This window comes from Pyrus communis, chromosome 15 (genome assembly GCF_041283825.1).
Source record: "Pyrus communis isolate YQ-2024b chromosome 15, ASM4128382v1, whole genome shotgun sequence".
Classification (NCBI taxonomy): Eukaryota; Viridiplantae; Streptophyta; class Magnoliopsida; order Rosales; family Rosaceae; genus Pyrus; species Pyrus communis.
The window spans coordinates 15168842-15240930 of NC_142579.1; the positions used below are offsets into that span (position 1 = coordinate 15168842).

A 72089-nucleotide genomic window follows, 5' to 3' on the forward strand; every position below is an offset into this window, starting at 1 on the left:
TAAAAAATAAAAAAAAACTAACCCAGAACCCCCTCGCAACCTACTTCTCCATCTTCTCCCTCTTCACCTCTCATCCCTTCTCTCTCTCTCTCTCCCTCCCCCCCCCCCCAAAAACCCACTCCTTCCTCTTCACCCCCGACCCACCTTCAGCTTCGAGGCCCCAGCCAAGACTTTCCGAAGACGACGGCATCGGAGATCATGAAAGGTCGGGTTGACCGAATTTCGGTGCCGTTGCGGCGAGCTCTTCTACTTCTAGCACCAGTCCTCCGACCACCATGTGTGCAGCTACAACTATTTGGGGTTTTGGGTAGGGGGTTGCGGGGGAGGTGGGGTGGGGTTGGGGGTGAAGAGGAAGGAGTGGGTTGGGGAGAGAGAAGGGATGGGAGGTGAAAAGGGAGGAGATGAAGAAATGGGTCGTCAAGCGGGGTGGGGGGGGCGAAGGGTTCTGGGTTAGTTTTGTTTTGTTGTTTTTTGTTTTTAATAGGGTAAATAATAATATATTTTAAATGCATAATAAATTAAATTTTTTTTTGCCACATGGCACTAATGTGGTAGCCACGTCAGGATAGATGTGGATCCCATATTTGCCACGTCATCACTTAACAATTTACTTAACAAATTTTCTAACGGATGTATAAAATTGAAATAAAATGATAAGTAAATGTATGAAATTGAAATGTTTTAAAGATGTTATAAGAAATTGAAATTGACCCCAAACATGAGGGGGTAAAATGTAATTTACCCTAAAGATAAAGAAAAAAGAATAAACTCGTACCTGTATAGCAGAATTTCTCAGTGTTTTGTATTAAATTAAATAGACAGATATTCGAAGATGATGTGTCCAAGAGAGGCAGATTGTCTGCCTTCCTGTTTGGGTGCCCTTCCCATCCCCTCCTATTTTTGTGCGATCACGGTTAAGCCACATTAACATTTTATATTGATTTTTTTAATAGAGATAATAAGACAAAAAGCAATAGGAATATAAAATATTTATGTGGCTTAACTGTGACCGCATAAATAGGAAGGGATGGGAAGGGCACCTAAACAGGAGGGTAGACAATCTGTCTCCGTGTCCAGGACCACCAAAGCTCAATTGTGGCTGTGGGGGAGCTTCAATTATTCTGGAATTTTCAACTATATACATAGTAAAAGCCCACAAAATACATGAAGCTTTCAATGAGCTCTTTCAAATTTAATTGTTGATTATTATTATCTCATGTATCTTCTATATATAAAGCCAATGAAAAGGTGAATAGTGATTTTTGTGTCACCAAGTTTCAACAAAAATATTTGAACAAAAATGCCCTCAAGATAAAAAACTTCAAAGGTATTCCAAAATAATGCACCAAATAAGGCAAAAGCATTTTCATCATTTTAACAATATTTTTTTTTTTGTGTTTTTTTTTAATTATTACCTCACAATAGGCTATCAATAATAAAAAACTAAATCACAAGCTTCTGATAAAAACCGAGCAGTTCTAGTAAGATTTATAATATGAATGCCTTTACACTTTGCAGAGATATAAGGTGCCATTCTAGGATTCCAGATTCAATTTCCCTATTTTTAAATACGTTCAAAACATCTTAAGAGGCATGTAATGCCAGTTATAAAAAAAAGGTCATTTACACGTGAATAATTATGTGATTAAATTAGTTGTCAAATGATTGTTTGTTTTTTTTTTTTCAACAAACGATATTATCTATACTAAGGGGGAGGGGGTGGGCTTAGCCTCACAATGGGCTAACAATAATGTAATTCAATAAGTTGTTTATTAAGTATTATTTTCTCTATTTTAAACACATTCAAAACATCTTAAGAGGCGTGTAATGCCGGTTATAAAAAAATTCTTTAGCACGCAGATAATAATGTGATTAAATTAGTTGTCAAATGTTTTTTTTTTTTTTAACAAACAATATTATCTACACTAAGGATGAAGGGGTGTGCTTAGCTTCACAATGGGCTAGCAATAATATGATTCAATTAGTTGTTTATTAAATATTATTTTCTCTATTTTTAAACACGTTCAAAACATCTTAAGAGGCATGTAATGCCAAGTATAAAAAAAATCTTTCACACGCGGATAATAATGTCACATCCCGGGCCTCGACCCCCACCACATCCCGGGCTCAACTCCACCGTAGCACGATATTGCCCACTTTAGGCCCCGACCACGCCCTCACGGTTTTGTTTCTGGGAACTCACACGAGAACTTCCCAGTGGGTCACCCATCCAAAGAATGCTCTTCCCCGAACTCGCTTAACTTCGGAGTTCCTACAGAACCCGAAGCTAGTGAGCTCCCAAAAGGCCTCATGCTAGGTAGAGATGAGAATATACATATAAGGCTTATGGGATCCACTCCCCTGGGTGATGTGGGATGTTACAAATAATGTGATTAAATGACATTAAATTAGTTGTCAAATGACTATTTTTTTTTTTTTAACAAACGATATTATATACACTAAGGAGGAGGGGGTGGGCTTAGCCTCACAATGGGCTAGCAAGAATGTGATTCATTCAGTTGTTTATTAAATATTATTTTCTCTATTTTTAAACACGTTCAAAACATCTTAAGAGTCGTGTAATGCTGGTTATAAAAAAAGGTTTTTCGCACACGGATAATAATGTGATTAAATTAGTTGTCAAATGATTTTTTTTTTAACAAACGATATTATCTACACTAAGAGCAAAAAAGGTGGACTTAACCTCACAATGGGATAGCAATAATGTGATTCAATCATTTCTTTATTAAATATTATTTTCTCTATTCTTAATGTAAATTTCGTAGCGACCGATTTTATTATGCCGATTCAGCTGTTTTAATTGGTTTATGAGGGGTTTGTTCTAGCATGATCTAAGATTATTCATTTATTTCAAATATTTAACTTTCCTTTTGTCAATTTACACATATAAATACATTTAAAATGACACACCCCGATCGAGATCAGGGCATGCTGGCCGTCACGTGGAAGTGACGTAACCATGTGCACAGTGCGGAAGCTAATAAAATAATAATAAAAGTAGTACGAATAATTAAAATTAAGCTTTACACAAAGTGATAACATACATGTGCAAGCGTAAGTGTGAAAACAAAGTTCAGAGCACGAAGACCTAATGCAGTCCGGGAGAAAACGATACTACAAAAGCACACCCGAAGGTGGTCCTACACTGGTAATAATCTGTCAGATATGCCGGGGAAATCCTCAGGGGAGCCACCAAAAGTGCTAGCCAATTAGAACTTGGAGGGGCGCAAAACAAAAGCGTAAGTGGGCAAAAACAAAGCTTTTCAAAAACCATTTCATAAACAAAGTTCTAACTCCTCGCCGTAAAACCTGTATACTTCCCAGAAAATATAATATACACATATATAAATCATGCTCGGAAAATATGCCATGCCAAATGCCTCGAATAAATGCAAGTGCTCAGGTAATGTCAAAACCAATGCCATGTAATCTGTCAGCCGGAGTCACCTAACGTGACCTATACGGCTGAATCTAGAGCTCAGATCTCCAACTCACTAACTATACCTGCACACGAGTCGAAACCACCTAAAGTGGTCTGTATGGCAGGACTGGGTGTAATATAAGTACGCTCAAGTGCTACGATCACGTGAAGGCTGGGCGAACAATCGCGGGTCACCTACGAGTCGGAACCACCTAAAGTGGTTTGTACGACAGGACTGTGCACTTAACTTGGATCCAAGATGAGCGTGTGGTGCAGGAGGTGAACATCACGTGAAGGACTGTGCCCAACTCTGGGCGGGAGCACTGACACCAGGGGTGCAGGTTATGAGCTCTCTATGCATCTCAAATCACTACTGAATGTAAACATAAATCATAACTCACCTGGCACTTACCTGTGCGTCCGCAGCACCAAACATAAATAGACATATGCAACTCATAATGCATAAATAAATGGCAAACAATAAGCATGGCATATAAACGTATAATGTTTCAAATCAATTTCTGGGAAAAACATAAGTATATAGGTATATACGAAAAACCAAAAGCCCACTCACTGGTATGTAGAAGGGTCGTAACCCCCTTGCCTCGAGTGACCGGGCTCGTCCTCGGGATAGGTCTCACCTATATGCGAAACAACTATAAAAACGTTAATTTTAAAACACATAACCAACCTTATGAAATAACTTCTCATACAATGCTCAAATGGGGTGTATGAATACACCAACGTGATCTACTCAACCTCAGGAACATCCCCATATTTTTAGAAAAATTTTCCACCGTCGCACGCGCCCCCACGCGCCGGCCAAGGCACGTGCCTGGCACACTGACGGTGTCAGTTAACGGCGTCAGGAATATTTCGTTAATTTTAACGGATTCCGTTAACGCCGTTAGGAATATTTCGTTCAAACTGACGGAATATTCCGTTCAAACTGATGAAATATTCCGTCATCTTCTCCGGCGAGGCTCAAACGCCGTCGGTGGCGCCGGAAAATAGTGAAAATTTCAAAACTTCATATCTTCTTCGTTTTTCAACCAAATTTCACAAAATTGGTACCAAAATGAAGCTTACAACGAGAGGACCAAATCCATACCACTTTTAAGTGCTAAAACACACGGAATCTCGCCGGGAAAACACCACCAACTCCGGCCAAGCTTGTAACTCATGATCCCGACGTCCAAAACCTTCAAATGAACCACCCCGAGCCTCTAAGGACCTCACCAAGCTCCCTACAAGCTTGAAATTCCCAAAAACACAATAATTAACGTGTGCATGAACAGTGACAAAATCGGGGTATCCCGAGTTCGACGTGAAAACGAAGGTATCCTTACCTGAAATGGGTATGGTTGAACTTCTACGGACCTCACGAGGATGAATATGTATTTTGTTTCCTCGATCTGTGAAGATTTGGAGGGTTTTGGGGTGTGTCCGTACAAATAGGAATAGAAATGGGAAAGAGAAAGGGCTCGGGACAGGGTGCAGGGCAAGGAAAGGGTGAGAGAGGTGTGGGGGAGTGTGTGTGGTCCAGAACCTGCCAACAAAAATCCCAAAAACAACCACACAACGAAACAACCATGCTAAGGGCAAAATCGTCATTTTAACCCTACGGTTCGAAAATCTGGAACGGGTTGTCACATAAAATGTGTAAATCGTGCGTAGCACGCAGTGATTCAAAAAATGCCTTCATCATTTTAATTAGTTCTTTTGTGCTGTTTTTTTTTTCTTTTAATTAGTACCTCACAATAGGCTAGCAATAATGTGATTAAATTATTTGTCAAATAACAAATTTTTTTGTGATATGTTTGTTTGTTTTCTTTTTTTAATTAGTTGTAACGACCCGTCCCCAAAAACTACAGTTTTTATAACTTTAAAATGTGAAATTTTGAAAATGCCCTTCGAGGCAAATGCATTGACTTTTGTTAACCTCCTTGTCGAGTCATGTAAGATCCATTTTCTTGGTGTATCCTCGTAGTACTCGTCGCTACGAACGCATGGACGCAAACGGAACGTAATTTGAAGTTATTAACGAATGAAGTAGGGAAAAATTGTAAATTTATTATTTTCTAGAATGCTCCGGATTTTTGGAGCAAAATCTGGAAAGCTACATGTGTGGCCTAGATTAAAGGGAAGAAAAGATGGGCGGTGGAGATGAAATATAAAGGAGCGAAATGAGGGGCGGGACGCCCAATTAGAAAGAATGGAAAGAAGAGAGTGACCAATGGGGGAGAGAAGAAAGGAGGGGAAAGGAGATAGTGGAGGAGCATCGGATCACCCTTGACCCGGTTCCTCCCCGTCAACCCGACCCGTTCCACATTATTCCGACTTGATTTTCGTTGGTTTTTCCGTTAAATCGCCGCCATCAAGCACCTGGAAAACATTCCATGATCTCCAAAAGCTAAGTGTGGGGGAAAGGAAAGGAGGTTGTGTTTTGTTTTCTTTGTTTTGCTTGGGGACTAGCAAAAGCTAAGTGTGGGGGAATTTGATACGAGCATATTTATACGACTTTGTTAGCCTATTTTCTTGCATTTACTCAGTTGATGGACATTTTTGAAGATCAAAAGAGGCTAGGAATGTGCTAAAGAGTTGAAGAAATTAATTCAAGACATAGAAGATAAGGAATCAGCTAAAGAGACGAAACATTATCCAAAACCTTATCTTATCTTATCCTAACCTTATCCTAATCCTATTGTACCTAAATTCCAGCTGCAAGGGGGAGTTATTTTCATATTAGGACATCTAAAAACTTGATTTCTAGAAGGCCTTACCTTTTCCTAAAAGGGTGCCACATACCTTATCCCTTGTCCTTGTTGGTTTATATTGTGCAATCCTTTTCCAACGCAACCTTTGGAGTGCCAAATCCTTCTCCAAAACTACCTTGTGTCGTGTACCCTCAGCCTATAAATGCACCACAATGCCGCACCATTCAGATCACCACACACAAGAGCTTGAAAATCAGAAAAACACATTTGTGCCTAGCTTAGCAAGGAAGGAGAAGAAGAAGCTTGGAGCCATGCCTGCCATTCAAGACCTTTGGATTGCTAGTTTTAGTTAAATGTTTATTTTAATTTGGTTTTCAATTATGATGAACATGTGGAACTAATTTCGTTTTAGCTAGAGGTGAATTCAAAGCCATGAACATATATGTGATATGAATTGATTGTATTTAGTTATTGTTTCATAAATCGTGAATGCAATTTACTTAACTATTTGATTGATAACTTATTCTTGTGTGTTGATTAAGGGGCCCACTTAGTTTGCATGCATGAATTTGATGCTAAAATATAAGGGAGTTTCACCTAATAGTTATGAACTTATATTTACAAGTAGCGGAGGTTGCTAGTCACGATCGCGTTAAGTAAATTCCTGGCAGGAGTATCATGCAGTTTATAGTTACGAATGTCATGTCAATGCTTATGATTTTCACATAACTTAATGACCTTTGATATGTATCTCTATTATGCCGTTCATATAGGGAACTTGATAAGAATAATTTGATTGCGTCGCTAAGTCCAATTCAATGAATTTAAGAAAATCTTAGAGTTAATTTATGCAGGTCATGGTTAACTTGGGGCATTGTCATTCATGGTTTCTAGGAAGAATAACTGGAAATCGATTTGTATGCATATGTGTCATGTGTGGAGAAGGACCCTCTAGCTAGCCTTTCACCCCCTTCATTCACCTTAATTTAGTATCAATTAGTTTGTTTTCTGCAAGTTACTTAGTTTTAGTTTTAAATTTCGTCCAAACCAAGCCCCCATCATTGTGTCATTTTAGTTTAGTTTTAAAATTCGTTCAAACCTGTCCCCATTAGTATTTTCAGTCAAGTTAAGTCTAGAATTCGTCCAAATCACCCTTTAGTTCCTGTTTTGAGTCAATTTGTTTGTTTTGTGCTATTTTGAGTTAGTTTGTGTTGATTAGCATCCCTTCTAATCCCCGGCCTAGAACAATCTTTACTTACGTATACTACAATTGTCTAAAAAGGGTTTAATTTGTGTGTTAGTTTCTATCACATCAAATTTTGGCGCCGTTGCCGGGGATTAGCAAAATTGCTAATCTTCCCCTTTGTTTATGTTTTCGTGTTTCTTTTATGTTTCTGATTTTGTTTTGTTTTCTTTGTTTTAGGTACTAGTTTATGACTCAAAGTTCTCAACTTGTTCGTGAGCATATATTGGAGTTTGACGACGATTTTGAACAAACTTTGAGAAGGAAAATGAAGCAGCCAGAATTCAATCCACCTAGTTCTAATTCCGAATTTGAAATTGAAGCTGAAATTGAGACAGATTCGAAAGGGGAACAAGACATGGCTGTGGACAATTGAACAATCAAGGAACTGTCAGCCTCGGGATTGGATAATGTAGTCCCTCTTTGCATTCAACACCCTAGGACAGCTCAAGGTAAGACCGATAAATTTGAATTGAAGTCTAGTTTGCTGCATCACATTCTCAAATACCATGGGCTGTCTATGGAAGATCCGAACAAGCATCTTAAGGAATTTGAAGTGGTGTGTTCGAGTATGACACCAATCAACGTGGATGGGAATATTTTGAAGATGAAAGCCTTTCCATTTTCTCTTATGGACAAGGTTAAAGATTGGCTCTATGAACTAGCACCTGGAACCGTTACTTCTTGGGAAAGCATGAAGAAAGCATTCTTAGAGAAATTCTTCACAACTTCAAGAGTCATTCTTTTGAGGAAGAAAATTAGTGGAATTCAACAAGGCCCGAGAGAATCCTTTCCAGTGTACTATGAGTGTCTTAAGACATTAGTTGCATCCTGCCCACAACATCAAATGAAGAAAGAGCTTTTAATTCAATATTTCTATGAAGGACTACTTCCACTTGAGAGACAAATGCTTGATGTTTCAGCAGAAGGTGCCTTGGTTGACAAAACACCAATTGCAGCGAAGATCTTAATAGCGAACTGAGCCTTGAATGCACAACAATACGAAGAAGTTGGATAGAGAGACCCCCCCCCCCCCCACGAGAACACCAAGTTAATGAGGTAAGTTCAATGGTCGAAATTCAATCTCAATTGGCTAATCTCACTATTCTTGTGTCACAGGTTGTTGAAGGATCCAAAATGCAAGGAACAAGTACTTGTAGCGTATGCTCTATGCAAGGATACCCCACTGATTAATGTCCTCAATTAATAGAGAATGGAGGATGGGAAAGTGCCAATGCCATGGGTTATCAAGGCCAAAATCAACCAAGGTATGACCCGTTTTCTAACACATACAACCCGGCTCGAGAGAGTATCCAAATATGAAGTGGAGTGAACCTCAACAAACTTATCAACAAAGCAGATATAGACAGCCACCTCCGGGACTCTATCAAAGGCCATTCGCACCACCACAACTCCCACCACAATCTGCCCAACCAAATTCAGGTTCGTCATTAGATAATGATAAAATTCTTCAAGCACTAACTTTTTTGACTCAGGGTTTACAAAAGCAAGCCAAAGAGATGGACGAAGTGAAGAAGAAAATTGGGCAGATGGCGGAATTCATAGGACAGTTTAGAGAACAAGGCAAACTACCTAGTTCAACCATTGTCGATCTAAATGAAGGTTTTGAAACCGCCAACACTATCACGTTAAGAAGTGGCAAGGAGATTGGAACAAGTTCAAAAACGTCAAAATCAACCCAAGATGAGGATGAAAAGTTGCTGCAACAAGAAGAAATAGCCATAACAAGGAAAGAACACCCCTTGCCGCAACACCCTAAGCACCCTATGCCATCCAACTCAACTAAGGTAGGTCCAAATTCAATTCCTTCTGACCTTATTCCACCAAATGTGCCTTTCTCTGGCAGGTTTATGCAATCTAGGAACAAAGCTAATGAAAAAGACATTTTAGAGACCTTCAGGAAGATGCAAGTCAATATCCTGCTCCTTGATGCGATAAAGCAAATTTCGAAGTATGCTAAGTTTTTTAAGAAGCTTTGTACAACAAAGAAACAAATTCTGGAGAAACAGGTGGTACATGTAAGTGAAAATGTCTCTGCAATGTTGCAAAGAAAGCTGCCACCTAAATGCAAAGATCCAGGTAGTTTCACTATCCCTTGTGTAATTGGTAATACAAGGTTTGAACATGCTATGCTAGATTTAGGTGCTTCCATTAATGTCATGCCATTTTGTTTATGCATCTATGAATCTAGGAGAGCTTAAAAATGATGGATTTATTATCCAACTAGCTGATCGTTCTAATGCATATCCGAAAGGAGTTTTGGAAGATGTTTTGGTGCAGGTTAACCATTTGATCTTTCCAGCTGATTTTTATGTGCTTGAGATGGAAGATTCAACCCATTCTCCACATTACCAATCTTACTTGGATGACCTTTCATGAAAACAGCCCAAACCAAGATTGATGTGGCCAATGGAGCGTTAACGATGGAGTTTGGTGGCGATATGATTAAATTCAATGTTTCTGAATCTGTTAAGAATCCTAATGATGTTCGTTCTTGTTTTGCCATAGATGTGATTAAAAATTTAGGGCAGGAACGTTCAACAGCACCAATCAAGAAGGATGTATCTAGAACCACCATCGAATAGGGAATTGGAGAGGAGCACAAGGAACACGCCACTGCCCTCAAAATACCCAATCTGGCCGAGAGCATCCCTAGTGAATTTGTTGACAGTGCTGCTACTTTTGAGCCTTCGTCGCAGTATATTGGTGAGCCACCTATTCCAATTCCAATTCCCATTTCAATTAATAGGTTGTTACCTTCTTTGGTGCAGGTACCCAATCGAATCCAAGGTGGTGGGATAGTTTCGTTGACTTTTGGAAACATAACACCAAAATTAGGAAGGATCACTATCCTTTGCCGTTCATAGATCCAATGCATGAGTATTTTGAGGAGCATGTCGTGGAGGAAATACCCCTCTATGCCATGGACCCTAATGGAGCTTCAAAGGAGATATCATCCGGCTGTAAGACGTTAAAGCAAGCACTTCTTGGGAGGCAACCCATGTGTTCAAATAAAGAAGATCTAGGAATCTCCGACTCCAAAACCAGATTTGCGTTCCTTAACCCTACTCTTTATTGCTTTTACCTTGCCATAATTGTCATGTTTGTTAGTTATGTTGTTTGATTGTTTGCGTGTGAGTCTACTTTTGAAACATTGACGACAATGTTTGGTTTGAGTGTGGGGGGTAAATAGATGTTTATCATGACTTATTTTCAAAATTCACCACCTATCACTACTAATGTTGTTATTCACTATTTTAAAGTGTTTTCAAGTCATAAAACAAAAAAAACAAAAAAAAATTTCGAAAAAAGTTTGAAAAAATACCAGAAAGAGTCGTTTTTGTTGAGTGTTTGTGTCTTAGGGTACCTTCCAACACAATGACGAGGATTTGGTTTTTAATTGCATGACTGCTAAAGAAAGTTACAAACATGGGTGGAAGTTTGATATGCTCTTTGGTTAATGCTTAGATGTAGTTGTCATTTACGAATTAACTTGTAATCACAAAGAGAAAAAAAATCAATTTTTGTAACATTCTTGAAGGAAGAAACTCAAATTAACGCTACAACCCTGAGAGACTTAAGCCTAAACTTTATTTGGAGAGTTATTAATCTGTGATGTTTTTGTTTTCTAAAGTCGTTGCATGATCTCATTATTTCTTTGCTTGGTTGCTACTTAGAATGCTTTTTCATCATTTTAGTTCCAAATACTAGAACTCATACCCATTTCATTCAAAGCATAAAATTGAGTGCATAACAAATAACAAGATGAAGTTGTTTAGTTAAACCAGAGCCAAAAAGCCTTACCCTTTGCATATGTATTGTAGGTTTAACCCCGTTGAGCCTTAGTTAACCTATTTTCTTTGTTAGCCACATTATCCTTACCTAGCCTAGAATAGGACTATCCATACCCTTGTTCTTAAAGAATAGTGGAGCATGACTTAGAGGGAATTCCTTTTGATCAACATTATGCAGAAAAACAAGTGTGGGGGAAGGTTTTTCATTGGAAATCTATAAGGTTGTACGTTTAGTGTGCCAAAGAAAGAAAAGGGCACGGAAAAAAAAAAAACTTGAAAAAGAGAAAGAAGAAAGGAAAAAAAAAACAAAAAAAAAAGAAGAGAAAGTTGAGAAAAGAAATGAAAAGAGTTGAGAAATAAGTGAGAATGAACTCACAAGTATTGGTTCTTGAAGAAATGGTCCAAAAGTTTGAATCCGGCCCTAAGTGTGTAAGAATCTTTCCCTTGTGTTTGAAGTTAGTTGCTACATTCAAAAGTTGAATTCTAAGTGTTGATTTCATTACTTTGCTTACTATCACTTTAAGAACTTTTGTGTATCCTTAACCATTCTTTGTTAGCCAATACCTTAGCCCTGTTACAACCCTTAGATTTCTATCTTGATTGTTATGTGATTCAATAGGTGGAGTTTGAAATTGGTATGAACATATGGTATCCCTGGTTCTCATTTCTAAGTAGTGGCATTCCATTCATGAGATCATATACATGTTGTATTAATAATTTCAGAAAGTGCCTTCTTTGTTATAACATATGTGAGTGTTAGTCATGTTTACTTCAATCTTCTCACATTACTTAGTATAGGGACTGTAGTCAGAAAATCTGTGTGAAAATAGAGAGTATATCCGGTGAGGAATTGAGTGGATTCTCTAAGGCATGTTACTACATTCAAAATGTTGTTTTAATTGATTAAATGCGAGCTAGTGAGTGGTTACTGCGATTCAGTATAAGCCCGTGGGTAAGGAGAGCTAAAATATGTAGGAGTGGTGATTTTTAACATGTCATGTTTCATTGGAAATCCCTGAGGCAATTGTTGGAAGGTTTAGGTTGTGTTTTGGTTTCTTTGTTTTGCTTGGGGACTAGCAAAAGCTAAGTGTGGGGGAATTTGATATGACCATATTTATGCGACTTTGTAAGCCTATTTCCTTGCATTTACTTAGTTAGTTTATATTTATTAGAGTGTTTTAAGCTTTTGTAGGTTCAAATGGCAAAAGTGGCAAGAAAAGGCAATTTGGAGCATTTTAGAGCAGTTTTGGGCTTGGAATGGATAGCACATGCATGGAGCAAGGTGGATGGATGTTTTTGAAGGTCAAAAGAGGCTAGGAATGTGCTAAAGAGTTGAAGAAATTAATTCAAGATATAGAAGATAAGGAATCATCTAAAACGAAGGAACATTATCCAAAACCTTATCTTATCTTATCCTAACCTTATCCTAATCCTATTGTACCTAAATTCCAATTGTAAGGGGGAGTTATTTTCATATTAGGACACCTAAAAACCTGATTTCTAGAAGGCCTTACCTTTTCCTAAAAGGGTGCCGCATACCTTATCCCTTGTCCTTGTTGGTTTATGTTGTGCAATCCTTTTCCAACACAACCTTTGGAGTGCCAAATCCTTCTTCAAAACTACCTTGTGCCGTGTGCCCTCAACCTATAAATACACCACAATGCTGCACCATTCAGATCACCATACACAAGAGCCTGAAAATCAGAAAAACACACTTATGCTGCAGCTTGGCAAGTAAGGAGAAGAAGAAGCTTGGAGTCGTGCCTGCCATTCAAGACATTTGGATTGCTGGAGCGTTTCTAGGTGTATTCTATCCTTAGTTTTAGTTCAATGTTTATTTTAATTTGGTTTTCAATTATGATGAACATGTGGAACTAATTTCGTTTTAGCTAGAGGTGAATTCAAAGCCATGAACATATATGTGATATGAATTGATTATATCCAGTTATTTTTTCATAAATCGTGAATGCAATTTACTTAACTACTTGATTGATAACTTATTCTTGTGTGTTGATTAAAGGGGCCCACTTAGTTTGCATGCATGAATTTGATGCTAAAATATAAGGGAGTTTCACCTAATAGCTATGAACTCATATTTACAAGTAGTGGAGGTTGCTAGTCACGATTGCGTTAAGTAAATTCCTGACAAGAGTATCATGCAGTTCATAGTTACAAATGTCATGTCAATGCTTATGATTTTCACAGAACTTAATGATCTTTGATATGTATCTCTATTATGCAGTTCATATAGGGAACTTGATAAGAATAATTTGGTTGCGTCGCTGATTCCAATTCAATGAATTTAGGAAAATCGGAGAGTTAGTTTGTGCAGTTCACGGTTAACTTGGGGCATTGTCATTCATGGTTTATAGGAAGAATAACTGGAAATCGATTTGTATGCATATGTGTTATGTGTGGAGAATGACCCTCTAGCTAGCCTTTCACCCCATTCATTCACCTCAATTTAGTATCAATTAGTTTGTTTTCTACAAGTTACTTAGTTTTAGTTTTAAATTTCATCCAAACCATTAGTATTTTGAGTCAAGTTAAGTCTAGAATTTGTCCAAATCACCCTTTAGTTCCTGTTTTGAGTCAATTTGTTTGTTTTGTGCTGTTTTGAGTTAGTTTGGTCAATTTTGAGTCATTAGAGTCTAGTTTTGTGTTTTTAAGTCGAGTTTGTGTTGATTAGCATCCATTCTAATTCCCGGCCTAGAACAATCCCTACTTACGTATACTACAATTGTCTAAAAATGGTTTAATTTGTGTGTTAGTTTCTATCACATCAGCTTTGCTTGCCATGTCGTAAATAAGTTACATTTTAAATATTGCATTGTTACACTTGTGAATTGTATTGTGTGATGTTGCGGAGACTCACGTAAGCTTCAGGTGATTATTATGTGATTGAATAGGTTATATTGCATTGGTATGCACACATTTATTTAGAGCTCATCATGGCTGCACCCTGGTATTAGTGCTCCCGCTTGAGGTTAGGGCCAGCCTTCACGTGATTGTTCACCTCCCGCACCACACGCTAACCTTGGATCCAAGCCTGGTGCCAGTCTGTCGTACAAACCACAATAGGTGGTTTCAACTTGTAGGTGACCTACGATTTATCTCACAGCTTTCACGTAATCGTAGCACTTGAGCGTACATATTTATACCCAGCCTGTTGTACAAGTCACACTAGGTGACTCCAACTCGTGTGCTAGCCTAGATTGATGAGCTACAGGTCCAATCTTACAGGTCACGTTAGGTGACTTTGACTGGCATACTATTTTATATTGGTTTCACACCTGGCTTACATTTATTTTTGCTGAGATATTATGACACGGCATACTTTAGTTTTCGCTGCTCTTGTGCATTGGTTTTTATACCTACGTTGTAGTATTATTTTCTGAAAACTATATTGGTTTTACGGCAAAGGGTTATAACGCTTTCAAAAGGTTTTTATTAAAACTTTATTTTTTAGGCCCACTCACCCTTGTTTTTCGCCCCTCCAGGTGTTAGTAGCAGAGTTTTTGTACCAACAAGGATTATTGGCAAATCTTGTGTAGGCGATTATCATTGATGGTATAATTCTCACATTATTTTATTGTACTGTACTTATGATCTGTCATCACATGTGAAATGGGTTCATACTCGCTCACCACGCCCTCTTGTATTTAGGCACTTTTAGGTTTAAATTTATTCACATCTTCCACATCCATACACTTTATGGCTTCGTCACCTTCCAAGTGTTGGCCAACGCAGCTCGATTTGGATTCCTAGTGGACATCCCAGGTCGGGGCGTGTCACTATTACCTCACAATAGGCTAGCAATAATGTAATTCAATTTATCTATTTTAAACATGTTCAAAACATCTTAAGAGGCATGTAATGCCGATTATAAAAAAGATCATACGCACACAGATAATAATATGATTAAATTAGTTGTCAAATGATTATTTTTTTTAAAAACGATATTATCTACACTAAGGGAGATAGGTGGGCTTAGCCTCACAATGGCCAACAACAATGTGATTCAATCAATTGTTTATTAAATATTATTTTCTCCATTTTAAGCACGTTCAAAACATCTTAAGAGTCGTGTAATGCCGGCTATAAAAAAAAGTTTTTCACATGCGAATAATAATGTGATTAAATTAGCTGTCAAATGATTTTCTATTTATTTATTTATTTCTTTTTTTTTACCAAACGATATTATCTACACTAAGGGGAAAGATGAGCTTAGCCTCACAATGGGCTAGTAATAATGTGATTCAATCAGTTGTTATTAAATATTATTTTCTCTATTTTTAAACACGTTCAAAACATATTAAAAGGCGTGTAAAACCGATTATAAAGAAGGTTTTTCGCAAGCGGATAATAATGTGATTAAAATGCATTAAATTAGTTATCAAATGATTGTTTTTTTTTTTTAACAAACGATATTATCTACACTAAGGGGAAGATGATGGGTTTAGCCTCACAATAGGCTAGCAATAATGTGATTCAATCAGTTGTTTATTAAATATTATTTTCTCTATTTTTAAACACGTTCAAAACATCTTAAGAGTCGCGTAATGTCTTTTATAAAAAAATGTCTTTTGCACGCAGATAATAATGTGATTAAATTAGTTGTCAAATGATTGTTTTTGTTTAACAAACGATATTATCTACACTAAGGGGGAGGGGGTGGGATTAACCTCACAATGAGCTAGTAATAATGTTATTCATTTAATTGTTTATTAAATATTATTTTCTCTATTTTTAAACATGTTCAAAACATCTTAGGAGGCGTGTAATGCTAGTTATAAAAAAAGGTCATTCGCACACGGATAATAATGTGATTAAATTAGTTGTCAAATGAATTTTTTTTTTTTAACAAAAGATATTATCTACACTAAAAGGGAAGGGGTAGGTTTAGCCTCACAATGGACTAGCAATAATGTAATTCAATCAATTGTTTATTAAATATTATTTTCTCTATTCTTAATGTAAATTCTATGAAAACCGATTTTATTATGTAAATTCTACTGCTTTAACTGATTTACAAGGGTTTTCTTCTAGCATGATCTAAGATTATTCATTTACGTCAAATATTTGACTCTTCTTTTGTCAATTTATGCATATAAATACATTTAAAACGTGCATGTTACACGTAGCATGCCGTAATTCAAAAAATGTCTTATGCACGTTCTGGTAAAGGATCCTCCCCGGATCCATTTCCTGGGGATCCTAAGGATCCCGTGATCGTGACCGTTCATCGTATATCGTGCGGTCAAAAATCGTTAAATACTATTTATATTTAATTTTAAATTTTGAAATGATTTCTGACTGCATGATGTACGATGAACGGTCACGATCACATAATCCCTAGGATTCCCAGAAAAAGATCCCACGAGGATCCTTTTCCCCATATTATTTACCTCACAACATGAGATGGTCAGAATTTCACTTAACAAATAAATTACTATAAAAAGATAACTGTGGTACAAGGTAAACTTCCAAGAGGGAACTTTTACACCCATCCAATGCAATGGAAACTTTCAGTGTGAGTAAATTCAACAACATGAATATGATGAGCTATGGTGAAAACAAAAAATGTTGTATAACCGGCGGGACGAAAGATCTGGCTTAACGTTGTCAAGAAACTCCTCGAATCATCTGACCACAATGCGCTCTCTATTTCTTTCGATTTACCTCCAACTGTTGTCATACCTGTCACTGAATTCTAGACCTTCTCATCCACATCAGAAGATTCTGATAATAAGCCACCGTTCTTTTGGGATTTGCTGCCTGGAAGACGCTCCTTGCCTCCTGGCTTGGACGAGGCATTGCCGTACCATATCATTCCCAATATTGCGATGAACATACCTATGACTACTTGATGATTGAGACCCTCTTTCCCGAATAATATGAATCCTAAGATCAAGACCAGGATTGTCTTCATATGGCCAAGGACTTGAAACGACACAGCAGTAAATCTACCAATGCAGATGAACTGGCTGAGGTTGGTTCCAACCGCAATGGTGCAAGACAGGACAATCAATGACTGCACAAAACAAATAGCTGCTGAAATCATTAACCGCAGTGACAAAGTCATTTCAGCTGTAAGCAAAATGCAGGTAGTCATATGTCATAATAACCGCTTCAAACTCCACCCATTTTTATTTGTCTGAAAAGACCTATCATATAATGGTCTAACTAAAGTTTGCTTAAAAGCCAAGACTATTAGTGTCAATCAGGGCCTATTGAGGGGAAAAAAAATACCAGAAAAAAGAGTCACCTGTATATTATAAAGATTATCACAACGAAGAAACTGTGGATTACATGAAACATGAAAATCAATTGACTATACTTGAGAAGTGATAACTTTTTATTCAATTTCATAGGGAGAAAAAGAACAAATTCATCAATAAGATCAATAGAGAAATGAGAGATGCCGCAAATCTTGCACAGTTATTGCACACAAAAAACGTATTTTGAAACTTGTTTGGAAGTTCTTTCAAAATGACTTTGCAAGCGTTTTTGGTGAAAATGTTTTTACAACCAATTCTTAGCAAAACTCTTAAGGGAATCCTGGAAAAGCACTTCAGTACTTTTGGAACTCAAAAACAATTTCTTTAAAAGCACTTTCTACCATTATAAAAGCACGTCCAAAGGAGTCCTATGTGTGCACTATTGTTGGCTTGAAGTAGTATGGAGTTTTGTGCACTCATATTGGCACCTTTTCAGGTTGATACAATACAGAGAGAGGAAATATGGTTTCTTTTCCTGATAAATAAATTTTCCAAACCTAATTGATTTGGCACCATAAATCTCTTATGGAATTTGCCAAGAAAAATTTTAAGGCTCACCAGATTAGGAGCTGCCCACATTTAAAAATATCATGACGTTACTAACACAACCACACGATTAGAGCCTGACACCACAATTGAAACAACAATCAACATAATACATTGGAGAAACCAAGGATCTAATAAATATCGTGCAAACTTGTCATGGAATACAAAGAAATAAATCTAATAACTACTTTGAAGGGTTAACTATGATATTGAATATAATGAACATGCTGCGAGATGCAGTCACAAGAGAAGATGTGGGCCTAACATTCAGAGCACATGCAACTGAGCATGAATAATGAAGAATATTATTCATATAAGGGGTACTGAAACATTAAGTAATTGGGCCCCACTATGATAAATTTGTATCTATCAATAATAAGATTATCATATATAACTTACCGTGGATATCAAATGATAGTCGTATGCGTAAACTGTTTTATTTGTCAACCAGTAGTCCAAGAAGGGGCCTAATATCAGCAAAGATGCAGCCTGTACCGGTGCAGTATGTCCCAATAAGTTGAACGACCCAAGAGAATACTTCCGTTGAAGAGAGTGTACATACTGCACAAACTCAGATAGTGAACAATGTTGCAAGGCAAGGGACAAACAGAATAAAAATGGCTAAAGTGGGGCTTGGAGTTGACCAAAATTAGTCAATCCACATCTAAGAACACATCCTATACACAAACTGATCTGGACACTCAACATTGCACAGCCCCAACCCATTTAGAAATAATATGGCTATTGATTAAGGTTAGCCGGTTAAACAACTTGAAGATTTCTTAAGTGGATGCATTTTAAAAATAATAGATGGAAACATCAATTGAGTTGAAACTTCATATGTCGAGCCTCAGGAGACCAGGACTCGCTTAACGACCATAACCCATTCCATCGTGGTCCTACTGTATCTATATAAGATCACGAGTTTCAGTTAAGAGGTACTTACATGCTGTTGAAGGGCAGTGCTCCAAACTGCTACTAAAGCAGCTATAAAGCCCTTGGCATTGACACTGACATCAGTAACAGTACAAACTGCAACACCCAGGAGAACCAATGTTATGCTCAGCTTTGTGCCCCTTGAGTAACGCACATTGTCCAAGACAACTTCAAGAAAACATGATACTGGGATCATAGTCAGCTTTGCGATCTGACAATAATGTTTGAAAACAAAACCATGTTAATTTTTCAAATCTATATCACGAAAAAAAAAAAAAAATGTAGTATTCACTAGTTTACCAACACTAACCTGATAGAATCCCACAGAGTTCCACATTAAACTCACATTCATTCCGACTATGGAGAAATTTGCAAATAAAACAAATTTCAATAGATCAGGTAACGGTAGTTGAGAGGGCTGGATATATCCCAGCCATTTAAGAACAACGGTCAGTAAGGTTGTTGTGGCAAAATGCAGACCCGTTAATGTTGTTGCTGCATTATGTAGAGAAAAATGTCAAGATCGATGAAAATCTTCTGCTACAGTTTCCCAAAATAAAATCTTCTTTTTCTTTTAAAGCAGCAGTGTGTTAGATTACATATGCAGAGCCATTCAAGGCCCTAATGTGTCACCTGAACCTTCTCACATTTTGCCAATTTTGTGTTCATTCGTACTGTATCTTAATTTATTTGATTTTATATTAGAGCTGACCCTTCTGAGCCCTCACCCTTGGACTCTCTTTTCTTACCCTTGATCCATGTGTGCCACTTAATGCCTCAATTTTTACTTAATTTATCCTCCTATCTAAGCCCAGCTTCTTAAAATCTTTCCCTGTTCGTTATCCCTATCTCATTATTGTGTCAAATTGCCATTACTTTTTATTTCACATTCTCATTCGGATTCTGATTTTGGAATGGTAACAGATGAGATATCAAAATTGCAGTAATTATAATGATTGCATTGCATATATAGATGAGTTTATTGTTTTGGCACCTTAAATTTCAGTATCACTGTTTATTATTTAAAGTTGGTTTCCTTAGGAACAATCTTGGCTCCACCTTTGTAAGATTATGAACCATCCACACTACTAGACGTGCCATGTCGATGACATGTTAAGAATATGTCATGCACACTACTCAGGTAATATCACTCAAATAATATTATATTTATGAATATATTTATATCCGGACACGCTTGTAGACTTGTAATTTCTCCTTAAGGAAAAGAAATATGGCCAAAATACAATTTAGAGGACTTTATTCTAATTGCGGACTGGACCTTAGGTGCACAAAAGTCAAGCTCCTCTTCGAGAATTATTTAGCAGAAGAGAATAGTTCTTTCTGCACCCACCGCGTGGTTGTGTGATTCTTCTTTGAGAAATTTTGGGCTACCTTGCAACTAGACTAGAACGAAACTTTAATAAAACTGGTTTGATGGCAATTAGGGTCCTACCGACTTATTTGCATAATTCTTCCCTTCTCATAACTCCCCACTTCTTAGAGAATGGTTAAATCTAATAAGAAACGTACACTCAAAAGAAGCAGTTCCAATCTTATCATCACCACCATCAATCCATCTTGTTTACCATGCCAAAATGTTTCACCATCATCCCCACGTTTCGACTCTTGCTACCAACAAGAACAAGGGGCCTAGAGACTAGAACAAATCTGAGGAAGATCATTACAGGGTTAAAGCCTACAATTTACAGTGAATTGGAAAATCTATGCATTTTCGTTTTCCTTTTCTGCACCACCTTTCAGTTATAACTATTAGAACCTAAATCATTAAGTTTATAACTATTAGAACCTAAATCATTAAGTAGAATTAACATTTCAAAGAAAAATATGTGTCCTCTTTAGTCAACTTTATGCAATGAGTTTCAGGACCATCTTTAAGTCATAGAGGTTTTGTTTATATCCAAGATCAAATAGATCCTTCTCCACACACCAATCATAAAACGGTGCAAAGTTTAATTCCACCTTCCAATATCTAGTTATCAATCGACCATTATAAGCTATGTCAATAAACTCCCCCAATCCTGTGATCTATATTCATCGAGTAGAGTATGGCTTCGAGGTTAGTTACACTCCCTCCGTCTTTAAATTTAATTGGCGGAAAAGGAGGAGCAATAACAATTTGAAAACTAAAAAAGGTAATTTTCCAAAAAGCAAAGTGAGAAAATTTACCAACTCACAAGAGGCAAACCGAAACCCGAAAGCCAAGAATAAACATTTTCATAACGACTTCAAAAAACATAGCAATATTTAAAAGAAAAAAGAAGCGTCCTTTACGACATTTCAATGTGATTCTAAGAACTAAAACACTCAGAAATTTGATAGATGTTAATAAAAAATAGGCATCAAACTGATTACTGATTTTATAGGGGAATGCAACCGAAGAAACTCAGCGAACAAAACAGGACAACAGAAACTTACCGAAACTGAAACCGTGCGTAGCCATCAACGATTTATTGACAATGATTATACCAACAGATGTGACGACATTGAACAACCATGACGCGGCATCAAGAGAAGCCTTCCGATCAGCTTTGCCTGCTGAAGCCATTTTTAACCTACAGCTCCTACTTGATCACCAGATTCTTCACTGCTTACTTAGTCTTCATAAATCAATCCGCCCGCCCGAATCGTTATCTGTGCAGTATTAGGGCATCATATTACACACCATGAATACTAAAATCAGCAATTTTCAAATTAACCACAGAAAAAGCAATTAAATTTCCAAATTGATCCCAGATTTGAATTTCTACACAAAAGAACCATGAATTCAATACAATAATATAACCCAGAACACAAATGAGAAAACAATTTCCAAATCTGAACCGCCATTGCTACAATCCCAAACAGATCCACGAAAAAATCAGAGGGAAACAAAATATGATAAAATAAAATTTGGATTTCAAACTGCATAACAGATAACAGAAAATGTAAGTCAAATCCAAAGAAGCAGCCAGCACCCCAATTAAACAAAAACTCCAATGCTTCAGCTTCCCGGGAAAACAATGGAAAACGAAAAGCGAGTGGGAAGCTGAAAGTGGGAACCTGAGAAACGAAGACGAAGAAGAAGAGGATTCAGAGAAGGCCTCGGGATTTGCGCACGTAATAAAAGGAGGAGGAGGAGTTTGAGAGAAGAACAACGCCCCGAATTCGATGGCGTTTGCGGAATTGAACAACGCCGTCCTCGTCGCCATTAAAGACAGAGATGGAGACGTAGACTGTGGGAAAGTGAATCAACCCTCTCTCTCTCTCTAGGTTTTATTTTATTGTAATTAAGATTCATCTTAATTAGGTTTGGATTAGGAGAAAGGTGCTTCATTTTGTGCTCATCATACAAGAGAGCAGGAGACAGGGTATATCTTTATGGATCTTTTACAAGCTACGAGAATGGCAAGGAATGTATTCAATTGGAATTTGAGCAAAATTATACTAATGTATGCCACACATAAAGTGCATGTGAAGTGTTTTATTTTTATTTTTTTGTATAAAAGAAATGAAAAAAATTGAAAAAGAGAGGAAGAGAGTGAGAGATAACGTAGGAGTAGGAAGAGAGAGTAAAAGGTTTTTTATTTTTTTTATTTTTTTTTATTTTTTTTTTTTACAATTAAAGATGTTAAAATCACTCGTATGTGATGCTTAAACAAAAAATAGAAAAATATTTGCTTTGTAAAATTACGTTACTGCTCTTAACTTTTTTTTTTTATGACAGAATACTAAATAGTCTTTTCACTCTCTTTTGGTTGACAAAGTGATGCGAGATTTATACGCACACAAATTAAACCCTCTTTTCGTCAAATTGTAGTATATGTATAAGTAGGGATCGTTCTAGACCGGGGATTAGGAGGGATTGTTAACCACTTGGATTTGACTCAAAAACGTAAAATAACAATATGAAACACTATACTAGACTCAAAGAATGCAAAACTAAACTTGAAAACACTAAGACAAACCAAAAGACTCAAAACAACACAAACACACTCAAATCTGCCTAAAAACCACTTTCTGGGCAGATTTGAGCACAAACACAAATTTGGACGAAATTAAGTAATAACTTGACTCAAGAACGTAAAAACACAATATAAAACACTAAACTAACTCAAAGAATGTAAAACTAAACACTTAAAACATTAAAACAAACCAAAAGACTCAAACATCACCCAAAACACTCAAAACTGCCTTAAAATCACTTTCTGGGCAGTTTTGAGCACTTTGGTGAATTTGGACGAAATTGGGAAATAAAATGAATCAAAACACTTAAAAGCACAAACTAAATTGATTTCTAACTAAATTGGACATTAAAGTAAAGGGGGATTTAGATTTATACGAAAATTGAAATAACAAAACAAGTTAATAAACTAAACAGATTGTAAAACAAATTTGATGGAATGGAATGAATGGATGATAGAATGGCTAAGGGGTTCATCTCCATACATGTTATACTTGCATAATAAAATGATTTCCAATTGCATTTCAATAAACTATGATACTCAACACCCCAAGTTAACCGTGATGCACTAATTAACCTTCAAATCTTCCTAACGTTATTGAATTGGATGATGCATGCGACAATTCAAAACATTCCCCACAAGTCCTCAACATGAATGCATAGAAGAGGTACAAGCAAGAATCATTACGCTCTATGAAAATTGTAAGTGTTGACGAGGCATTCGTTACTATGGAATACGCATGAAACTTATGCCAAGAATTCGTTTAACGCGATTGTTTATAAGCAACCTCCACTACTTGTGAATATAAGTTCGTAACTATTAGGTGAAACTTACTTATATTCTAGCGTCATATTCATGTATGAAAATTAAGTGTGCACTCTCAATAAACATACATAAATAAGTTATCAATCAAACAGTTAAACAAATTGAATCCACAACTTATGAAACGCAATTAGAAGTAATCAAATCAAAATGCAAGCATAAACATATATTTCGAATCCCCCCCTAGCCAAGGGGGGTTTAGTTCCTCATAACTTTGAAATCAAAGAAACACCTAAACATTCCAACAACTCAAACTTGAATTGTATGAACGTTTAGGCACTCTTCTCTTCCATTCCTCATACGTACAAAACAAAGAGAATTGAATTTAAACATTGAAATCAAAGAAACACCTAAACATTCCAACAACTCAAACTTGAATTGTATGAACGTTTAGGCACTCTTCTCTTCCTCGTTGTTGTATCACAAGGTCTATGGTGAGTTTTGGTGGTGTGAATGGTTTGGGGAGTGGTTGGAGTGGCTGCAATGGAGGAGAAAAGTGTTTTGGTGGCTGCTGCAAGGGTGTGGAGAGGTTTTGACGAATTTCTGGAATATGGAAGAGTGTATGAGAATGAATATGAATGAGTGTGAAGTCTGTATGGTATTTATAGGGAGAAAGAGAGGGAACATGACAGCTAGGAACTTGGTGGAAATCTGAAATGGTGATGGGAGATGCATGTGGCTGATTTATGCATGTGATTAAAGGGTGGGAATGCATGTGCTTTGACAGAAATGAAAGGGAATGCATGTGCAATGAGTGTGGAGTGAATGATTGAATGCATGTGGCTGATTTATGAATGATTATGGTTGCATGTGGGTGAAGGTGTGGCTGCATAGTTGAATGATTAAAGTGCATGTGGGTGGAAATGCATGTGCAAGGTTGTTGTTGTGATAAGTGATAAGTGTATGGTTATGATAAGTGAATGATATGATAAGTGGATGATAAGATAAGTGAATGATATGATAAGTGGATAATATGATAAGTGGTGAATGATAAGTGGTGAATGATATGTAATGATATGTGGGAGTGTGGCTGAAATGAAGGAGTGGAATGTTGGAATGTTATGCACGGCTAAGGATATAGGAAAGGTTTAAATGTCCTAAAACTAAAGGGAACAAGGTTCCAACACTTTGGTCTTCAATTAGGTCTTCAATTTCGTCCAACACTTTGGCTCCAAGCATAAGCTATCCATCCTAAGCCCAAAAGTGCTCCAAAAGTCTCCAAAATGCATCTTTTTGCTCCTTTAGCCCTTTGGACCTACAAACACACGAAAATAGCTTAAAGTACTAAAATAACTAAAGAAACATAACGTAAATGCACGAGAACAAGCCATTTAAGTCGCATGAATATGCTCCTATCACAAAGAGGGTTATATTAATATGTAGTTGAGATGATTAATATAACCGTTGTCTAATGGTCATATATAATTTATGTAATATATGTATTTAATACAATCATTATCTAACCATCTTGATGGTGATTACATTAAATCCATATGTATTGTCGTCATTTTCGTAATTTTGATGTCTTTGATTTACAAAGGTTTTATGTAAATCTTTAGTGAAATCCCTCATAATCTTAGTGGGAGATTTTGTCAAAGGCTTACTTTTCTTTTTTATTGAATGGAAAACAATAGCTTTATTGATAAATCTCATCGAAAGTACAAATCTTGGTTGAGTACATCCCCATTGACGTCTAGATGTTCCTCAAACCAAACTGTTGAATCACGACCATATAAACGTGACCTCTTGACTTGGCGAGGCGATGAGCCACACCATTACAACTTCTCGAGGATATACGATATTGTACCCATAGACATCAACTCCTAGATATCAGTGGCAATAAAGCCGAAACTAGATAGATCCATACTACTACCATTACAGGCAGCCATAGTTTCCATATAATCAGTCTTCACTACAATTTGATCTTATCCAAGAGACTTCGCAAGGTGCAAGTCTGCCCTAATAGCAAGAAGTTCCCCTTGCTTGACCGAAGCAATACCTTGAAACCTCCACACCCCCGCCACCTTGAAACTTATTCCTTCCCCGCTATTACCATTCAGCACCTCCAACTCCCTCATTCAGTTGTACAGCACCATCAACGTTCAGTTTAAGCTACCCATCACTAGGTGATAACCACCAATCCTATTTTGGCTCCTACACTCAACGAGGTTGCTGGTTGACCACCTGGAAATCATGAAGCCATCTAAACATCCTTTGAATCACCTCTAAAGGTTCGGAAAATTGCGCCTCCCATACCACACCATTTTGCTCCGTCTAAATGGCCCAAATCACCATCAGTACTACATCAAAACTCACCCTTTTGTCCTCCCAAATTCAGAATAGTCATTCCCTTAATGACTCATTAGAATTCACCATCGTCACCAAGCCTAATCGTGCAACGAACCATACCGCACGAGAAAAACTACAATCCTGCAATACATGTTGCGTTGTTTCTCCAGCAACATCACATCTTGGACACGAAACCTCGAGCCTCACTCCCTTGGTTATAAGGTTGGCTCTTGTCGAAAAAGCATCAGTGTAAATGCTCCACCCACACACTTTAACTTTTAGCGACACGCGCCTTAAAAAATTCTTGTTATAGACCACAATATGCACCCCCATCGTCAGAAGAAGAAGAAGCCTTTAAAGTCGAAGAAGCACAAATTGTTCTTGCCACCTTATAAGCACTCTTGCCAGAAGATTAAAAAAAAAAAAAACCATTTTTTTTCATAATGCCACATCAACTTATCAGGTGACCTTCGAATGCTAAGTGGAATCAAACAAATGTAACGAACTTCTTCCTTTGCAAATAGCTGTTGCAACAGCTCAAATCTCCAGAGCATGTCCTCTAATACGATCAAGTCTTTCACCTTAGCTCTCCAAGTGAAAAAGGAGTCTGTGTAATAATCTTGAAAATAATGGTCTCGGTAACCATCTATCCTTCTATGCCTGAACGTCTTCGCCATTGCCGATAGCCCATCTTGAGCCCTACTCCAACACACATTGTGCCTTCAAAATACTCTTCCATACATAGAGAAGCAGTAGGATGTGCAACGACATTCCAAAAAACGTCATTATGAAAGTATTTTGCCCTCAACACTCGAGCCACTAGAGACAGTGCATGATGGACAAACCTTTATCCTTTCTTTGCAAGGAGGGTTAAGTTAAAGGCGTAAAGATCTCAAAAGCCCAACCTGCCCTCGTGGTTAGGACAACACATTTTCTAGCAAGACATACTGATTTTTTAGTACTTGACGACACTACTCCACCAAAACCTTGCCATTAATTGTTGAAGTTCTTCGCAAAAGGATTTAGGGAGCAAGAAACTTTGTATGGCATAATGCAACACTACTTTTATGAAAATTAATCATTTGGCCAGAAGCTTGAGAATATACATCCAGTACATGTTAAACAACACCACAGTCCTCAATAGTAGCACGACCGAAAAAGAAACTATCATCTGCATACAAGAGATGATGGAGACTTGGTGCCGAATCTGCAATTTGAATCCTATGAAGAACCCTTTCCCATTCGTTCAAAGAAATTAGAGTAGATAACCCTTCACAAAAAGAAAGAAAAGATAGGGTGAAAGAGTATCACCCTACCTCAATCCTTGCGATGGAATCAAATACCCTTTCACCTCCCCATTAACCCGAAAAGAGTATGCCACGGAAGACACGCAAACCACAACAAGTTTAAACCAAGCATCAGCAAAACCCATTCGAGTCATCATAGCTTCCAAAAAACTCATTTCAACTCGATCATAAGCTTTACTCAAATCCAATTTGAACGCAAAGAAACCTTCATTTCCACTCCTCTTACTATGGAGTAAATGTCCAACCACGATTGCCAACAAAGAATTATCGGAGATTAAGCCCCCGGGTCCAAACACACTTTGAAACAGAGAAATCAATGAAGATAATATTGGCTTTAACTGATTTGCCAACACCTTAGCACATATCTTATATAGGACATTGCACAAGCTACTTGGACGTAACTGAGACATGTCCTGAGGCTCCTTAACCTTCGGTATCAAAACCACATGCGTATAACAAACCTCTTTCAGTAGCTTACCTGTCTCAAAAAACAACTGAACAGATCTCACTACATCACCACCAACAATGTGCCAAAACTTTTGATAGAACAAAGATGACATCCTATTAGGCTCTGGTGAATTGGAAGAATGCATTTGAAACAACACACCCTTGACTTCCTCTTTTGTAACCAGACCCAATAAACATGCATTAGGGAGCACATCTTGTGAAGTAAAAATATTCTTAAAGTACTGTAAAACAGCTGATTCAATACCTTGCCACCATCCCCATCTCGTAGGTCTATGATAAAGTTGTTTCTGTTTCAATTCGATGCTCTCCTATGAAACCACTCTGAATTTCGGTCCCTTTCCTTCAACTACATAGCTCGTGATCTTTGTCTCGAATAGGTTTCTTCCTAAGTGAGTAAGCAATCCCACATTTCCATTAGATCCTTCATCTACAAAATAATCTCTCCATGTAGAGTGATAGGAGCATATTTAGGCGACTTAGCTAGCTTATTCTTGTGCATTTGTGTTATTATTTCTTAGTTAATGTAGTATTTTAACTCATTTTCGTGTGTTTGTAGGTCCAAAGGGATAAAGTACCAAGAAAGTGCACTTTGGTGCATTTTGGAGCAGTTTTGGGCACTAAGTGGATAGCTTGTATATGGGCCAAAATGGATGGACGAATTTGGAGGTCAAAAGGCTAGAAATCTGATAAGAAGATGAAGAAATTAAACTCAAGATAAAGTGGATAAGGAATTAGCTCAAAAGAGGAAACATTATCCAAAACCTTATCCAACATTATCCAAAACCTTATCTTATCTTATCCTATCCTAACCTAATCTTGTTCCACCTTAATCCTAACTGCAAGTGGACCTAAAAACATGATTTCTAGAAGCCTTATCTAACCCTAAAAGGGTGCTGCATCTTTCCCCCTTTTATCTCTTCTAGAAAACCCAAAATCAGCCACAAAACACCTAGTTTCTAGAAGGCCCAATGTTAGACGAATTTCCTAAACCTTTTTCCTTTTGGATTCTGATTTAAAGGGCCTCATTCCTTGTGGATTTCGGTTACACAAATCCTTTTATGAAACTAATTGGGCCAAACCCTCTCCTAAGTGGATTTAACTCACTTGTGCCAAACCCTAGGGCCCTAATCCAATAAATCTGCTAAGTGTAACCCTAATCTAATTAACCCTAGGACTATATAAACATATTTTCAGCCACAATTTCGGAACACCCCCTTATGCTATTCAGAAACTTGTTGCCGCAACCCCTAGCCTCCATTCTTTATCCTTCATCCATTCCCTACACCTCCATACACAACCTGCCGCACTCTACCACCAAAATTAGCCATTATTCAGCATCCTAAACAAGAACACACCATTCAAAACCCCCTACACCACCACCCACAACTTGTGCCGCAGCAAGGAAGAGGAAGGGAAGCCTAGCCGTGCATCCCATTCGACTTGGAATTGCTGGAACATTTTAGGTGTAATCTTTCTTGTGTTTTTCAATGTTTAATTTCAAGAATCTTTGATTTGTGAGTATGAGGAACTAATCCTCTTTTCACTAGGGGAAAATTCGAAACCATGGCTATATTTGCAATATGATTTGATTACTTCCAGTTGTGATTTCATGAATTGAGAATCCAATTTACTTATTTGTTTAAATTAAAACTTGTTTGTGTATGTGGGTTGAGAGTGCACACTTAATTTGCATGCATAAATCTGATGCTAGGGTATAAGGAAACTCCACCTAATCGTTGGGAACTTATATTCATAAGTAGTAAAGGTTGTTAGTCACAATCATGTTAAGTAGATTCTTGGCATAAGTATCATGCGCTTTCATAGTTACGAATGCCTCGTCAACATTTATGATTTTCATAGAATTTAATGATCTTTGATTGTTTCTCTATTATGCGCTTTCATATAGAGAACTTTTGAGGAATAATTTGATTGCAATGTGCTAATTCCATTCAATTCAATGACTTAAGGAAAATCTGAAGGTTAATTTAAGCGTACCTAATTAACTTGGGGTGTTGAGGTTAATGATTCATTGAATAAGCAACTAGAGATTGTTTTGTATGCAAGTCTGTTATGTGTGGAGAAAGACCTCCTTGCTAGCCTACCATCCACTTAATTCTACCAATTTCGTGCACATCTGCCTAGTTAAATTTCTTGCTTTGTTTGTTTTATTTTCGTCCAAAACCAAATCCCCATTTATTCTCGAGTGTCTAACTAGTTAGAATATGTTTTAGATTGTGTTTTGAAGAGTTTTGTGTCAAGTTAGAACCAAATTTCGTCCAATTTTGTGTTTAGAGTCAAATCTGCCCAGTTTGTGTTTTTTAGGCAGTTTTGAGTGTTTTCAGCTTATTGTGAGTCTTGTGAACTTGTTTTGAGTCTTTTGAGTTGAGTTAAGTGTTTAAAAGCTTTGTTTTATTTATTTGAGTCAGTTTAAAGTGTTTAGCAATCCCTCCTAATCCCCGGTTTAAGAACGATCCCTACTTACTTATATGCTACAATTGTCAAAAGATGGTTAATTTGTGCGTTAAGTTAATTTTCGCATCATAGAGCTATTCAAAGAGAACCCCCAACTTATCCCTTACGACTCCAAACTCTTTCTTTGTATTACCAAAAGTACTCCATTGCCAATCAAGTAGTGCTAGACTAGTTCCTTTGATTTTGGAACATACCTAGAAGAATTTTACCCCCCAACCTCACGGCTCTATCTTTCCTTTACCACATCATCACACCCGTCTCTATGCAACCACATTTCCTTGAAACAAAAACATTTAGTCCTCCTATGTACCACCGAATTCATTGTACGAATCTCAACCAATATTGTTAGATGGTCCGACTTAGATGGGTTCAAATAAACCATGCGAGGGCAAGGGAATAAGTCTCCCCAACCTTGCGTGGCAAAGCCTCTATCCAAATGACATTTCACACCATTTTCGCTATTTTTCCCCCAAGTGATGGAGTTGAGATCCACCAAATTGCATGAATTCATCGCCTCCCTAAATATAGCCATCCGTCTATCCCCATGCATCGTGGTCGTTGAAAATATCTAACATGAATTTTAGGAAAATGGCAGAAAACAAATTGAGCCTTTGGATCTATAGAAGAACCTTCTCCACGAACCTTCAGTTCCTTAGCATCAAGCTAGAGTATGCTAATAACGTGTTGTAAGTCTATCTGACTGAGCAATTAAAGGGCAAAGAATAAGGGGTGTGGCGGCAAAAGAGAGATGATGTAATTCTAAGGTGTGTTTGATCCCAACCCATTGTGCCTTTATTTATAATAGTAGGAAGGTAAATTATTTATCTCAATAGGATTACAACTCTAATAGGATAATATTTAAAGATAAGATATGGTAGAATTCATAAGGATTTTCTACAATTTATATGATCATATTCCTAAATAATTAGGACAACAACATGATCAATCACAAAGCAATATTATTTGATTAATGTACATTTTTTAGACATCATGATTATTGTGTTGAGTTTTTTTTTTATACATCGATATATTACACTAAGAGGGTGAGTGAAAAAATTGGTTGCAAATTCTTCAATTTTGAAATTCGAATTAAGACCTCTTGTTAGAATTTTATATTATAATATGCATTAGATATTATTATATTTAATTTCAAAATTGAATGAAAAAATATATGCTAATTGAGGTGCAAAGTGCATATAATTAGGTTTCTTAAGAGTATCTCCAAATAATATGTCAAAATGTCCAAATCAACATTAATATTCAAAAAAGGCAGCAACAATGTTTTCCAACTGAGAAGTCAAATCTGATGTGGTGTGACATGTAATGACAGTTCTCCCTCTTACTGTCAAATTTGACAGTACCTTCAACTAATTTTTAATTTATTATTAAAATACTTTTCACCAATTTTTTATTGTTTTAAAACATTTAAAATAATTAATTGTTGATGACAATGAAGAGTCAGTCTCAGCCGATGACGATGAATCGGAACTACAAAGCTTGGCCTTAGCTGATGCCTCAATTTGCCACCCAAAAGTCGTTGCTGTCGAATCTTAGCCTCGTTGGTTTCGCCTTGTGTGGTGACTCCGGCTGTACTGCCCATGCCCATGTTCTCGTCTTTGAGGGAGGTCTTGGGAGATAAGGTGTATTGATGGGCATTGTCAATGAAAGGGTTGATTTGGCTTTGGTCACCTAAAAATGATGACAAGGAGGGTGGTGGCGGATCAAGTGAGAGCGATGTGGAGGTGGAGAGGAGGTTAGACCATGATTTGAGTAGGTGAAAGATGGTTTCGCATATGGGTGTTGGAAAATGGATGTGAGGAGGTGTTTTTTTTTTTTTTTGGGAGGGGGGTTGCGAAGGTCAATGAAGAGGTGTTGGAAAATAAATTTTAAAATACAAAATAAAAACTATGAAAGGAAAATAATATAAAAATAATAGTTTAATTTGACATATCGGATGGAGAGAAAAATTTTTTAAATGTCAAAATTTGTCATGTTTAAATTTAATGTTTAAAAATTGACATCTCCTTTATAGATGATCCAATAAAACCAAATAATGTAGCAGTATCATTATGCAAAAGACATAACTTTTGTAATGGTATATGAATTAGATGAAAAGATAGCATCAATAGCGAACAACCACTACAACCGTTCCTAGAAGTCACTTAGGCTCTTTATGTCACATCCCGGCCCGGGGGGGATCGCTTCCCAGGCCGGGATGTGACAATTTGGTATCAAAGCCTAACCCTGGTCGCGAGTGTGCCGACGAGGATAGATAGCTGATCGTCGCAGAGGAGAGATAGCTGTGTTGCTTTGTTTCTTAGGCTTTAACAACCTTTCGAAAACAAAGCTTTGAGCTGTGTTGCTTTGTTTCTTAGGCTTTAACAACCTTTCGAAAACAAAGCTTTGGGATGTTGGCGCGTTAAGCCTCTTGAAGACAGAGGTTCGGTCTTAACTACCAATGCGATTAAGCATTGAAATTCTGGGGCTTGAACGGCTCATCCTATCGAAGACCGACGTCCGAGGGGCGGGTTTAGGCTCTTCTCGATCTTGTTCAATGCTCACGCTGACGTATTGAGTGCTAGTGTTTTTCGCTTTGTTTGAAATCATCACTGGTGCATCTGGTGTGAAGCTAAGTCCAGCTTTGTTGTTATCAACTCCGTAACCATGCTCCTTCAACTTCTTTTGAGTTTTGGTGAGGTTACGTTCTTTGTCATTGACAGTGTTTGAAACCTTCTTTCTAGACATAGAAGAGGAAGCGAAGTCGTGCCCGGCCTTCGACCTGAGTTTGTAGGCATTTGGGTCGAAACCTTCCTCGGTCTTCTTGGTTGGAAGAAAGCTTGATTCCACCTTCTTTGGTAGAGCTTTTATGAAGCCTTGTGGTAGTCTTGCGACCTTAGCACCCCCTAGCTGTGTCAGAGGCAAAACTGCATTCGTCTTAAGCAACTTCACATTATCCTTGTGCCACTGTGTGTCGGCTTTTCTTGTTCCAGTTTCGAATAGAGATTGACCATTCTTTCTTCTTGACATCGGGATATACCGGAATATGGGTGTGTTCAGTCCTTTTGAAGGCATTCTACTCCCTTTGGTTGTTGCAGGTTTAGCAAACTCGTCATCGTCTTTGTTTGAAGATGGCACGGCTTGCTCTTTTTGCTTTTTAGGCATAGCTTGCCACTCCTGCTTTTTAAGTGTTGCTTTGCCCGTGGATTTGATCTCTTCTGGAAGAGCTTCGGGCACCATGTCTTCGTCCATGTAGAACTTGACGTCTGCAAAGTGTGATTCGGCTTCGGTGAATAGCTTGGTGTCACCTTGGATCACCTTCACTCATTCTCGGTAAAATTTTAGGCATTGGTGAAGGGTGGATAGTACCACCCCATTTACGTGGATCCAAGGTCTTCCTTGGAGTAAGCTATAAGAAGTTCTTGCATCAATCACGTGGAATATCGTGCTTGATTTGAGCTCACTAATGGTCATCTCTACTCGAATCATGCCCATCGCCCTTTGTCTTCCTTGGTTAAAACCCTGGATCAGCAGACGGCTCAGGGATAATTCATTCACCTTGATGCCGATTATGGTCATTGTTGATTTTGGCATGATGTTTATGGCCGACCCATTATCCACAAGCATGCGATTGACTTTGTGTTCCCTTACGTACCCCGAGACGAAGAGAGGACGGTTGTGAGGCTTTGATCCCAGCAGTAGGTCTTCGTCAGTGAAGTTAATTGTGTCATGGGTGGCACAACATGTGGCACATTCATGTGGCTGAAGCTTCAAGCCTTCATCGTTACTTTCTTGTACTTCGTGGTCACTGGGACTCGCCAAGACTGCTGCTAGTGCTCTTCGCATCTTTTTTTGGCAATCGTAGCGCTTCCTCAATGCTAAAGTGTGTTAGCAGACCTTCTTCAGGTGTGAGGGTCTTTTCTACCTCAGTGGTGATAACTTTGCCTTTTGAGGGCTCTTCTATTTCTACTTCAACCATGTGACAGGCGACAGTAGTGCACTATTGGAAAAAGTCATTCGGGAAGTACTCGTGCAAGGAAACGGGAATGCGTGGCTCCTGCTCTATAGGTTCCCCAGCATATATTGTCTTATCATCCTTTATGTTTCTTTTAGGCTTCCCATTGTTGCAGCCGTGGTGATTTCTTCTTTGTTCCACCTTTGGTTGTATGACTCGTGGTCTTGGCTTCCTTGTCTTTTTGTAGGTTACCAATATCCATCATTCTTCATCATCAGTATGTGCATCTTGGTCGTTTCCCCCCAGTGATGGTTGTGTAGGAGGTACCATGCAACTTGAGCATTCACGGGAATGGTCAGGTGTCGCTTGGAGAGGCACTGGATCGAACGATCCAAACGCAATTGTAGTGGTCTGCGTTGCGGCCGTGTCCTTAAGGTCGAGCTCAATTTGCCCTTGTTGTGCTAGCTTCATGATGAGTTCTTTAAGAACGAAGCACTTGTGAATAAGATGGCACACAATACGATGGTACTTGCAGTACCTAGGATCGTTTATGCGATTCATTTCTTCAGGACGCTTACATTCGGGTAGCTCAATCACTTTTTTTTCCAGCAAGTCATCTAACATGGCAGCCATGTCAAAGTCAGGAAAAGGGTACGTTTTCTGTTCCAACTCTCTCAAGGTGCTCTTGTATCTGTCTTGGGTGCAAGACGGCTCACCTTTCTTTATCTCCTTCGTTTTCTTTTTGGAGGAGATCTTGATGGGCGCTAAGGAAGTCTTAATGGGGGTAGTGTTGACAGTGAAAGCTTCCTTAGCGAGCTTTTTCCCAGTTTTGTCTACATTTGGGGCGAATACTTTATCCTTCTTGAAGTTAGTAATCGGCTCCTTTTTCCCATGATTAGCGATACTCAGCTCCATGTTGTGGGAACGAGTTGCCAGCTGGTCGAATGTTCTTGGTTTTATGCCTTGGATGATGTAATGTAACCCCTAGTGCATACCTTAAACGCACATCTCAATGGCAGAGGTTTCAGAAAGCCGGTCTTTGCAATCCAGACTTAAGGAGCGCCATCTATTGATGTAGTCGACGATAGGTTCATCTTTCCACTGCTTCGTACTAGTCAGCTCTAGCATGCTTACAGTACGGCGAGTGCTGTAGAAGCGGTTGAGGAATTCCCTTTCTAGCTGGTCCCAACTATTGATAGACTCGAGTTCGAGGTCGGTGTACCAGTCAAAAGCGTTACTTTTTAGGGAACGCACGAATTGTTTGACGAGGTAGTCCCCCTCTGTCCCAGCATTGTTGCAAGTTCGGGTTGCCTTTTCCATTGAACTGCATGAATTTTGGGGGCTGATAACCCCTTGGCATCTTCAAAGCATCAATGTTCTTGGAGTAAGGCTTTGAGTACAGTACAGAGTCATGTGAGCTTCCTTCGTATTGTGTCTTGATAGTGCTTGCAATCATCTCCTGTAGCTGCTGGATAGAGAGAGATCCCATGAACGTCGTTGCTTGGTCTAGCTTCAGCTTCTCTTCGACTTTCTCCGCTAGAGGCTCATCTTCTTCGTCGACTTCTTTCTTTAATAGGCCAACATTTGGGTTGACTTTCACGTCAGGCCACGCATCTAGTTGGTTGACAAGTGCGGCAATCTGCAAGTCCTTCTCTTCCACAGTTTGTGTGAGCTTTGCGATTGTTTCATTCATCTGAGCTAGCTGCTCCTCGATTGAAGTTGCTCCAGTGGTCATGACTTGCATGGTTGTACTGCTGCTCGAATCAGCGTCGGAGAGTAGGGACTCTGAGTATTTCCTCGGGCTCTCTCCTCTTGACACCCTTAGCAAAGCTAGGGTGATCACAGGCTCGTGCCTCAGGTGCTCTTGTTCCTTTGACAGAGTTAATGTAGGGACAGAAGCCGCGGCAAAAAGAGCTCTTGCCTTACTTTGGGTTGTGATGCCCGAAATATCACCACTTGTGGTGATGATGTTCTTGTTCTTCGCTTTGATTGCGGGAACAGCTTGATCTTTTCTTGATGCCATTTGCGTTTTTCGATGATTTGATGATAGAGATGAGAGGTAGAGATGTCCCACCGGGCGTGCCAAATTTGTAAACACGAAAAATTCCTGAAACAAGAAACAAGAATACGTGTACAAAATATATTTTTGTATTAATGATTTTAGGGTTACAATCTCTTAGTAATTTGATCCTCTGATTCTATCTTCGTAGGGTGTAGGTTTGTGGATGAGTTGTTGATCCAAAGGGCCGTCGAGGCTTGATCTAGGGATGAACAGTTGATGAATGGATCTTTAAGGGGCGTTGGGCTTGATCTTGAAGAATGGTTAGATGTATGGGTTTGTTGAGGTTGTTGATCCAAAGGGTCGTTGGGGCTTGATCTTAGGATGAACGGATGATGAATGATGAACACTTTCTTCAAGGGGCCGTCGGGGCTTGATCTTGAGTTGGTGGAAGTTCTTCAAGGGCCGTTGGGGCTTGATCTTGAAGGAGGATTTGACGAAGAACGAAGATTGCTTTCTTGATCCTTCGGGATTTTCTTGAGAGCTTTAGAGTTTAAAGGCTTCAAGGTTTTGGTGTGTATGTAAATTCCTCCCCTTTCCTCTTGATGGAGAAGGCTATTTATAGGCCAAGAGGGTGAATCACCACCATCCATTTTTGGTGAAGTGAGTGGAGTTGGTAGGTGAAGTAAATGTGTAATGTAGGTGAAGTAAGTGGAAGTTGTAGGTGAAATGAGTGTGTGATGTAGGTGAAATAAGTGTGTGAGGTTGGTGAAGTAAGTGGGAGTTGTAGGTGAAATGAGTGTGTGATGTAGGTGAAATAAATGTGTGAGGTTGGTGAAGTAAGTGGAAGTTGTAGGTGAAATGAGTGAAGGTTGTAATTTTAATACATTGGTCAACATTTATTTCACTGAAATTTCAATGTCTACAGCTTCTACTTCGGATTATTGATTGTTGAATTTTGAGAGAGAACGCCTACCGAACAACAAACACAAGAGTAGGGGCGAAATTTTGTCTTTGGACATTGCATTTATGCAAGTCTCAATCTCCAAGTTTGTTAGTTTTTCTTACCTTCCCTTTACTTTTATATTGATTTTGTACATAAATGATGTTGCGATTTTCCTTATAATATTATCATTGGAATTCTTGTGAGTAATTCTCATATTTTCTAATATTGCTCCAACACCTCTTACTTACAAGTGAAGAAGAATACTACTTGATAGTAATACTAAGTAACATCGTGCGAGTCAATACATTTATCATTTTTTTGAATTAAAAAGCCATGATTTGAAGTTGAAACCTCTTATGTGTTGAGTAGAAAAATACAGTAAATTATAGTTGGTTAGTACCGTATAACTTAGTGGGTTGATATTAGTCGCTTGAAGTATCATAATATGATTGAAGGCTCTTGTATGAAATAATGAATCTTGTGGGGATGGATGTGTTTAGGAGATGGGGCATATGAGTGTTATTTTCTTTGTTCGTTTGTGCCAATAAAAGTCACATTCCTATTCTATTCATTGTTGTTCATGTGGTGATAGAAATGGGTTTGGTGAACTTTCAACACAGTTTTCATATAAATAATATGTGCTTGGTTATGTGAAAGATACTTTTCTTTGGGTCCATTAATTTGATGCCTAATTATGTCTTTAGCTTTATGGAAGATTGGATATTTGCCTAACAAAAATGACACTTCTATTGACCCTTGGGACGTTGGACCACAAAATTGGTTTCAACTTCCTCTTATTCTTTGTACGATGTTGATTTTTTTTTTTTTTTATGCACTGATGTGACAGAACTAACCATAACTAAATATCTTATATGGTTTCGTTACCTACGTAATCAACTTGACTCAAACTCAAAGCCTCAACCAAATGGAGAAATATACCACCTAAACCAATGACTAGTTGGTATTTATGTTGTATGAATTATTCTTTCTCGTTAGACATTTTTTTTTTTTTTTCAAAACATAACCTTTCACTCTCAAAGTGCTAGTATTAAATTTCACATGTGATATTTTTCCCTTCCTTTCTTCTATTTTGCCACATGTGAAAGCAATTTTCTCCTCAAAAGCTTGAACAAAATGGAATTGATGTTTTGGCTTAAGAGGGTAATGTGCCCATACATGAAGCAAAGTTACGAGATTTAAATTGATAGAAAATTGTACATAATAGCTTTGAATCAAATAGTAAGGACTGACACATTAATGAGTGCATGGACCAATTCAGCAATTGATTCTTTTATAATTTACGTTTTAATCTCTTAGTGTTGGGAGACTTTTAGCTCAATGTGGACTTAGGTTTTGAGAACATCCTCTTGTCTCCCTTGGTTTGGTTTTGGTCTAAGTCCTGGAATACCTTGAAAGAATTAGCACCTCTTAGGAAATATCCGGGTTAGATCAATAACTCGAAGATGGCATGATTAAGCAAATAATGGCTAGCTCAAGTGAGGCATGGTGTGGAAGCTAGAAGTTTATCGATTTAGCATGGGAGAGGGAGAGCTTGCATGGTTGTATGGTGTTCCAGGTTGGATAATCTGAGTTTCCTAGGGTGGTAACAAGGCTTTAAATGGCTAGGATATTCAGAGGAAAGCCATGGAAAACACTCAGGTTGCAGGGGTGATATTCCTTGAGGTTTCAATGATGTTTGCACTTAGGGAGAGACTTCCCTAGCTTGGTGTAACACAACCTTCTCACGTCTCCCCTTTTTTTCTGGATTGAGTTCTTAGATCTCCTAAATGCCTTCTAACTTACCTTTTGTAGATGAATGACTCCCTTTTAGGATTCCTAAGGAATCTCTAAATGTGGCTTGGTTTTCTCTCTTTTTTCCCCTTAGTCCTTTTGCTATTTCCGTTTTGGTACAAGATAGATAGACGTTGTACGCTTCGTGAAACCTACACTAGGCTTTCTTCTCAAGGTGTTGTTTTCCCAGGTCAACTTCCTTAGGCGTTACTTCTGGTAACAGGTCTTCTAGCTTTTGCGCGTTGTTCTTCTGCGTGTGCTGGGAAGGGAAAGTCAACTTCTCTCCTCATTAAATGCATGCTCTGCTAGGCTTTCACGTGACCTTAAGGTCTGGGGTTTGGTTTCATTCTAACTAAGTTGGTTAACTTGCTAAGGAAATGAAGAAACTAAGTCTGCTCTCTCTCAAACTTACCCACGTGGATTTCAAAGGTTATGGGCTTGGATCTTTGGGCTCCCATACAGCCTAAAGTCTTTCATAATCTTGATTCTGCATAGGCCCGATAAACTTCCGTAACCATCCACACCACAATTCACTTGGCAAGCCATGGGCATGTGAATTGGGCTTACTTTAGCATGAATAGTGATTAACGTGATAAGGCTTGGCATGACGTATATGCATGGATTTGCATCGGCATGGCCGGATTTATATAAATGTCCGGCTTAACAACAGTAGTGTGACATGATTGTAAATATTTTTCTTTCTTGATTCCTCACCTTTGTATGTGTTTGAAGCTCGTATAGCAATTAGACTTTGAGACTTGACCGAGCTTGCATGTGATATTTTTGGACCTCAACACCTAGCAAACACATAGACCAAATTATATGTATATTTCCCAATGGTTCCTTTTCTAAACATGCACGAAACTGGCATGTGCATATTTTCCAGTGATCCTTAATTAATTAAAAAGAGAAAAGTGAGTGAGGTGTTTGTCTTTGTTTATATATAATTTAGAAAGGTATCAAGAAACGTGAAAAGCAGTCATTCATTAGCTAGGTAGTGGCATTGCCCCTCTTAACGTGCTGCCCTTTTGCTTTGCATACTCAAGTCTCTCATGCTTTCACCATACTCTGAGCGAAATTAGCCATTAATTTAAGCGATAATTTACACTAGCTTACACTAAGAGAATGAAAAAAAGTTTGAATGCGAGGCTCAATGAGTTAAAAAGACCCTAATCAACAGGGCAATTCACCACTTGTAGCAATGTCATATATTTAAAAACTAAAACTTATAGAATGATACTAGGAGTGTCAACAAGTTAATTTTAACTCATAATCATATTGATATTTTTCTCGTCATTTTGCAGTACTACATAGTAGGTCACACGTGTAGCCAATTCAACACACTTGAGCAAAAATGGCCATTAACATTCATGTGCAAGGCAACTTAGATAACATACTCCACTTGAATCCAAACAAGGAAATTGGCGTAATCAATTTATGAATTTTGACTTTTTGTCCAAATTATAAGTTTTTCTCTCATTCAAGGGTAAAATTTCATAAAAATGACTATATTTCAGCCTGCTAAAAGTATCCTAATATACTCCACTTGAAATTTCAAGGTACAATTACTAAAAGCATATAACTTACCCTAAAATACGATACATGTATCACTGTATCATCATACAGACATAAAAAATAAGTGAGGCTTACTTGGACTCATTATCAATCAATAGATTGTTTGTGTCATATTAACAAGAGAACTACATTGACGAATTCTTAAAATATAAGAGTATAGTAAATTTACCATTAAAGTTTAGTAGTATTCTTGTCACGCCCCGGACTCGCGGTTGGCGGAAAAATGAAACCCCACACCTGCCCTCCACGCAAGCTAAAAATAAAATCAAATAAAAGAAGTGAAAGTGGGTGGAAAATATAAATTTCCTCTTATAAAAGAAACTCAAGAATTCTTTACAAGGCAAAAATAAATAAATGAATAAATTCTCTATCCTCACATTTAATCTAATCTCATCCCGCCTACCATTTTGATTGTTTAGCTAGTAAACCTGCACAACCATAAAGGGGCAAGCTTCAAAAGCTCAATAGGGACACAAGCTTATCACAGTAAATTGACAATACTAAATTAAGTGTCATAAAATCACGTAACCAAATATCAAATTATTATTGGTAACAATGCATAAGTGCAATGCTCATCTCTACCCATTAATTAATATAATAAAACATGCGGACATGCACGACCCATACCGTTCATTTTATCTCTGCAACTATGGTTTGCGTGTTCTGTTATACAAATTAACCCCCTTGTAACTCAATCATCCCAATTTTTCCTTTTGTTAATCATCTTGCCTAAACTCTTTGTCGCCAGTCCCAAATTACCCTTAAAGAATCTGTGCACTGTGTGGGCTTGCCTGAGACTTGGTACCTACTAAGAGTTTGGCTCAACTACACAAAAGATCATTTCCAATTACCCTCATTTCCAATTCCTTTTTCAACATCGAAGTTGTAACCACTTCACACACATGAATGATGCTCTCAACTATAACATTCCAGTAGTAATAATGTAAGATCCCACATCGCCCAGGGGAGTGATCCTTATATGTATATTCTCATTCCTACCTAGCACGAGGCCTTTTGGGAGCTCATTAGCTTCAGGTTCCATGGGAACTCCGAAGTTAAGCAAGTAGTGCGCGAGAGCACTCCTATGATGGGTGACCCACTGAGAAGTTTTCGTGTGAGTTCCCAGAAACAAAATCGTGGGCCCAAAGCGGACAACATCATGCTACGGTGGTGGAGCGAGCCCATGATGTGGTGGACCCCGGATCGGGATGTGACAAATAACAGGTAAGCAACCAACTAAAGCAATAATCCAAATAACACCCAACCACATTACTCAAACAACACAAATATAGTACTGCACAATTTAATAAAATCAATATCTATAAAGGTTTGCCGTATTTCTCCTACCTAAATTCCAAAACATGGCTCCAACTTTGTAATAGTTCACCACCTTGATAAAATCTTATTCACATATATGAGCAAATTACCAAATGCATGACATGAACTCTAATCCTAATTAACATATTTAAGTTTACCGATTCGCAATACTAATTCACAAGTTATTATATGTTGATCAACTCCAAACACATGCTATACTTGATACAGTTGAAACTATATCTATGAACATATGCAGACAGTTTCATGCCGAGAAAGCTAGCTTGGTTTACTCAGGCTCGTGCAAAGTTATATGCATGAATACCAGCATATACATATATAGTTTCTCTTAAAACCAATAAGAAGGATATATGTTCGAATTAATTACTATGCTTAAGTCTTCTTCTATTCCACAACCTCTAATAATGATAAGAGATAATATTTAGCATGTGATAATTATATATAGGTAAGATGATCTCCAATTGTAAAGTTTGATAGCTACACGTCTATGCAGATATACATACATATATAAAACAAACCAACAGATATGAAGCACGACTGAGTTCTACAGTATATAGAGCCTAATTAGGTTGTCCATTATGTGACTTAGCTGAACTCTCCCGCTCTCCCTAGTGTAAAATATATTGCTTTTCAAAAAAAAAAATAAAAGCTCTCACTTCCAAATAAAGAGGAATACCTTCAGACTGTAGTATTGAACTATTACAAAATTAAAATGAATAATATAAAAATATAGTTTTTAAGTCAAATACTACCGTAAAAGTCTATTAGACTTATTTTAATCAAAATAAGTATCTTTTTTTTATATATATAAAATATAGGTCTTCACAATTCTTTTCATTTACAAGTAGGGAGAAAGACTTACATAACACAAGTACACCATCACAGTGATGTCTTATACCAATGAAATAAAGATGTTTGTAAATTTTTTTATCCATATGTTCTTGTTTCATTGACATAAGACATCACATGACAATGTATTCCTACCATGTAATTTGCTCTGCAACTAAGAGATGATATGTATGACTCCCGTAAAACTTGAAACTAATGTTTTATTTTTCCTTTCAAACAGAGCGCTTAAAACCCAAAATAGAAATGAAAGCAACACAACTTAGCTAAAAGGTCCAACACGAAAAGCTCAATTAGGCCTACTTAAGAGCATATCCACAAGTTTGTTAAAAAGGCTGGAATCCCCCCCACATCCACTGACCTAAAAATGGGGCGAGGGGGTGGCCGATTGCTGGACTCCACCACTACTATTGGGCTGTTCAGTTAATTCAAACCAGGGCTTGAGCCCGTTAGATTTCGCCAACGTCAGTCGTGACGTCAGCCAGCAGGGCCCCACGCAATGCACTGAGCCTGCAGCATCTCTCTAAACTGTTGATTTTCAACGGTCCTCTCGACCGAGGTCATTGAATTTCCAACACCAGTGTTCTAAAAATTAAGAAATGTGCCTAGACTTGCTGAGGCACCCATCTAAACCGCCTAAACCGCCTAATCCGTCCAAACCCACCTAGACACCTGCCTAGGTTGAAACTCACTTAGATACAAAATAGATAATTTTCCTTTTGCATTTTATTATTTTCAATAAATTGTAAGAGACTTATTGAACACTTAAATAAACACACATTATATGTTTGCTCTCCATGCTTTCTGTAATACCCTAAAAATTTAAACATTTGAATATGCGGAGATGATCGAAAAAAAAAAATTGATTTATGGTTATGAAAATAGAAATTGGGAAATTTTTAAAGTTTTAATTTCGGAAATTATTATAATGTACTAAGTTTGAAGTTTGAAAATTTATTATTTAAAATCCATGAACCATTTGAGGTCACAATTTATATTTTTGAATAGAGCTCGATCTCACGAACGTGTGGGTGCAAACTGTTTGTGAAACAGAGTTATAACGAAGAAGTTATTAACGTTTAAAGTCGAGGATAAATTGGTAATTTTAAACTACTTTGGAAGACTCCAGAAAATCTAGAGCCATGTGTTATGCCACGTGTGTGACAACCCGTTCCAAATTTTACGTTTTTATTTTATTTAAAAAGCGTGAATTTATGAAATTGCCCTAGAGGTAAGGACTTTGACTTCTGTTAACCATCGTCTAGAGAGACGTATGACTTATTTTTTTAACATATTCTCGTAATACTCGTGGATGTGAACGCATAGGCGAAAACCGTTTACGAGTCCGGATTATAACGGTATAGTTACGGACGTTCAAAATTGGTTATTCAAGATTTAGTGTTGGTTAAATTAAATCCCCAATCAGAAATTGGTTATTTAAGGTGAAGCCCAATCAGAAAAAGGAAAGAAAAGAAAAAAACAAAAAAAAAAAAAAAAAAAAAAAAAAATCCCAGCTTTCCCGTGGGTTTTTCCCACTCGCGACCACCCACTTTCCAAGGGCGATTCCGACCAACTCCGGTGGAGTTTTTCGATGCCACCACCACCATCTTGAAGCTCTCATTCCCCTCTACAAAACCCACCCAAGAACCACCTTGATTAACCATGGTATGAGGCGGTTTGAGGCCACGAAAGTTGACGAAAATCAATGGTGCTCTGGCCACCCTTCTCGATTTTCCGGCAAATCGGCAAAGCGATGGCCGATGCCACCACTTGGGCTTTGTAGCCCATCATCCCAGGAGCAAAACCCAACCAACCTTGACCCCGTTGGACCACCGTAGACGACGAATCGATGTCGGGAAGTTTTAGGCACCCGCCGGCTTCGTGGGCAAAATTGACCATCTTCCGTCCACTTTTGGACTTTGTGGCAGGTATGAAAGTTGCTCCACTCACTGAGATATTCATTTCTGTGAAGTTTGAGAATTTTTGGAAATAGTTGAATTTTCCGGCTAGTTGGGGCGGCCGACCGCCACCCGCGGCGGCGCGTGCGGCGGCGCGTGGCCAGTGGGCCGCCAATGCTATTTTTAGGCTATGTCAAATGTCTTGAATTCAGTTTTGTCATTTGAATGACGTAGGTTGATAGTTGGAACCTAAATTCGTTACGATACGTTACTTGATAAAATGTGAATCTATGATCCGACCGTTGGATCGTCACCAAAATTGGACACATTATAATATGTAATATTTAAATATTATAGGAATTTACGGATCGGGAATCCGACTTACGGATCTTCCTGAATTGGATTTGTAAGTTAGTAAAATAAATGTTCACGGTCACTTGTTTTAGGCAATTGGCGGAGATCTGACCGTTGGATCGTAATGAAATTTTAATATGTTATTCTAGTAACATATTGTGGATCGTTGGGAGTTGCGGATTAGAAATCTGATATGCGGATCTTCCGGGTCAAGTTATACAGGGTTGTAAACCCTACCGTCGATCTTTGACCGACGGTTGACTTGTGGTCAATGGGTATCAAACTATTTTAGAATGTCGTTGAGGTTGTGTTTTATGTGAATTACATATTCTACGGATAAGAGTTCTGAGATGTGATTTGATAATTGGTCACAGGGACCAATCATTCAGGACGCCTCGATGCGTGCGCTAGAGAATCATAGCGTGGACTCCAGGTGAGTGCATCTTTTCCTTTTTATCGTACATATTATTGAGAGTTCTATCGACACTTTTAAATTGATTAGGCATATTACTTTCATACATATTTATTGTGAATGCTTGAAGTACTATATGAACTACGAATGGCTTGATCCCTGTCTAGGGTACGTAGGCAGTCTAACGAGACGTTAGATGCAGCCATAAAATATTTGAGACAAAAGCCTTGCTTGGGAAATTGAGTAATGCGAAGGAAATTTGTAAAGGCAAGTTTTAGTTTTGTGAATTAGTTAGTTAAATTAGAGTTAATTGGGTTGTCATGGATAATTACCCCTGAAAATAAGTAGTTTGGGAGTAGGGTGTTACTGATTGTACACTTCACACCATATTGTTTATAATTGAAAATGCTACGACATGGTTAAGTAGTAGATTGCATCATGATATATCCATATGTATATTACTTGCATATAATTATTGGGAATGCTTTCAAGTGCAAAGGTGAACTCAGGACACCCAGGTAAGTTCAGGTGAGTTTATGGTAATAGTTGAATCGATTGTGTTATAGCATGACTACAGTTATGAGTTAAGCAATTTCGATACTACTGGTTGCCATGAGTTGCACATGTTATATTGAGATGCATTGAGAGCTTATAAACCTGCACCCCGGTGTTAGTGCTCCCGCCCGTGGCCAGGGCACAGTCCTTCACGTGATGTTCACCTCCCGCACCTTACGCTCACCTTGGATTCAAGGTAGGTGCACAGTCCTGTCGTACAGACCACTTTAGGTGGTTCCGACTCGTAGGTGACCCGCGATTATTCGCCCAGTCTTCACGTGATCGTAGCACTTGAACGTATTTATTTACACCCAGTCCTGTCGTACAGACCACTTTAGGTGGTTCCGACTCGTGTGCAGGTATACTTATTGAGCTATTGGTTAGCCAAGATTGATGAGATATGGATAAGTCGTACAGGTCACTATAGGTGACTCCGACTTATATGCTAGCCATGATTGATGAGATATGGATAAGTCGTACAGGTCACTATAGGTGACTCCGATTTATATGCTAGCCATGACGGATGAGATATGGATAAGTCTTACAGTTCACTATAGATGACTTCGACTTATATGCTAGCCATGATTGATGAGATATGGATAAGTCGTACAGGTCACTATAAGTGACTCCAACTTATATGCTAGCCATGATTGATGAGATATGGATAAGTCGTACAGGTCACTATAGGTGACTCCGACTTATATGCTAGCCATGATTGATGAGATATGGATAAGATGTACAAGTCATTTTAGATGACTCTGATTGATATATCACTTTGTATTGATTTAGTTCATTTGGCCTTCTTATTAATGTATGGTGGAGTTGATGGCAAACCGTGGTTTTGGTCATTTCTGAGTATGGTTTGGATATCTGTATATATGTTGTACTGTCTTATGGAAAACGATACGGGTTTTACATTTAGGGGCATTACTTTTTGAGAGGTAGTAACTTTGGGAAGCATGGTTTTATTGCTTACTCACACCTTCTGTTTGGTGCCCTCCAGGTTTTAACTGCTGAGTTTGTATCGACAAGAATCTGTGGCGAATCTTAGTATTGATGGATATTTTTGAGGGTATGATTCTTACCCACACTACTGTACCTTACTTATGCTCTGACATCGCGTGTGAAATGGGTTCGCTCCCACTTGTAGTGCACTCTGGTATTTGGACACTTTTAGATTCAAATTCATTCACTTTTTATACACTATCACATTTTATGGCTTCGTCACCTTCCAGGTGTCGGCCAGCACAGCTCGATTCAGGGTCCAAGTGGACTTTCTGGGTCGGGGTGTGTCAACGTGTGTGGCTGGGATGAAAGGAAAAGAAAAGGGAAGAAAGAAATGGAAGGCTAGGATGAGAAGGAGAGAAGAGAAAAAAAGAAAGGAGGGGAAAGGAGGGAGAAAAGAAAGGGAAAACCGGACCCTCCCTTGGCCCGCCTGCCCGACCTGGTCAAATTTTCCGTTTCCGACCACCGTTGATGATTGCAATGGTGCCAAAATGATCCTCACTCTAAGACCAATTGATCCCTCTTCAATTTTTACACTTAAACCGACGAGGGGGAGTTTAATTTTGAGGAAAATACCCATGGTGGGTGCGTCGGCCTTGGGTGGAGATCCACCAAATCTGAAATGTTTTTTCTCAATCACCACCACCTTTAGTACCTTCTTGAGCTCAGAAACAAAGCCCAAACAAGTTTGGGGGCGTCGAGGTTCGTTTGAGGTCAAATCGAACACACCCAAATTCAAGGGTTTCCAGTGGTTCAAGGCAATTTTCAGGTGTTTCCCACCCAAGTTGGACTTGGCCACATGTATAAAAATCGTTCCCCTCACTGAGATCAATTTACCTGTAAAATTTGGTAATTTTTAGAAATAGTTGAATTTTCCGGCTAATTGGGGCGGCTGACTGCCACCCGCGACGGCGGGTGCGGTGGCCCACGGCCAAGGAGCCGACATTTTGTTTTTATACGAATTGTCTCATTATGCTTTTGAGACCTAACTGCTATGATTTGAATATTAATACGATTGTGGTATATGTTGGACTAAATGAATATATTTGGATTTGGTTTGAATTTTTGTATATGTGAACTACGAATGGCTTGATTCCTATTTAGGGTACGTAGGTAGTCTAACGAGACATTAGATGCAGCCATACAATAAGTGAGATTAAATAAACGAGACAAAGCTTTGATTGAGAAACTAAGAAAGGAGTTTGGAATTTTATTATAAAAGGAAATCTTATGTTTTGTATATTTAAATTCTAGTTATAAATTGTGTGAACGTTTAATAAATCAAACAGGAGAATTGAATTGGGTCTATCATTGGAACTATTTCCTGAAAATAAATATTTCGGAGCCGAGGCGCGACAAAATGATATCAGAGCAAATGATCCTATTCTACAAGATGCACTATTCTTGAGTCTTATTGGTGTGAATTATGACATGCATTGTGGTTGCATTAATTCATATTTTCAGGAATAAAGTGGCATTCATGTTTTATATGTGAAATACATATATAAATTGTGTTATGTTTGTGGTGCAATTTCCTTGGTAAATATGAAGGTTTCGTTAATGGGAATTGTGATTTGCGGTTATAATGCATTATTTCTAAGTTCTTTGAGTAATGAGAAAGTTATGTGAAATATATCTATATATGTTGAGAATCATCATGAAGTGAAATGAATTGGATTGACATTATGTTATGTATTATGAGATATTATTGAGTTGTGGGTGTGAATTATGAATTGTATTGATATTGCTTTATTTCATAAGTTCTATGAGTATGACGGAAATTATGTGGAATGTATATATTGTGAATTATGATGCTTTGAATTGAATTGAATGGGAGTAGGAAAATTTTAAAATATCGTATTCATGTTATAGCTTCGAAGATGAGCATTTGATTAAAGTTTTGGACTAATCTTGAATTGAATCGATATTAGGCTATGCATTATGAAAATGTTGAATGTTAAGGTGATTGTGAGGTGGTGACAAGTAGATGGAGAATTTGTATTATACCTGGCACTTGAGAAATTGAATTGAGATATAAGGGTGGATATGTGAATTGGGCAATAAGGTCCATGGATATAAGGGTGGACATGTGAGATTGGGCAAAAAAGGCCCATAATGTGAAATGGGGAGAGAAAGGCTCGTGAAGGTGAAATTGGACGGAAAAGGCCTGTAGATGTGAAAAAAAAAAACAAAAAAAAAAAAAAAAAAAAAAAAAGAAGAAGAAGAAGAAAAGGAAAAATAAAGTGTGATGTGTATTGGCCAGGTATATTACAATCTTTTCCAGGCTACTAGTCACTAATTGAAATAAAAGAAAATGACGGTGAAATCATTGTTCTGTCAATGATAAGTGTGGATAGAAATTTTAAAATGTTGGACAACGATAAATGTGGTCGGAAATGTTAATATTTATGGAAGATATGATGATTTGTTGAAGGGGAATGAAATTATAAACTGTGATTATGGTTTGCCATTATAATGAGAATGGTGGGTGGATATAAAGAAATTATGGAATCAAATTTTTGAGTTTGTTTAATAGAACTGCTTTCCCAACTGAGTTTCTTCGTTTGATGAAAAGAATTGATAGAAAAAGTTGATAATTATACACTTGATTGGTTTGGTTCGCTATTAACACATTATGGGGTGAAATTCTGATATTTTGTTAGCCACGTTAGTCATGGCTAGAAATTTGGCATGTGACTTTGTCAATGTGAGATAAGTTAGTTCTATGACTGAGACTACCTTTAAATTAATACATGAATTGATTGCATAATTTGTTTTCGTGAGAAATTGGAAACAAATTTGTTGAATTATTACCATCTTATTCATTGTGTTGGAGTATGTGGAAGTTTATAAAATTATTCTTGCACAACTCAGCCAATAAATGATCTTAATATCGATGCTCGTCTTACCATTATAACCTTGATTCAAATCAAATTGGTTGAACGTGGCATGTTTACTAAAGTTTAACCCTTCATGTGTAAGAAAGAGAATAACTACTGCCATGATAGCTATTCTTGATTCAAAGATTGTTTTCACAAAGTTCACATTGATACCTATGATCTCGTTCCTTGTGTAGTAAAATATGACATAGGTATGCTCTGAAAACAAAACTAAAGGAATGTCAAATTTGTTTTTGAGCAAAAGTACGCATATAATAGATGATATGGAAATAATTTGAGTCAAATTTGATCAATGACTCATAATTCGGTTCATTTGTGATCACTTGATATTCTTCCTTCCATTACCTAGTGATGTGATTGGAAATTCCAATAAATTTGGTTGGAATTTTGGAACTTGATTTGTCTATTTTAATGGTTGGTTGAAATTTTAATATTTATTTAGCCAACAAGATTTATGGCTTAAGGTTGATATTATTTTGCCAATGAATATGGCTGGGAATCTGTGAATGTGGGCGGAAATCACGATGATTTATTCATTGATTTCTTTATTTTGAGTTTGAATAAACTCGTAGAATGAGGTTATAACTTTATTCATTATAAAAGGAATGGTGAGAGTAGTTCAAATCACTTTTTGTAAATCGATGGTAGAAATCTTTGTTTTGCCAAAGATGATTATGGCTAGAAATTTTAAACTCTTATGGCCAATGATAATTATGGTTGAAAATTTTAATATTTATTAAAATCATGATGATTTTACAAAAGGGAATGAAATCACAACCGAAGATGAAGGAAACCACAAATTGAGGTTATGTTTGGTTTAATATTTAGTGGTGGAAGAATGAAGGAAAAAATAAATAAATAAATAAAAAAAATTGTGACCTAGCTAGTGTGTCACTCTAATAACGATCTTTTAATTGTGTGTGTAATCCCGAATGCTCTAAATTCAAATGCAATAGATGAACATATTCTCAAGTTCAACCCGTGCCTTGATTGGTTGATGCATGTTAATTTCAAGTATTGGTTTCTTTATAATTAGGGCGTTTAGTAGTCCTTGAATAGCTTTTGGAGATCTATGTCCGGTTCATGCTCATGTGTGGGAAGCTCTTCTAGAAAGAGTTCAAGAACGTATATATATTTGGTATCCATGCCCATTCATTAATCAACGGAGAGGAGAAGAGAGATAAAATTATTAATTTTGCTATGTGTAATTAAGTAAATGGCGAAAATGAAGGAAATCAAGGAATGAGATTTTGATTTCATTCTAACGGAACTTGCGGATTTTTATTTTAATGTAGTGGCAAGTAATGAGGGTTGAAATTCAAATGATTTTGGTTGGAATTTTTGTTAATGGATTTGTAAATTGTAGTGGTTGACCTTGACATTGTTAATGTATGTGGTTAGAATTTACGATATTTATTCTGTTAATGTATGTGGCTAGAAGTTATGATATTTTTACTTATCAAGTAATGTAGTTGGAAAATTGAGAAAATGTGTGAAAATCACGATAAATTATTCATTGATTATTTATTTCTAACTTGAATAAAATCGTAGACAGATGTTATAATTTTATTCACCATAAAGGAAATGGTGGAAATGGTGCTAGTTCCATCTCCTAACTTGAATGTTGAAATCTTGAGGATGAGGTTTATTTTAACGGAGGGAGAATGTAATACCCTGAAAATTTAAATATATGAATATGTGGAGAAGATCGAAAAAAAAAATCGATTTATGGTTATGAAAATAGAAATTGGGAAATTTTTAAAGTTTTAATTCCGGAAATTATTATAATGTACGAAGTTTGAAGTTTGAAAATTTATTATTTAAAATCCACGAACCATTTGAGGTCACAATTTATATTTTTGAATAGAGCTCGATCTCATGAACGTGTGGGCGCAAACCATTTGTTAAACGAAGTTATAACGAAAAAGTTATTAACGTTTAAAGTCGGGGATAAATTGGTAATTTTAAACTTCTTTGGAAGGCTCCAGAAAATCTAAAGCCATGTGTTATGCCACGTGTGTGGCTGGGATGAAAGGAAAAGAAAAGGGAAGAAAGAAATGGACGGCTAGGACGAGAAGGAGAGTAGAGAAAAAAAAGAAAGGAGGGGAAATGAGGGAGAACAGAAAAGGAGAACCAGACCCTCCCTCAGCTTGCCGACTCGACCCGGTCAAATTTTCCGTTTCTGACAATCGTTGATGACTTCAATGGTGCCAAAATGACTTCACTCCAAGACCAATTGATCCCTCTTCAATTTTTACACTTAAATCGACGAGGGGGAGTTCAATTTTGAGGAAAATACCCACGGTGGGTGCGTCGGCCTTAGGTGGAGATCCACCAAATCTGAAACATTTTTGCTCAATCACCACCACCTTTAGTACCCTCTTGAGCTCAGAAACAAAGCCCAAACAAGTCTGGGGACGTTGGGGTTTGTTTGAGTTTAGATCGAACACACCCAAATTCAAGGGTTTCTGGCGGTTCAAGGAAGTTTTCAGGTGTTTCCTGCCCAAATTAGACTTGGCCACATGTATAAAAATTGTTCCCGTCACTGAGATCTATTTACCTATAAAATTTGGTAATTTTTAGAAATAGTTGAATTTTCCCGCGAGCCAGGGGAGGGTGCAATGGCGCACGGCCAAGGAGCCGACATTGTATTTTTATGCAAATTTCGTTATTTTCATTATGATTTTGAGACCTAACTGCTATGGTTTGAATATTAATACGATTGTGGTATATGCTGGATTAAATGAATATATTTGGATTTGGTTTGAATTTTTGTATATGTGAACTACGAATGGCTTGATCCTTGTTTAGGGTACGTAGGCAGTCTAACGAGACGTTAGATGCAGCCATACAATAATTGAGATTAAATAAATGGGACAAAACTTTGATTGAGAAATTGAACTAAGAAAGGAGTTTGGAATTTTATTATAAAAGGAAATCTTATGTTTTGTATATTTAAATTCTAGTTATAAATTGTGTGAACATTTAATAAATCAAACAGGAGATTTGAATTGGGCCTATCATTGGAACTATTTCCCGAAAATAAATATTTCAGAGACAGGGCGTGACACTTTTATTATGTTCCAATACTTCATAATATATATGTCATTTTATTTTCTAGTTTATGATAAAATTATATATATTTTAAGTATAAACAGACATTTATTTACACAAAATACAATAGATTTACTTAAATCCATCTAGTCCTCCTAGGCGCTAGGCCCCAGCCCGCCATCCGACTAGTGCCTAGCGTCTTTTAGAACCTTGTCCAACAGTAAAAAAAATTGGATTTTATTAGTTGAGTTACGTGGCATAATTTGTTGTATCTGATTTCATAAAATTTTGGAATTCAACAATCAGGATTAATTCAACTGTAAAAATAAAAATACAAAAAATATTTTTTATTATGTTTTACCTTACCATCTTATTCATTCCCCACACAACACCACACCACAACTCAATATTTATTTTTATTACAATCTTTTTAAACAAACTTACAAAGTTCAATGTGACATCCCACATCGTCTAGGAGAGTGATCCTTAAATGTATATTCTCATCCCTACCTAGCACGAGGTCTTTTGGGAGCTCACTGGCTTCGGGTTCCGTAGGAACTCCGAAGTTAAGCGAGAAGGGGGCTAAAGCAATCCCATGATGGGTGACCCACTGGGAAGTTGCTCGTGAGTTCCCAAAAACAAAACCGTGCGGGAATGGTAAGCCCAAAGCGGACAATATCGTGCTACGGTGGTGGAGCGGGCCCGGGAAGTGATCCATCCCGGGCCGGGATGTGACATTCAACATACCTACAAATAACACAATTACACATAACACACTTACAAACAAGTATCTTTGTCATTTATTGAAAATCTCATAAAAAATTTAGGTGATAATGACATGTGGAAGATAAGGCCAATAAAACATAAAAAGAATAACATTTTTTTTTTTTTTTTTTTTGTGAATAGCCCTCGCCCTTGCCATCATCCTTTCCTTTTTGAAAAGGGGTTGAGTTGCGCAAAGGCAACTACTGTTTAAAGTGAATAGTAAGCGTAATTCAAGTGCTTTGCCCTTGCCCTTGCTCTCCTACAACAGGTAGACCTTGCTCTAACACTTGAGGGGGAGTGCTTTAAATCTAAATTTGGATCATTGGATCAACCAAACATTACAACCGTCCGATTAAATAAAGAGGGGTAAATTACACCAAACTACTTTAATTATGGGTCGAACCCCAAGCTCATACCTTATGTATTAAACATTGTAATGTCATACCTCAACTTATGAATTCGTGTCAATGTCATACCTCAGTTAAGTTTCTGTCAATTTGACTGTTAAATTATAAATTATTATTAAATTATTAAATTTTTATTAATAATAAATAAATAAATTATTAATTAATTAATTAATTTTTTATTCTAATTACCGAAGGAGTGGGCCCCGTTCTTGCCACATCATTATTTAACAGTCAAAGTGACAAGAAGCCTAACGGAGGTGTGACATTGTAACGAATTCATAAGTTGAGATATGACATTATAATATTTAAAACATGAATGAGATCGTGGTTCAACCCATACTTAAGGTAGTTTTTTGTAGTACTCAAAAAAGAGCCTTTGGGCTTGTTGCAAGTGGTAGACACACACGCCAGCGTGGAACCCTGCAGCTGATGCTTTGTCGTGTGGCATGCGTAGCACACGTCGGTAGGCTGCGGATGGGGGAAAAACAGTCGCGCTTATCCCATATATATATTTTTTTAACAAATAATATTATCTACATTAAGGGGAGGGGATGAACTTAGCCTCACAATGGACTAGCAATAATATGGTTTAAATTCACCTTTAATGAGAATTGAATATAAAACTTTTTACTTGCAAGTAAGGAAGATACCACCATAGCGTAGTATTAAGTGGCTTATCCCAAACTTAAATTGTGGGAGAATCAGGCCCAAAATCATTTTTTCTCCAAGACCAATTTCAGCCCAATTTTCAGCTTTTATCCTCTCCCATCAATTGCATTTGGTCTAGCCGGCAGTATGTATAAAGTGGAGACCCACTCAAACTCAAACAGAGCTTTGTAAATTCCAGATTCATTCCCGCCAATCTCTCTCTCTCTCTCTCTCTCTCTCTCTCTCTCTCTCTCTCTCTCTCTCTCTATTAAGGTACGATTCTCTCTCTTCTAAATTATGGTAAAGTGATTCGACCCAAGAGCTATATATGTTTACAGATTCAATTGTGTTTTTTATTCTTTATTGTTTGGGTCTCCATTACGAGAAATTAGGGCACACTATTTTCATTCAGAATCGTTTAATTTACTTTCGTTTGTTTATATGGGTATTCATCGAAACCCTAGCTCCTGGAGTTACTGGGATTCCGTGTGTGTGTGTAATTCTGGCAAGGGGTTGATCTTCAAACTTTAAATTAAATCTCAAATTCGTTTAATTTAATACGGAGAATTCTCAAATTTTCGAATTTGGAGTGTCAATTTGGAAGAGTTGAACTTGGACTGACGAGAGCACGGGATCGTTATAGTGCAGAATTTTAATTGGCCGGTCATTTTTGTTTCGGGTTTTGTTTCGTGCAGGTTATTATGAAATCTATGTTTTGGGTAGAAAATTGCAGGAAACAATTAGGATAATATGTGTGAGACAGGGCAGCGTAGCTTTTGTGCCATTCAAATGATATAGGCTCTCGTTTCATATAGAAGAAGACGAGAAACAAAAATTTAAACAAAAATGGAATACTCTTGGTGTACACCAATTAATTAGTTTCTTGATGTCCAATTTCGTTGAAGCCTGAAAAAAATGCAGTATTGTCTTACTTAGGAGAAGGACTGCGTGACAGTAGGCTAAAGATCGGTGAAGCCTAACCAGCATGAAAGTTTGTAGAGAAACAAACAGGAAGGTGATCAAGGTTCCTATAGAAAGCAGAGCAGGTATAGGAAGTAGCATGAGAGAACAGAAAACAGGGAGAACTACCCGAGTCTGCCCCAAAGCAACAGGTAGGTAATCCCATCTGAGTAAAGCTTGAATGCTTTTAACTCAATTGGTCATTCTTGCACTTTCTTGCAAGTAGAAGGTTTTCCACAAAATATTACAAATAATTCTAGACAAATGTCCTTTGATTTGATTAGCATGTCCATGCTCTGAGATGTTATGCATATTGAATTTTCAATTGCGCCTATCTTGGGCATTCCTTTAATTAGTTGCATCTTATCCTTCTTAGGGAAAGGTGGGTGTGCTGATGGCATGTATTTGGAGCTTCCTGACAAAGGTGGGCCCTTTTCAGGAATAACAAAGAGACCGCCTGATCTTGAGTGTTGTCAAGGGAAAACATTTCTTCCGCAGTCAAAGATCAAGTTGCAGCTTTTCCCTGTAAATGAAGTTACTCGCATGCGATTGGAAAAGGTTGATCATAAATCATGAAGATATGAAAAATTAGAACAGCACTATGCATCTGCAAGATAAAAGATTTTGTCACTTTAATTTCTTAGTTTGTTTTCCTTTTATTTCATTTTCAGGATGGACATCATCCATATTTAGAACTCATTCTTAGACCACAGAAGAAGATTACTTCTGTGCTAAAGCACCTTAATGACAAGTGGGGGAGTTCAAGCGTTGCTCTTAATGAGCTGGTTCTATTCCCATATAAGATGCATGACAGTATGTCTAGTAACAGAAGATGGACACTGAATGATGGTGACATTAGTGCCGGAGCTGTCTATGCAGATATTGGATGCCCTGCAGTTTTTCGCTTAAGGTATAAGTCTTTACTCAATTTTCTTAATCAATGTATTATTTAATTTTTCTGACTTGATATGCTTCTTAAGGTATGGCTGGCTCTCTACTGAACCTAAAGGTGCTGATCAACCTTCTACATCAGCTAATGACTTACAATCTGAGGTTGAACAGAGATGTAGAAGCGCCTCCACAGAGAATGTATATGATGAATTAGGGAAACAGACTGTGTTAGCAACAAAAGATTTCAGATCAATCAAAGCAAGAGAAACAATAAATGCAGATGCTGAGAATATTTCTACTGGAGTTGTTAATCTCAAGGTAAATTTTTCTGCTGATTCTTTCTCTGATTGATTGTTTGTTCTTTTATTCATATGTGTGTGTGCGATCACATACCTTACATGGGTTAACCTTAAAATTATCACTATACTACAACAACAACCACAACAACAACAAAGCCTTATCCCATCTTTACAGGCCAAGTGCAATAACAGTGAAGAAAAACAAATTGGGAAAAATGAAGGCTTTCATCCTACTGAAACAAAAAATGATTCAAAGTCATTTGCGTTGTGGGATTGTCCTTCTATAAGCATTGGTGGCCTCTTGTCCGAAGCATCCATGCAGGGCAAGCTCGATCAATTTTATGCACAACCAGTTGAGAGCAATGCAGGCTTGCCACATCCTCAAGGTCAAAGGCCATCCACTCATGACTCATGCTTATCTATTTTTGATGCTGAAGAAACTTGCCATGCATTTCCTTCTCAAAAATTCTCTTTGTCGGGAAAAGATGTTCTGGGGTTTGGTGGAAGTCGTGGAGGTTTCAACCAGAATCCTGGTTCTAAACTATTCAAGCTCCCTAATGCAGCAAAGGTTAGCTGAGTTCTATTCATGCATTTCATTCTGTTATTGCAACTGAGCTATTTTTATGTTGTTTAAATCTGTATTTCATGTTTTGTGGCTTTGGTCTCATTTAAATTAACTATGCTTCGAATACTACTTTGTTGGATTGGTATGATAAATTCCATAGATCTTCCTACTCCATAAATATATTTGGATTTTTCATCAATCTGAAATTGTTTTAACTGGTAATCAGAACTTGTCTTGAAATGAGGCATGGTGAATATTTAGTATATTGAAGTCAAGTTTCTGAATGTCTTGACATTGAAGGGTGTTATAACCTTTGATTTGGTTAAATGAGATATCAAATTTGTCTGTCGTTTACTTTTTTATATTGTTAAGACATAAAAGAACCTGATTGATCAGTCACTTCTGGTATATCTTATCCATTGATGTATTAATCATCTGTTTGGTTTTGTACACCTTTCAAAAGTTTACTTGATCAGGATAGGACGATAATGTCAATACATTGCTTTGTATTTTTTAATGTCCTGCGTAAGTCTCTTTAAGCACCTTTAACGAGCAAGTAGCTAGCTTCCACCTTACTTAACAGCAAGGCATGAAAACCTTCGCCTATAGTGTGTAATATCATATGGCGAGGCTATTTAATTCACTAGTATCATCCCAAAGTCATTGGGATAAAGGCTCTGTCAAGATTTGAAACAGCATGTAGCTGTGTTCCTTGTCAGGGGTATGAACTCACTTGGGCCATTCAAGCCGTTGAAAATTTCAAGTAAAACGAAAATATCTTATGTTGGATGTCTATTGCAGTCTAACAATGTAGATGGGCTGCTGCAAGACCAGCGTGCTTGTCAGGAATCGAATACAGCTCTCATGATTTGTTCGCGAGTGAACAACGATGACAGAAGTCTTGGGCTGTCAGGCATCAAATGGGTATTTGAATATCTTATCGAAAGTGATTTGATTGTTTTGAAGTTTCCGAAATTGTAAATTGCTAATGGTTTTAATTTACTGCTTGGACACACACAGACCGACTCCTTGGGGCCGTTTGATCTTGGCCTCCCTGTTTCCCAGAAGCTCATCAATGGAGAGAGTACAAGCAGCATAAGTGGATTTGTCAAGTAGCCGAATACTCAGATCAATGCTTGGTACAGTTGTGGAAGTTTGCCAAATTTATTTGAGCTGGACTTGCCAAAATGAATATTAGATGATTTGATGTGTTACTAAATGCGCTCATATAACCAAATGTGCTTCTGACAATGTTAAAGACCCTTTTTATTTTTATTTTTTTATTTTTTTATTTTTTTATTTTTATTTGGGGGAAAAGGAGAAAAGGTTAAAAGTTTTTCTTCTAGCAAGCATTTAGATTATTGTTAAAATTTTGGACCGTTTGGAAGTATTTGATCAAGCACTTTCGCTCACAAGAGCTTTTACTTGAAGCGTGTATCCAAAATTTTAATAAAAACCGAAATGCTTTTACAACCAACACTTACAACTTTTGTGCCAAATATTATTAGAAGCGTTTGTGGTTATGCGGAAAAGTGTGCATTCTAAAGATGGGGATTTTTGTGCCCTCCCGTTTGCAAAATTTGTTTTCGTTTTAATTTTTGGGTAAATGAAAAAGGGTAGAAGGAAGTGGATGTAAATTGTAATGATGAAGAAAATGCCCAAATTAAGAAATCTGGGGATGTGGTGTGCTGGTCCCTTCAATTTTCTTGAGAACACAGTCCCATGTCCTTTTGCAAAGCAAATAAATAAATACTATATACACAAAAAATTGGGACTGTTTATTTTGTAAGTCTTGATTTATAGATTATTCTTACAAAAATTCAATTCAATCCGAAATCATTTATCTATTTAATTATCATAATGAAATTCAATGTATTTTAGAGAATATATTCGTCAATTTCTTTGAACTCAATTAGATGTCTCAAATATTTTCGATTTGACTAATATTTTGTAAGAATGATTTATGAAATGTAACTTGAAAAATAAACAGTTTGGATCGTTAAAGTTTAATTTGGTGTGGATCCAACAACTAATCCCCATTTTTATGAAAAAGAAAATAGAGATCTCTTCTCTTAAAGGTTTCCTTGAAATATGAAATATGTGTTTGTGTACACACACACACACACACACACACACAGATATATATATATATATATATATATATATATATATGTTGCAATCATATTTAGAATAGAAATGTGATTGTGTAAATCCAAGTAGATATAGGGATATCTCTTATATTCCTATTAGGAGTTGATTACCTATTAAGAGTTGCAATCCTAAAAGGGTAAGGTTTTTACCTATCCTACTACTATAAATAAAGGCACAATGGGGGTGATACAAAACACACCTCACAATTAAATCTCTCTCTTCCCTCTTGCTACAGCTGGCCTCCTCTTTCTCTAATCCCTTAGATTAATTCAATCAAATAGCTCTACAACACGTTATCAGCACGCTCTTACCAGTAGCTGAGTAAGGTTATCTTCCACAAAATTCAAACGCTCTTCTTTGTTTTCTGCCAATCAGGTACGCTTAAACTAAAGGAAGATATTTGAAACGTCCACGAAGCATGAAAACATTCCCCATGATGCATGAACCCCTCTATGTTTATATTTTCCTTCTGATATATATATATATATATATATATATATATATATTGTATATGTTCATATATTTGTCAATATATATATATATATTTGTTTCATGCATTATGCAATTAAATTGCTATATGGAATTTGTGAGTCAAAGCATATAAACAAATTAAAAGCAATTCTAGGGTTTTTTCAAACCATAACGATGTCGAAAATATATATATATATATATATGGCGTTGGGCACTGTGCGGTACCACCATCGCACCACCACGGCAGCAGCCCTCTGGGCCTTGCTGCAACCACACGGACACCCTCAGGCCTTCGGCCTAGTTGACCTGCATGGGCTTAAAGTCATAGCCTGCTCTCTAAGGAAGTTCGTAGCCTTCCTGGATTTGTCCTTGTGAACCCAGCTTGCATTGCCAGCAACATTAAGCTGCTAGGCCTTACCTTGCGCCTCGACCCACTTCTCGTAACTCTGTCTGATGGGTTACGCTTGCCCCGACCAGGACCCAGCCTCGGCTGGGCTTCCCACGCGAACACAAGGCTAGCATTCCATTGGGCCTGACCATGCCCCCCCCCCAACCCCAATTCAGCCTAAATGCCAGCAGCTTGCTGCTGGGCTCCCTGTCTAGGCCCGTGGCCTGTAGTCATTTATGGGCTGCTACTGCAGCCATACCTTAGCCCTCTACTCACAGCACCCAGTCCAATTATTTTGGGCTATGTTTTTTTCGACCCAATGATATTATTTTTGGCATTATTTTGCTTCCACGATCGACCCCATGTTTGGTCCCGATATATTGAATCAATTAAAAGTGATATGCAGTCCATTAATCTTATAATGAAACCAAAATTATTGACCTGAAGATCACTTTTGGACATTAACGATTCAATAATTTATTTTTATACTTTGAACCGTTGACATACTTTCATAGTAACGAAGCTCTAACACTTGAGTTCCCGAAGAAACTCAAATCCACTACACTAAAATCAGCATATTGCATTATGCATTTCTTACAGGAACATTTCCTTTATGAACTAATCGTTCATAAAATCTAAATTGAACCAATAGTTTCATATTTAGTGCCTTTGAAACTTGAAGTTTTCATTCAAAACTTACCACGTGAAACCTGTAGTTTTCATGCATAAATTAAACCAATACATGTCTATAGAACTTGAATGTTCTATGATATATGTCTATGGATCACCGTATGACTAATCACCTTTTTTTTTTGTACCCTCTGTTTTAGGGACATGTCGAACTTAAACAAGCTCGATTTCACCACTCTGGAAGTCTCCGGAAGAAACTACCTGAAGTGGGTTTAAGACGTGAAGCTCCATCTTACTACAAAGGGTATTAGAGCCACCATCGAGGCACCCACCGACGACAACCCTGTCGACGAAGCTCATAAAACTACTGCAATGATCTTCATTCGAAGACACATCCATGATGCTTTGTAGACCAAGTACCTCGTTGAGGAGGACCCACACACCCTTTAGCTTGCTCTAGCCGACCGTTTCGATCACTAGAAAGACATATACTTGCCTAAAGCAAGACATGACTGGCAGAATCTTCGCTTCCAAGACTTTAAGTCCGTGAATGAATACAACTCTAAAGTTTGTAGAATCTGATCATTGCTGAAGTTTTGTAAAGTGGAACTAAACAAATCAGATCTCCTGGAGAATACCTATTCGACCTTCCATGCCATCAATATTGTCTTGCAACAACAATATAAGGCATAGAAATTCACCAAATTTTCGGATTTGATCACTGTACTACTTCTCGTTGAAAAGCAGAACTAGCTTTTGATGAAGAATCATCAAGCCCGACCAACTGGATTAAACGCCGTTCCTGAAGCGTACTCAACCAATTTTAGCAGCCACAAATGACGAAAGAATCGTCGTGGACGTGGTAATGGGTGGCAAGTTCCACCATGGGCCCAAGGTCCACAAAGTGCTGTCCCCAAGGGAGGAAATGTGACCCAGCAGCGTCCACCCCTTGCCCCTAAGGCCCTGAACATCAAGAACAAGGGCATCAAAGCTTCTGTTTAGTCAGCTTCCACTAAAATGGATATGTTTTATCGCTTTGGATCAAAAGATCATTGGTTACGCGTATGCCGAGCTAACCCTAAGGCTATTGCCAAGTATTATTCTCGCCATGAGTCTAACTTTGCACATGTGGATCATCTGGAAGATGCTACTACATCCATGAAGATATCAGATTTTCATGAGGCGTCAGCGCCTATGGACGAATAAGTTAGACATGTTCTTAGGGTGTTTACCCCTAGTGGCCGAATCCACTAGGAGTGGCCGGCCCCTCTCCCCTATTTTTTAGGTTTATGGTTTAAGTTAAAACATTTTTTCTAAGTCTTATTTGTTTGGTTTTGGTTTGTTTTGAATTATGGATTGTTATTTGATGAATATTATTTCTCGAATTGCTTAATTGAATGAATAGAATTATATCTATACATGTGACCAATTCAATCAATTTATTTCTAGGTATGTCTAGCGGGGAAGTTAATTGTCTGGTTGATAGTGCTACCACGTACACCATCTTGTGTGAGCGACACTATTTTACTAACTTAATACCCAAAAAAGCACATCTGACAACTCTTTCAAGCCCATCCAACCTAATTGAAAGATACGAAAAGGCCCGTATCATGATGTCCAATGGTACAGTCTTAACCATTAAAGAGGCACTCTATTCTCCACGTGAAGAATGTTGCTGAGTTTTAGAGATATTTGAGATAATCAATATCATATTGAAACCACTGAAGATAATGGTTTTGAATTTCTTTGTATCACTTCGTGTGAATATGGCCAGAAGCGTATTCACGAGATCTTCCCGTCATTAGGGGGGAGATAAGCATGCTAACGTTCTTAGAGAATGTTGCAAATTGTTGTGGTATGCTCTGACTATGTCTCATTTAGAACCCTACACTACCCAATTTGAAACTGAGGTGCGACGAATTATAGGTCTTCGGAGCATTGCTTAAAGCATGCTAGATGCTTTTAATGATCTAGCTAAGGTGACAATATCACATATACCCATTGCAAACGCACTTGCAAGGATAAATGTACCCCGTATACATTAACAACCCGCCTGGGAAGGTCGGACTGTCCCCGAATGTGGGGGAGGCCGCACCTTCCACGTGGCATGGTACATTGGTAACTAGCCAATCATCTGCTTGAACCCTGAAGCGTGGCAGATCCCTTGGTTCAAAGGATTCACAACCTCGGAATAGGAAAACGACACTAACTAGTGACCCTAGTATGAATTCAATCATCGCTCACTCATCCGTTCCAACGCATTCTAGATTACAGTGATGTCTTAGATGAGACAACCCGACCTCCCGAGAATCACTAGATTTCGATCCATTATGCAGTGTTGGATGAGGTTTGGAATAAGAATGAGATGATCGTCGACGATGCATTTGCGTACACAGTAGCTACTGACATCTTGCTTAGCAATGACATTGAATGATTAAACTACATTCCGTTGATGAATGCCAACGTAGAACCAATTAGTCAAACTGGAAACAAGCAATCCAGCTTGAACTTGATTCGCTTGCGAAACGTAAAGTGTTTGGACCTGTTGTTCCTCCACCACCACGTGTGAAGCCCGTTGGCTACAAGTAGGCTTTCATGAGGAAGCATAATGAGAATAATGAAATAGTGCGGTACAAGGCACTCCTCATAGAGCAAGGCTTCTCTTAGCGACCTGGGATTGATTACGAGGAGACGTATTCCCCCGTAATGGACGTTATAATTTTCCGCTACCTAATCAGCTTGGTAGTTTCCCAAAAAACTGAATATGCATCTTATGGACGTGGTAACCACGTATCTCTATAGGGATCTAGATACGGAAATATACGTGAAAGTTCCAGAAGGACTTCCATTGACTGGTTCAAATAGTTCTAGACCATGGAACGCTTTCTCAATTAGATTGACGAGGTTACTCTACAGATTGAAACAATTCAGGCGGATGCGGTATAACCATCTGAGTGAATATTTGACAAGTTGATGTGAATAATAATAGCACTCAAATTTAACCCTCTTATTGACAATTGTAGTAAAGATGTAAGTAGGGATCGTTCTAGGCCGGGGATTAGGAGGGATTGCTAATCTAATAAAAACTGACTCAAGAATACAAAACTAGGCTTAAAAACACTTAAATAAACTCAAAGACTCTTAACTAAACTTATATGACTCAAAACAAACTAAAGAGACTCAAAACAACACAAAACAATCAAATAGACTCAAACTAGACTCTAGGACTTAATTTGGACGAAAATAGAATTGGGTTTGACTAAAAACACTTAAAAACACAAATTGGACAAATTCTAGCTATTTAGACACAACAAAGTAAAGGGGATTGGGTTTTTGGACGAATTTAAAGTAAAACAAATAACTTAAATACTTAAACAAGGTTTGGACAAATTTGGGGAAATAGATGGATGATTAGCTAGCTAGAGGATTGTTTTCCACACATGATACATTTGAACACAAATTGATTTCCAGTTGCTTTCTCAATAAACCATGAACCTCAACACCCCAGATTAACAGTGACATCATTAATTAACCCTCAGATTCTCCTTTACTTATTGGATTGGATGACATCATTTGACAACCCAAAGCATTCTTCAAAAGTTCCCTACATGACATCATAATAGAGATACAATCAAAGATCATTACGTTCTATGAAAATCATAAGCATTGACAAAGCATTCATAACTATGACATCATGATACTTATGCCAGGGATTTAACTTCACATGATTGTGATAAACAACCTTAACTACTTGTGAATATAAATTTGTAACGATTATGTGAAACTCCCTTATATTCTAGCATCAAATTCAAGCATGCAAACTAAGTAGGCCTCTTTAATCAACATACAAGAATAAGTTCCCAATCAAACGGTTAAGTAAATTGCATTCACAATTTATGAAATCACAACTGGAATTAATCAATTCATATCACAAACATAATCATGGTTTCAAAGTCTCCCCTAGCTAAAACGGGTTTAGCCTCTCATGTTCACAGCAAAACAAAGAAAACTTGAATTAAACATTGAAAACAAAAGATAGATTACACCTAAAAATGTTCCAACAATCCAACTTGAATGCAAAAACGTCCAAGGCTTCTTCTCCTCTCCTTCTTCCTTACTAGGTTGCGGCACAAAGGTTTTAGGGTGTGAAAAGTGGTCTTTAGTGTATTAGGGTCAAGGATGGATGTATGGCAGGAAGGTATGATGAAGGAAAGAGCACAGGATGGTATATGGAAGGTGATGAAGGCTGTGGATTAAGGTGTAGAAGGGTGAATGATGGCTGGTTGTGTATGTGAATGAATAGGTTTGTATTGATGTGAAAATTAATTTGACACACAAATTAAACTCTATTTATGACAATTGTAGTATATATGCAAGTAGGGATCGTTCTAGACTGGGGATTAACTAGGGATGCTAATCAACACAATTAAGACTTAAAAGCACTAATTTAGACTTTATAGACTTAAAACTAACTCAAAACACTTAAAACAGCAACAAACACTCAAAAAGACTCAATTCTAGACCTAAAAGTGCTTTTGACGAAAATAAAACTTAACTTAACTCAAAAGACTAAAGGAAAACAGATTTTGACTCAAATAACAAGACTAAATGAAAGGGAGATTGTTTTTGACGAATTTAAAACTTAAAACAGAAACTTTGTATAAAACACTTTGCAAAAACAAGTTTAGGTGAATTAAATGGGTGAAAGGATAGTTAGAGGGTCCTTCTCCACACATGACATATGCATATAAACCAATTTCCAGTTATTATTCCTTTAGACTATGAATGACAACGCTCCAAGTTAATTGCATCGCACAACTAACCATTAAATTTTCCTTATTTATTGAATTGGATGGAATACGCATGGTAACCAAATTAGCTTTCTCAAGTTCTCTATATGAAACGCATAGTAAAGATACATATTAAAAGTCATTAAGTTCTATGAAAATCATAAGCATTAACAAGGCATTCATCACCATGAAACGCGTGAGACTCATACCAAGGATTTACTTAACACGATTATGACTAGCAACCTCCAATACTTGTGAATATAAGTGAATAACTATTACGTGAAACTCCCTTATACTCTAGCATCAAATTCATGCATGCAAATTAAGTGTCGACCCTCAACCAACATACATAAACAAGTTTTGATAACTTAGATAAGCAAATCACATTCAAGACTCAAGAAATAATAACTGGATATAATCAATTCATATAAAACATATAATCATGGCTTCGAATTCACCTCTAACTAAAAAGAAATTAGTTCCACATGTTCATCATAATTGAACACCAAATAAACATAAATATTGAACTAAAATTAAGGATAGAAAGAACCAAGAAATGCTCCACACTCCAATGGCATGCACTGCATGCCCTTGGATGGCAGATTGCACAAGTCTTCTTCTCCTTCCTTCCTTGCTTGCAGCACTAGGGTGATGTGGTGTGAATTATGGTGTTTGATGGCTGAATGTATGAATGAATGAATGAATGAATGAGTGAATGGATGGTTTGAATGGTGCGGCAAAGGCTTGTACTTATAGGCTTAAACCCTAGGGAAATCAGATTAGGGTGTGGTAGAAATTAGGTGGGACAAGGTTTGCACAATCCTAGGGGAAAAGGATTAGGATTCCATGGCAAATACCAAGGAAGAAAGGAAAAAGGATTGTAGATTCTAGGGCTTCTAGAAGAGGGAGAGGCGCCACTTTTGTAGCGATTCTAGAAACAATGTGTTTTGTGGTAGAAATTGGACTTCTAGAAGGTATAAGGGGTGCGACACCTAATTAGGATTAGATAAGGTGTTCTAGAAAGAGTATTTAGGCAGATTTCTGGACCTAAAGGGACAAGAACACATGGCATAGGTGTAGGATATGAATTACAACTCCTAAACTTTGAAGGAATGGCATATATGTAGCACATAAAGGATTAGGCTTCTAGAATATGAGTTTATGTGTTTAAATATATATCTAATCCCTTCTAAATAGCTAGAATTAAGGCACAAACTGATTTGGATAAGATAAGATATGATAGGATAAGGTTAGGATATGATAAGATAAGGTTGGTTAATGTTCCTTATTTCTTGCTCTTTCCTTATCTTCTTTGCATTTGAACTTCTTTCTCCAGATTTGTAGCCTTTCCTAGCCTCTCTTGACTTCAATTTCGTCCATCCACTTTGCTCTATAGTTAAGCTATCCAATCCATGCCCAAAACTGCTCCAAATGGCTCCAAAATGCACTTTCTTGCTCCTTTTGCCATTAGGACCTAAAAACATACGAAAATAGCTTAAAAGACCATAATAAGTAGTAGTTAACTAACTAAATGCAAGGAAACAACATAACTAAGTAGCATAAATATGCTCCTATCATGTATATGGGTGCGGGAAAAGGTTATATATTTGAGGGAAATGATCTTGACTTTAATTAAATGGTTTAGGAAAGAATTAGACCCCAAATCCTCAAGGGAAAGGAGAATTAAAGTCAGAATCCCAAGGGAAAAAGGAAAGGAAACTTGCGGCAAGGAAGAATAGGAAAGGGAAGTGGTTTCCCTTGCACGGCAAGGAAGGGAAAGGTTAAGGTAAGTGCGGTAAGGACTAGAATAGTGCAAGGAAGGTTTAGTTTGTGTCCTAGAATGTATAAAAGACCTTCAATGTTGCTGGAAGTTAGGGACATTTAGGATTAGGAAAGGTCAAACCAAAATAGGAAGCCTTGGCCTAACTTTCCTACTTCAAGTAGGAAACCTTCTTTGATTAGGAATCCTAACATCTTTAATTCTTCAATTTCGTCCATTCCTTTTGCTCCAAGCATATGCTATCCATTCCAAGCCCAATTTTGCTCCAAAAGGCTCCAAAATGCACAGTCTTGCTATTTTAACCATAATGACCTAAAAACACACGAAAATAACTCAAAATACTTAAATAACTATGAACTAACAACATAAGTGTAAGAAAACAAGCTAACTAAGTCGCCTAAATATGCTCCTATCACAAGTCAGGGTTATGTGAACAACGAATTATGCCCATGTGTGTTCATAAAGAAGTCACATTCCGAATTTGCAATCGTTGTAGTTTATGTCGACGACGTGAACCTCATTGGAACTCCCGCAAAGCTTGAGAAAATTGTTGCACACTTGAAATCGGAATTTGAGATAAAAGATCTTGGGAAAACCTGATACTGTCTGGGCCTGGAAATCAAGCATTGTTCAGATGGAATCCTAGTACATCAATCGAACTATACCCAAAAGGTGTTGTCACCTTTTAATGAGGATAAAGCGAAGCCTTCGAGTACACCTATGGTCGTTTGGACTCTAGATGCTAAACGAGATCCCTTTTGTCCAAAAGAGGATGAGGAAGAGATTTTGGAACTTGAAATTCCATACCTAAGTGTAATTAGGACTTTATTGTACTTGGTTCAATGCACTGGACTCGACATCTCATTTGCTGTTAATATTTTGGCTAGATACAGCAATGCGCCCACATGCAAACACTGGAATGATGTTAAAGACATTTTTCGTTACCTTAAAAGTACGACAAATTTGGGCTTGCTCTATACCCATGAATCTTTGAGTGTTGCCGCCCCCTATGGTTCTCGAATTGATTCTAGCCTTGTTGGTTACGCAGATGCTAGATATCTGTCTGACCCACATAGGGCATGTTCTCAAACAGGCTATGTCTTTACCGTTAGAGACACCGCTATATCTTGAAGGTCTACCAAGCAAATGCTAGTTGCGACTTCTTCGAACTATGCTGAGATTCTCGCCCTCCATGAAGCATCGCGTGAGCGTTTTTGGTTCAGAGCAATTATGGAACATATTCGAAGCACTAGTGGTCTTATTTCTGTCGTTGACTTTCCTACGACGATCTTTGATGACAATGCAGCATGTATTGAGCAATTAAAGAAGGGATACATTACGAGAGACAACACCAAACACATAGCACCGAAGTTCTTTTACTCACATCAGCAACAACAACATCAGAACATTGAAGTCAAGCAAATCCATTCCCAAGACAACTTGGCCAATCTCTTCACCAAGCATTGCCCAACTTTACTTTTCAGAAGCTTGTCCAAGGAATCGGTATGCGTAAATTATCTAGATTGAATCGCTTGTAGTTCTTTTATTTTGAAGTTATATCTAATTCAGGGGAAGTATCCTAAAGCATACTCACTTGATCTTAATGTACTATTTTTCCTACGATTAGGAGCATTTTTCCCACTAGGTTTTTGCTACCTAACGAGGTTTTAGTGAGGCACCCATCATGGGATGATCCTATTTGACGTTTGTTTTAAGACATTATGCACTTCTCACTTTTCTCCTAAGTCTATGGGTTTTCACCAGCCTCAGGTTTTACCATAGTGAGGTTTTTGTGAGTTTTACTACCCATGCATACTTTCTTTTAAATTTGAGACTCGCATTCACCCGTTTTGCCGACGACTTCATTAACTGTTCTACCTTATCTACTGAAGATCTGGTGTGATGTTTTGTTTGAGTATTTACACACTTAAGGGGGAGTGTTGCAGTCTTATTGGATTAGGAATGTGATTGTGTAAATCCTAATGTATCTAGGAGTATCTTTGTATATTCCCTTCAGTAGTTAAATTCCTAATAGAGTTGTAATCCTAATAAGGTAAGGATTTAACCTTTCCCTACTACTATAAATAAAGGCACAATGGGGTGATACATCTCACTCTTCTTTCTCTGTTGCCGCCGACCTTTATCCCTCTCAGTTCTAAATACAATTCAATCAAATAGGCTTACAACATTATCAGTATTTTTTGTATAAACAATTGTTCATATTTTCTACAAAAATAGTTGTTGATGATTTTTTTTTTTTCACAGATAGTAATCAATATTTTGCAGAAACAAAATATTTTGTAGAAAATAGTAATTGATATTCAGAGATCGCTCAAAGCATGCCAGATGTTTGATAGGAGCATATTTATGCGACTTAATTGGCTTGTTCTCATGCATTTACGTTGTGTTTCTTTAGTTATTTTAGTCCTTTATGCCATTTTCGTGTGTTTCTAGGTTCATATGGCTAAGGAAGCAAAAAGGTGCATTTTGGAGCAAAATTGGGCTTGGAATGGATAGCATATGCTTGGAGCAAAAGGAATGGACGAAATTGAAGACCTAAAGATCTTATGTTTGAGCAATATCAAGGACTCCTACCTATTCTAGGTCACAAAACAATGTCCCTTGCAACATTAAAACCCTTGCCGTGTGTCCCTTGGTGTTTCCCTTCCTTGCCATGCAAGGAAGGGCCTTGTTACCTGTTTTAAACCATTTAAACACGTTCATTCATCAAACCATCTCAGCCATTCACTCAAACACCCTAAACTACAACCTTGCAGCCGCACCATTCATTCACATATTTTCATTCAGCCACATGCACTCATCATCATTCAACCTAGTTGTCACTCACATGCTTTCCCATTTCATTATTCATTCACTTTTCATTCATTCTATTCAGCCACAAAGAAAGCCGTGCATTCACCATCATTTTCCAGCACTTCCAAACCCCTTTGCCGTGCATTTCATACACTTTCCAGCCTTCCCACTTCATCATTGCAGCCACATTCTTCCATTCCCACTTCAATCATTCACCCTAGTTGGCAGCCACATGCTTTCCCATTTCAATATCACTCTTCCAAAAACATTCCAGCCACTTCCCCTTTAAAGCCGTGCATTTCATGTTCATTTCTAGCTTTCCCCCTTTATAAAACAATCAGCCACACTTCCACATGCATTCCCTCTTTAATCATTCCCTCCTAGCTGTCATTCACATGCTCTCCCATCCATTCTCTCCTTATAAAACCATGCATCCCATCACTTTTCACTCACACAATTTTCAGCCGTGCAAAACCATCCATTCCAGAAATAATCCCTGTGCCGTGCCTTCCTCCACCATTCCATCCATTCATACACACTTCACACCATCACACATCCATTCCTCCATACAAATACCACCCCAAAACCTATCCTTAGACCTTGTGCTGCAACAAAGAAGAGGAGAAGAGGGCCTAAACATTCATACAATTCAAGTTTGAGTTGTTGGAATTTTTAGGTGTTTCCTTTCCTTGATTTCAATGGTTAAATTTACTTATCTTTGTCTTGTATGTATGAGGAACTAAACCCCCTTTAGCTAGGGGGTGATTCGAAACCATGATTATATATGTGAAATAAGTTGATTACTTCCAGTTATCGTTTCATAAGTTGTGAATTCAATTTACTTATCTATGTGAATTACATTGATTTTTGTGTGTTGGTTAAGAGTGCACGCTTAATTATCATGCATAAATTGGATGCTAGGATATAAGGAAATTTCACCTAATCGTTATGGAATTATATTCACAAGTAGTAAAGGTTGATGATCTCAATCGCGTTAAGTAAATTCTTGGCATAAGTTTCATGCAATCATAGTAACAAGTGCTTCGTCAATGCTTATGGTTTTCATAGAACTTAATGATTCTTGCTTGTATCTCTATTATGGAATCATGTAGGGGACTTGTGGGGAATGTTTTGGGTTGTCGTATGCAATCATCCAATTCAATAACGTTAGGAAAATTTGAGGGTTAATTAGTGCAATTCACGGTTAATCTGGGGCATTGAGAATTCATGGTTTATTGAAAAGTAACTGGAAGTTGAATTACGTTGCATATATTTCATGTGTGGAGAAGAACCCCTTAGCTATTCCATCATCCATTGATTCATCACAATTTTGTCTTACAATCTGTTTTCTTTACAATCTGCCCATTTAGTTAAATTCGTCCAAACACAATCCCCCCCCCCCCCCATATTTTGTTGAGTCTTAGTCATTCAAATCTGTTTTATTTTGTGTCTTTAAGCATTTGGAGTCATAAACACTTTCAAATTCGTCCAAATCAAGTTCTAGTTTCTGTTTGAGTCAATTTGATTGTTTTAGGCAGTTTGAGTGTTTCAAATCTGTTTTGAGGCATAGTAGTCTTGTTAAGAGTCTTTAAGTTTAGTTTTTGTGTT

General features: G+C 37.5%; 1 protein-coding gene, 1 long non-coding RNA gene and 1 pseudogene across 3 annotated transcripts; 2 read left to right on the plus strand and 1 right to left on the minus strand.

Annotated features, from left to right (window-relative positions):
• Window positions 1-16648: 16648 nt before the first annotated feature.
• Window positions 16649-22453, minus strand: LOC137736136 (UDP-rhamnose/UDP-galactose transporter 4). The gene is made up of 6 exons (XM_068475465.2): window positions 22041-22453; window positions 21417-21632; window positions 19291-19475; window positions 18991-19191; window positions 18444-18605; window positions 16649-17251 (listed from the first exon to the last, which is right to left on the minus strand). Exons 2-6 carry the CDS (start codon window positions 21544-21546, stop codon window positions 16931-16933), a joined length of 999 nt encoding a protein of 332 aa, XP_068331566.1. The 5' UTR covers window positions 21547-21632; window positions 22041-22453; the 3' UTR covers window positions 16649-16930.
• Window positions 22454-44198: 21745 nt separating this feature from the next.
• On the plus strand, window positions 44199-47252 carry LOC148690564 (uncharacterized). Its single transcript, XR_015957308.1, has 3 exons — window positions 44199-44672; window positions 45371-45429; window positions 46967-47252. It is a non-coding gene; the product is annotated as an uncharacterized LOC148690564 (long non-coding RNA).
• An 8467-nt stretch (window positions 47253-55719) lies between these two features.
• On the plus strand, window positions 55720-58730 carry LOC137725474 (TSL-kinase interacting protein 1-like; annotated as a pseudogene). The gene is made up of 7 exons (XR_015956360.1): window positions 55720-55854; window positions 56079-56260; window positions 56374-56612; window positions 56683-56970; window positions 57049-57460; window positions 58259-58381; window positions 58478-58730. The product of XR_015956360.1 is annotated as a TSL-kinase interacting protein 1-like (transcript).
• Window positions 58731-72089: the final 13359 nt, after the last annotated feature.

Coding starts and splice junctions, on each gene's coding strand:
- LOC137736136 (XM_068475465.2), bottom strand. CDS start 21,546: ATGGCTTCAGCAGGCAAAGCTGATCGGAAGGCTTCTCTTGATGCCGCG. Junction 19,476..21,416: donor TACGCACGGTTTCAGTTTCG/GTAAGTTTCTGT, acceptor TACATAATGCAG/CAACAACATTAACGGGTCTG. Junction 17,252..18,443: donor ACTATCATTTGATATCCACG/GTAAGTTATATA, acceptor TGTTTTGTGCAG/TCATTGATTGTCCTGTCTTG.